We start from the raw sequence: 72,089 nt of genomic DNA on the forward strand, positions 1-72,089 counted from the left end.
AGATTTGTGGTTAAGTGGTTATCTCCGTTCCCATTGGTTGTTGCCGAAATTGCCTCCCCTTGACAACTCTGTCCTTGTATGATCTGCTGCTTTGCAGAGCGTTTCATCATTCTTTAACCTACTTTATTTATTTGGCCCTCCGCAACCGATGGTTTGCATTTGAATGAAAATGTATTTTAATGGAAGACGAGTTCAAAACAGTAGTAGTGGTAGTTTATGGGCATTAAAACAATAGTAGTTGTAGTTTTTGTGCCTCAAAACAGTAGTAGTGGTAGTTTATGGGCATTAAAACAATAGTAGTTGTAGTTTATGGACATTAAAACAATAGTAGTTGTAGTTTTTGGGCCTCAAAACAGTAGTAGTGATAGTTTATGGACATTAAAACAGTAGTAGTAGTTGTAGTTTATGGGCCTCAAAACAGTAGTAGTGGTAGTTTATGGGCATTAAAACAGTAGTAGTAGTTGTAGTTTATGGGCCTCAAAACAGTAGTAGTTGTAGTTTATGGGCCTCAAAACAGTAGTAGTGGTAGTTTATGGGCATTAAAACAATAGTACTGGTAGTTTATGGACATTAAAACAATAGTAGTTGTAGTTTTTGGGCCTCAAAACAGTAGTAGTGGTAGTTTATGGGCATTAAAACAATAGTAGTTGTAGTTTTTGGGCCTCAAAACAGTAGTAGTGGTAGTTTATGGGCATTAAAACAATAGTAGTTGTAGTTTTTGGGCCTCAAAACAGTAGTAGTGGTAGTTTATGGGCATTAAAACAATAGTAGTTGTAGTTTTTGGGCCTCAAAACAGTAGTAGTGATAGTTTATGGACATTAAAACAATAGTAGTTGTAGTTTTTGAGCCTCAAAACAGTAGTAGTTGTAGTTTATGGGCCTCAAAACAGTAGTAGTGGTAGTTTATGGGCATTAAAACAATAGTACTGGTAGTTTATGGACATTAAAACAATAGTAGTTGTAGTTTTTGGGCCTCAAAACAGTAGTAGTGGTAGTTTATGGGCATTAAAACAATAGTAGTTGTAGTTTTTGTGCCTCAAAACAGTAGTAGTGATAGTTTATGGACATTAAAACAATAGTAGTGGTAGTTTATGGGCATTAAAACAATAGTAGTTGTAGTTTTTGGGCCTCAAAACAGTAGTAGTGGTAGTTTATGGGCATTAAAACAATAGTAGTGGTAGTTTATGGGCATTAAAACAATAGTAGTTGTAGTTTATGGGCCTCAAAACAGTAGTAGTGGTAGTTTATGGGCATTAAAACAATAGTAGTGGTAGTTTATGGACATTAAAACAATAGTAGTTGTAGTTTTTGGGCCTCAAAACAGTAGTAGTGGTAGTTTATGGGCATTAAAACAATAGTAGTTGTAGTTTATGGGCCTCAAAACAGTAGTAGTGGTAGTTTATGGGCATTAAAACAATAGTAGTGGTAGTTTATGGGCATTAAAACAATAGTAGTTGTAGTTTATGGGCCTCAAAACAGTAGTAGTGGTAGTTTATGGGCATTAAAACAATAGTAGTGGTAGTTTATGGGCATTAAAACAATAGTAGTTGTAGTTTATGGGCCTCAAAACAGTAGTAGTAGTTGTAGTTTATGGGCCTCAAAACAGTAGTAGTGGTAGTTTATGGGCATTAAAACAATAGTAGTGGTAGTTTATGGACATTAAAACAATAGTAGTTGTAGTTTTTGGGCCTCAAAACAGTAGTAGTGGTAGTTTATGGGCATTAAAACAATAGTAGTTGTAGTTTATGGGCCTCAAAACAGTAGTAGTGGTAGTTTATGGGCATTAAAACAATAGTAGTGGTAGTTTATGGGCATTAAAACAATAGTAGTTGTAGTTTATGGGCCTCAAAACAGTAGTAGTGGTAGTTTATGGGCATTAAAACAATAGTAGTGGTAGTTTATGGGCATTAAAACAGTAGTAGTTGTAGTTTATGGGCATTAAAACAGTAGTAGTGGTAGTTTATGGGCATTAAAACAGTAGTAGTGGTAGTTTATGGACATTAAAACAGTAGTAGTGGTAGTTTATGGGCATTAAAACAGTAGTAGTGGTAGTTTATGGGCATTAAAACAGTAGTAGTGGTAGTTTATGGGCATTAAAACAGTAGTAGTGGTAGTTTATGGACATTAAAACAGTAGTAGTGGTAGTTTATGGGCATTAAAACAGTAGTAGTGGTAGTTTATGGACATTAATACAGTAGTAGTGGTAGTTTATGGGCATTAAAACAGTAGTAGTAGTATTCCAGGACCTTAAAACAGTAGTAGTTTATGGGCCTTAAAACACTAGTAGTAGTAGTAATCGCTTCAGTGAATGGAAGGGCCATAATTGTCCCAGCTGCAGAATGTGGATAACTGTAGAAGGTCGACCACTGCTGCACTGATCACGTCTCGGCACACTACACTGTGTCTTCTGCACGATTGTGAGTGATTTATTCAGGTGCACGCTCTATGGAGGCCCCTGGAACACAGTATTTACGTAAAATGAAAATATTCATCTGTATGCACATGGATGGTGACCCATGCAGGAAGGAAAAGACCCTTCTACTCGTATTGTGTCAAATTTACATGATGTGATGTTCGGCAGAGCTGCCCCGTGGGTCACTAACCTCAATCGGCTTGAGCAGCAGCTGCTGAGCAGAGTGATGATCTGATTTGTTCTGCACCATGTGTAGCAGTAGGAGTTGATGCCACTGGTGATGGCGGCAGTGACTTTGGAAAAACTTTTTATGACTTGGAATCGGTAAACGCTGCTCAAGCTTTGGAGAATTGCAACAGAATGTGAATTTCTGGAGCTGTTTCCAGGACAATGGTTATTTTAAACCATTATTATAGTGCTTCATATGTCATGGCTTTACCCGAGAACCATGAAATGTGTTCCCTGCCTATACTCATCTCTATAGTGTCGGACGAGTGTTAATTAATCATTTACTAACTTATTATATGGAAAGGCCTATCGGCTTATTATTCCTGCCTTGGTTTCTGCACTCTCATCCATTAGAAATGCATGGTACCATGCATTACTGATCAGCACGATGTGACTTTATTCTGCGTCTGTTCAAAATCTCATGTCTGTGACAACCATGCTGTTGTAGCGAATGGGAGGGCTTTGGACCTCAATGTCAAGTTCGGGCCTACTGTCCATTTCTGCAGTCAGTTCGCGGAGGATCTTCTCCAGGTCTTGGTTCTTCTTGTGCATCTGCAGGTAGTTGTACTGTAGCTGTTTCTGGTACCTTATGACCTTGTCTTTCTCCTTGTTCCAGGTCTGTCTCTCCAGTTGGAAACCGCTGACCATCTTGTCTTTCTTTTGCTTCTCGTCCAGTAATTCTGATCGCAGTCTCTCCACTTCTGTCTGCAGGCTGTCTGTGTCTCCTGTCCGCCCCTTCTCATCTGTCAGCAGTCCACACTCTCCTGGCACCTCCTGGTCCCTCATTTTTGCTCTGTTGCCACCAAAGACCTCCATCTTTGCCTTGGCGATCTGTAGCTGCAAATGCTCCTCCTCCAGTGTGGCTCGGCTGCTCAGTAGTTTAACCTGCTCCTCCTTGGCCAGTGTCAGGTCCTGCTTCATGCCCTTGATGTCTGTCTCCAGACGACCAACCTTTTCCCTCAGAAGGTTGGCTTCATTTTTCTTTCTTTGTAGCTCATTCTGGCAGACCTGCATGACAAAGTGCATAATTAATGGCCATCGTGGTTACTTATACACATAAGTAGTTGTACGAGTGAGGATTGTACCTCAACTTCAGTACAGCGAGTGTGAAGGGCCTCCTCTTGCTCCTTGTTCTTCTTCTCAACATCGTCCATTTTGCTGTTAGCCTCTCTGAGCGAAGCTTTCAAGGCGACGATCTCACTCAGCTTGTGTCCCACCTCTGCCTGTGAATCCTTGAGCTGCTGCTTCAGCAGCGAGATCTCGCCTGTCTTCTGGCACACCTGCGAACGAGCACCACGAGGATTCATGCAGAAACGAACCTTGCATAGTTCAAACATCTACTCTCCTTCACGTGCTTTATCTTCCCATTTGTTAACACCACATGGCTCCGACCCACGGTGCCCGTTCCTATGAACCATGCACCTCCTGCATTTTTTATGCAGCAAACCTTGACTTAATGGCACAATGCAATATTTAGATTAAAAGTCTCAAGCTTTTGGTGCTGAAAATAACACGTTCCATATCGGTTTTATATAAGCCAGCAGGCGACTAGGGAGCCTGGTCCCATGAACATCCTCTCTTTAATTTCAGTATCCATTGTCTCTTACCTCCCACTGCATCTCCTCCAGAGTAGGAGTTAGCTGGATCTTCTGGCTCTCGTAGTTCCTGAGCCTGGTCTCTGCATTTTCCCTGTCGTGGCTGAGCTGGTCCACCTCCTCCTGGAGACGCTCCTTGTCCTGCTGGAGCTGAATGACCTGCAGCTGAAGGAGCTGCTGTGTCTTCTGGGCTCTCTGGGATGCCTGCCTGATCTTGGTGGAGCAGCGCTGCTTCAGGACCTCCATCTCCTCAGCGCAATAGCGCTGCTTCTCTTCAAACAGCTGGCACGTGTCGGCCTCCTTGTCGTCGAAGCACACCTGCAGCTCCTGTAGCTCCGACTCTCGCTCCTGAAGCTTCCGCTCCAGCTGCTGGATCAGGGACTCATCGGTAGTGATGGGTGAGCGAATGCAGCCCACGTCCGGAGTCGGGGTGGTGGACTTGGACTTTGTTGGACCTGCAGGATCAGGAAACAAGCCCAGTTGTGGCTGAAAGGGAGACGCTGCTGCTGCTATGTCCCTATTTAGGTTAATTGCTGCTGAAACGTTCTCATCAAGGATGCTTGAAGCTCTTGTGCTCATGATGTTAATCCCATTAATGCCACTGCTGCCACTGATCCAGGTAGATCCATTGGTTCCAGTTCCATGCAGGTGTTGGGAAGGACTCATGTTTTGGGATGACCCGCTGTACCTCACTAAGTGGCCTGTGGAGGTGCCAGTGCTGTCCAGTAGGCTACTGCCCCCTGTGCTATGGGTCGGCAGGCTGGACATGGAGTTGTGCCCTGAGTCTGACAGTGTCCCCAACCCCACGTCCTGATTGTGCTCAGGGACTTCTTTGGATTTTTCAGGCGGACTGAACTTCCTGCCTAGGATTGTGTTGAGGCTGTGGTGGGTCTCCATGGATGAGTTGCTTTTGGGATGGACTGGCTTGAATGCTGTGGGGCGGATCAAAGCCTTGTCAACACTCTGGAAGAGACGAAAAAGGTAAAAAATAAAGTTAAACTGGTAGGCTAAAATCATGTAGATCATGTAGATGTATGGTATATGTTAATGTGCTAGAACCACCTCTATTATGTGGATCCGGATGGCTTACTGCATAACCATTCATGAGTGTGGTACATCCATCAATGAGTGTCCAACATCCATCTATTCTAGTCCCCATTAATTTACTACAACTTCCCGACAATTCTTAATCGTGCCATTGAGGTGTTGTAGGAAACATAACCAATTTGCTTTTGGTGGATGTTTGAAGGGCATCAGCATCATTGGAGGGAGCTGACAAAATCAAACTGTCTGAAAAATGCAAAAGCCCTTCACGTTTTCCCCTCAGCCAGCATAGCTGGTCTCGTCCTCCCAGTCCAGATTTCCAGATTTCCTATTCCGGCCTCCCCTGTCGAGGCTCAGGGGGAAAAGATAGATGACTCCCCAGTACAAAATTAATAATATTTGTCGGCGGAGTGTGAGCAAGAAATCTCGCTGATTCAGCGATCCCACCGTGCGGTTCCACGCTCGAGGAGCCTGGCGTGCTCACGGTTCCCCAGCTCGCAGTTGATAAGAGAAACTATTGAAGGGTGCCGCCTTGTCACCCGTCCAGCACTATACAGAGATCAAGGCATTCTTAACTCGTCAATCTCGGGGCTTAATTAAATAGAGGAGACAACACTAAAGCTCTCTGGGTGTGTCATTCACCATCTACCGTACTCCTCTGGGCTTGTTGGGAACAACAATGGCAAGAGTTCTTCGTGCAGAATGTAAGGCATTCTGTCTCCTAAAATTCCGTCCAGGATGGAGCTGTAATCAGCTGACAGAATCCGACCCGACAAGTACAGTTTGTTAAAAGACCCAATTTCATTTTTCACACCACGAGCGCTACACTAAGAGGGAAAGGAAATGTGTGGTTTTAAATCGCCAGAGTCTGGCCTCCGTTTCACCTCCCCAGCATCCATTTTCGCATCTCTCTCGCGATAATTAAAACGGATCACCTGACGACGTTCGGCAAGAATCGCAAATCAAATGAACATTTCCATTAAAAAAAATTACATTTAATAATATAAGGAATTCATAAAATGCAAAACACTTGTAACAATCAAACAACCGAAACATATTTACGAATCATAAGGAAAGGATAGGTACTATTGACTGGAAGTTTGTGTTTGCTGTGCAAGCTCGACCCGACCAGACCCAACATGACTAAAATGATAGAAATGAGAAGATTTACAGCTCTAGTCCAGGATTCCCACGTGTGATTGGTTACAGCGGTGGCCTTGCAGGCAAGGAAATAGACTCGTAATAAGAAGGTTGCCGGTTTGAATCCCGGTACACCAAGGTGCCCCTTGATGAAGGTCATGTCCCCACACACTGCTCCCCGGGCGCCTGTCATGGTGCCCTCTGCTCACCAAGGGTGATGGTTAAATACAGAGGACACGTTTCATCGTGTCACTTTGTGCTGTGCTGCAGTGTTTCACCATGACAATCACTTCACTTTTACTTTCAACCTTTTCTGCATCTACAACTGACATTTAACAGCTACAGGAAGATCTTTTGAACATTTCATTTGAGGACACTTAGGAGGTCTGGGGGTCTCCCAGAGACTTTCTGACACTTTTCTGTCTTACCTTCTCTAGTTCACTTGACTGGTGTACCAGGTCTGAAGGTGTTTGACCTCTGTTTGTGTCCACATCGTCTGTCCCTCCCTCCCGGTCGTCTGCAGGCGTGTTTCTATGGTGACTGGACTTGGGCTTTCGGCTCACCTTGATGTAATAGAAGTCCTCGTTTTTGCCCGAACGGAAGACTCCTCCTTTCGAGTTGTTGTTGGTGGCAGTTATGGGGTCCTGAGAGAAGCCATACCTCAGCACGCCGTCCAGGCTCCTGCCCGTTTTTTTGGAGTGCGGACCCTTCTTCAGCTTGTGTTCGGAGGTTCGGCAGTGTTTACTGTTGAGGCCGTGGCTGGATATCAAACTGCTGACACTTCCCATGGTTCCAAGTGCATGGGTGAGGATCCGGAGGAAGTGGTGACCACAGATGTATAATGGCTGGACACTTTGACTAAACGATGATGATAAAGCGAAAGATTCATAGCCCTCTTTCCAACCGTCCCATTTGCAAATCTGGTAAACAAAAAATCAAATAAAGATTATGATAGATTCATGGTAGTTAGCTTGATTGTATATGACCACATTCTGAGCATTTTAATGTGAATAAGTATGTTGTATGTTATCCGTGGCATGAAATGCATATTTACACATTGATAACATTAGAATGTGCACAGAAGGAAGTATTACTAGGAAACTGTGGTCCTGTGGTCTTTTTTTGTGTTTAAATTATGTCCACAGCAAGAGCAAATAAAGGAACAGGAATAACGTCTAGTGGGGACCGTTGACGGTGTGGCAGATGGAGAGATAAGACCATGGCAGTTATTTTGAGCTTCCGGGTTTTTCTTTTTTTTTTTTTTTTATAGTTTACAGCTTATGTTTTGTGTGATTTAGAAGAACTTGAAACCGATGCAAAGTGTAAATCCAGGTTTCTGTCTCCAATTTATCTCCACTGAACGGAGTAGTTAAAACAGGACTGCATGTAGAGGGTTCGATTAAAAATCTACAGAAACATGACCAAGCCAAAGCGTCCCACTGCTCAGGGGTCCCATGAGGGAAATGTCACTCTCCCCTCCAGCAGTGGACCTCACAAGCTCATCGGCCGACCTTAATGCATTCTTAACCAGCTGGTCTCCACGCCCCGAGCCGAAGCATTGTCCAACTGTCCCGTTATGAGGGCTAATATACAACGCGCCTGCAGGAACAATAGAACAGGACTCTGACGGCCACACGTGGTGACAGATCTCCCGGCTCTCTCAAACACCGGCTATCATGTCCATAAGAAGATGGGATTCGTGGAATCTGGACCGTCAGGTTGAACTCATTTAATCTGCAGAAACGATGCAATAATCAGGCAGGTTTATTAGAACGTGTTGAACTCTCGCAGGTAACTAGTTATCGACCTCTCACTGCCGCCGGCTGTTCCGTGAGAACACCGAGCGCAAGGTGCCATGATCCCCGCCAACCTCCTGCCACTTAAACCACTCGGCTCTTTGTTTTTCGCGCCGCCACCCGCAGGCTTTTGAAACAAAGACGCGCTTTTCTTCACGCCGGCTCAACGCGGCGGCGACAATTAGCCAAGTCCCTCGTTGCAGTTGCCATAATGTGGCCTCCTGGAATACGGACGCTGCACCGAGCATCTAGTCAGGGTCACGACGGGTCAAGCCGCGTTTAAACTGAGTGCACCACAGCCTTCGTCCTCATCATCGTCATCATCAGCAGCCCCAGAAGAAGTCAGAAGAACCTCAGAAGAGAGTCGTAACTTACTGACAGCGGCTCGGAAGGCTCCGGAAGATAAGGTCCCGCTCCAGGGTCCTGCGCCTCCTTTCGCAGTGTGGGTGTGTGTGTGTGTGTGCGTGTGTGTGCGCGCGCGTGTGTGTCCTTGAGTGAACGCACCACATTGCTGGCAGTCAGGAGGGGACCGTACAAAAGGGGGCGGGGCCGTCTCATTCATCTGTCCCCTGGTCTCTTTGCATAACTGACATGTAAATGTTGCCGGGGCGACCGGGCAGCCGAGCCCCCGGGGGGAAAGGTCGCGCGGAACACGCCTCTCCGCTGGAAAAAAACGCGTGCCGGGGCTAAAGCTTGCGATGATGGAGCACCAGTCACACAAACACACACTAAAGTTGAAACTAAACTAGTCTTTTTTACGGACTAAAATATCAGCGCTAGTTTTCTTTTTTTTTTCTTTCTCATGAAAATGACATAAATAAATAAAAAAAATCCTAAATAAATAAAACTTTTATAAAAAATATATACTTTTGCATTTTAGCAGAGCAGTTTAAACTCAGACGGTATTAAGATTTGGATGCTTAAGCGTCAGATTAATAAGATTATGGCCCTTTTTCCAGATGAATTTCCAGAAGGTCTGCCTCCCTCCCTCCATCCCTCCCTCTTTGTCCCCTTTGTCTGCTGAAGTGTGGCCTCCGCGTTTGAGGTCCTGTGCAGCAGCGCTTTTATGTGGCCCGAGAAGCACATTTGCAGCGGAAAATGATTAGCTAACTGCCGCTTAGCAGAAGAGTGTATTTACACGGCGGGTAGACGCGGGGGCCGTGGGGGCCGCGGGGGCCGCGGGGGCCGGCACTCCAGGCTCTCGCCAGTAAAAGAGCCGCTGGGCCTGGCGGGGACACGGCCGCACTCGAGGTCCCTTTTTACGCCCTTTTTAATAGTGTCAGGACCCTTAATGCTAACTGTGCAATTACATGCAAATTAACCACGTGGACCACGTAATAATCATTTATAGATGATCATTTTTATATTGAAAATGGCCTCCTCCGTCAGTTTTCCATGTAATTGTAATGTAATTGTAATGTTTCATTTTGTAAGTTACATTGTTGGCGTTACAGTCAGGTGGCATTTCGTTCAGATCACCAACCTGAAAGCCGGCGTGTATTTCTTCTCTGCGGTTCGGGTCGGTGTGGGTGAGGAAATGGGTTTAAACTGAGATCCATCCAGGACTAATCAGCTGGGCTTGGAGCAACACCTCCTCCGTCTCCTGGTGGAGCCCTTTGGTCGTGAAAGGCCAGTGATATGAGGTCTGTGATGGGCAGAAGACAAAATTTTTTTAAAAAAATGTAAAAAATGAGACGTGGATGCCTCGCAACTGAGACAACAGGCACACTTTTCTCGGCCGTCTCGCCGGTACAATTCACTTCCAGCGTTAGAAGGAGACCGATACGAAGCGGGCGGGTCAGGTATTGATTTGAAGATGCTCATTGCGAGTGCTTAACCGCGGCGATCAATACACGAACAGCCAGCCGCCGGTGAACAATGGGCCGGCCCAGCCCATGGACCGGTCCCCGAGGGACATGTAGCCTCGACGGCACACTGAATACAACCCCTGAAATTATGGATGTGCTGCAAAGCGGCCCTGCCCCCCCCCCTTTTCCTGCCGATTCTCTGGGAAAATGATAACGCGGTGATAACGCAGTAATGAATGGGGGGAGCAGCACGCCTTCTTCTGGCCTGTTATCAGCTGTCAGTAACGCTTTGGTCTGTTGCCGCTGGGGCGCGCCGGCGTGGAAAGTTTCATTAAAAACCCGCACCGGGCGATTACAGCAGCCCGCCGAATGCAGACATGGGGCTAAATGAACGGCGGGATGACATCAGTTTTGGCACACTGCCTTATTACATATTAAAATGAAATGAAGGGGGACAGTGAGACAGCGATGAAGAGACAGAACGGGTTGTGGGTAATAGTCCAAATTACCCATGATCCTGTATATTACACTGGCAACCCTTAGTCTCTAAAATTTTAACCACGTCAGGTCTAGTGCCCCCGCAGGTTGGCTGCGGTATAAGTTTTGAGGTTTCAGGTAGACAAGAACAGATTTTTCTCTTTTGTATCGTCATGTCTCCTCATAATCACGAATGATTTTCCCCATTAACTAATTAATGTATTTTCCTGAGGTCACTGGTTTTCTCAACCGCTAGGCCACCACTGCCCCACGGTAACACATTACTATTAAAAAATCCTGTCACTGACTGGTAACTCACAATTTCTGTTTGTTCGTCCCGAATTACAGAAAAACCAAATGCAGAACAGAGTTGGTCATGTTGAGATGACAAGAAAAATAAATTGTAAAAATACATGTTTGATAAGTGCTAAGTGCTTGTTCGAAAATTGCTCTGTGCTAAAATAATATTTCAGTTTTCCCTCATAAATGTAGTTCTACCAGCATGTAAAGGTAATCAGAGGGTTGGGGGCAGATTATTAGGGAACGTAAATGAACTCTGAGTCCCCGTCTGGACTCCATTCACTGTGGACACTGTGTGTGTGCTGCTGTATGTGCTGTGTGGCTCATTAAGTGTGTAAGTGTGTAAGTGTGTGTGTGTGAGACCCTGCTATTGTGAGGCAGGCCTAGTGAGTAGCTTCATGATTCGACTCAGACCAAGGCCCCACAGAGGGGGGTCCGTCCTGACCAAGGCTGCCCTTTATCTGGGTGTGTGAGCTGGAACAAGCTGGTCTGAGTGTGTGAGACATAAACCACATGATATTCATGGAAAATCTCTCTCTCTCTCTCTGTAACACACTCTCCTATGAACCAGAAGACCCGGGTCCAAATCCCACTTACTACCATTGTGTCCCTGAGCAAGACACTTGCTCCAGGGGGGGACTGTCCCTGTAACTACTGACTGTAAGTCGCTGTGGACAAGGGTATGCTGTAAATGTAAATGGTTTCATGGTCTTGGTGGCTTTAGAAGCATTTGAGCTTGAATGAACCAAATTCCAGGTGGATCTCCAGTTGCTTTAATAATTTCAGACGCGCACAGCAGAATCAATCTGGCAAGGACACAATGAACGTAATGAATTCCTCAGACCCTGGGGTGCTGTAAGGTGTGCATGTCCTCATTAGCCCCGGGACAGTCTGGACATATGTTTTTACTGAGCGAAGGAACAAGGAGACAGCAGCTACACGGGGCACAGGCCTTCAGAGGCTTTAGTGAAAACAAGACAGCTTTCCTCGGTCCCAGCACACCAGCACAATTATTTTGTGAGCTCTTCCTCGACTCCCTGGGAGCAAAGCCATCAGAGATCTCCCGGCGTTGGGAAATTAATACGGGAAAAAATGTGAGCGTCGTGCTGCTTCGGCTTCTGGAATTTCCTCAGTCTGAGGAGTGAAGTGACTTGCAGATATAACACCAAGGTCGCCGCAGTGGTGGCAGGACCTTCATATCGAGGGTCTTCGAGACCTTGTCCTTGGCCAGTCTGTGTCAACACAGAGACGTGACACAGCACTGAAGGCTGACCCTGAGATCCAACGGGAAAATTATCGGATCACCGAGGCCATGAGAACATGGAGGACGGAATCCTTGACTGACATCTGAAGTGGTGTCCTGGTGCCTGGACAAACCCTGGATGATGCAAGAATACGACCTGAAAGAACATTTTTGTTTGTTTCATTTGTTGCTGAGTCGGGGAACATATCTGTGAATGGTTCAATGCGGCCACGGTCTCCCCATGGCTCCCCATTTCACCTCCACGCTTTTCTCCTGGGAGTCCTCCTCCCGTTGTCAGAGTCTGTGTCTGTCAACTAATGGAAATTAGCGCTGTGGTCCTCAGCAGCTCAGTTCAGCGGGTCGTAATTGGAACCCGGGTTCAGATGTTGGAGGCAGCTGGCTTGAGTTCATTTCCCAGAAGCTCCTATTAGCACTTTACATAATTGGGCGAGTTCAGTTGTATGAATCCCAGCTCGTGTAGAGAAGAAGATGGAGGGTTTGGTGGAGGCATTACTGTCGGTCCAATATTTTTATTAAATGTGGGACTGAAGCCCAGGCCACTTGGTCAAATCAGTACGAACACCTCAACATTATTTACAAAAATACAATACAGAACAAAAAAAGCTTCAAACTCCCTTCCCACCATGGAAAAAAATCTGAATAATCCGTGAAGAGAAAAAAAGCTAAACTAGTGCTGCTTAATTTGCCTGTAAACGAACAAGAATGTGAAAGTGATAAAAAATAAAATGGCCGAGTGCTGTTGCCTGGATGGGTCCTGCAGGCATGATACGAGAAGCCGGAAAACGTTACGACGGGGTCATAAAGCCCTTAAAGGCCACAACGCAGAATTCCACCAGGCACATTAAATCACCAGTTACATACGGAACTTGAATTCATGCTACTAAAGTCAAAGTAAAGACCTTTTTAATCCATTAAAGCTAACAGAGTTGACCGTTCTGTCGTCTGGATTATCTTTTATTATCTTTATTAACCCCCGAAGCCCCTAGTGGTTAATTTTTAACTGGGTTTGGTTCATTAGTCCAGCCCAGTTTACTTTCATTACTTCATCTAACACAGCTCACCAGTTGACCAATTAATGAACCAAACACTCCATCGATCAGGTCGATTAACGAATGCTCCACGCTTCCTCTCGCTTCTCATCCAAGAAGCTCTCCTTGAGGGCAGACTGGTTGCAGTTTGACCCTGTCTCACCATCCCGTGGCTCCGCCAAAGTGCTTTCAGGAGCAGAATCCCAGATCAATGGTGAAATGATCTGGGTGGAGGCACCTCATTAATCACAAGCAACAAACATCGGATTGGCAAACGGGATGGTCCTGGAAGATCTCGTCCAGAAGAGCCTATTGGGCAACGTGCCGCACCAGCTGTAACTCATCGGGGGAGCTCCAGTCCTGGTCGCTAATAAGCAGCATATTGCCATGCAGCTGGTACGTGGTGTACGGTGTGTGTGTGTGTGTGTTTTGTGTGCCAGCCACCAGATGTGGCATCATTGTTCCTAATCAAGATGAATCGTCTCACGATACCTATCTGGCCTGAGTCCAGGGCCGAGCGCTACCGCGATGATCCCTCGCCAAATACCGCTATCCCAGCCAGAACACGTTGCCAGATCCTCGTCCCACAGCGCGCTTTTTTCATCAGGTGGTTTTTTTTTTTTACTGGACCCTGAATGGAAATAGATAATCGACCAAACCGCCATTAAGAAAATTTCAAAACCAATCAAACGCAATCAAAACGCATCACCAATTTTGAGGGGATTTTGGATGAAAATGAGAAATATTAATTGAATGTCTGCTTCTTCTAGTGACTTTTTGACTATTTACATTTTTTTGGGATAAAACCAATACAAAAAGTCAGACCAGCTCTCCGGTAAAATGTCCCTTGTGCCCATATGGTCCTCACACCACTGATTCCTTTTTATGCCGACCTTGTGTCTGTAGTTGAAAACGTTTCATATGCTCGCAGCGCCGCAGTGCTTCTTTCAAACGAATGTGATTTAATGAGGGAATAAAAGACGAAAGTCCGTACTGAAGAGGCTACGGGGAGGACTAATGGACGATCCCTCGTTCCAGCAGCACCGCGCATGGCGCAACAACGGGTTGCCATGACAACACTAAACGTGTTTTTCAGCGGCCCCATTATGGCGGCTTTTGTATTCCATGCATTACCTCCATGTTCAATTTACACCTCCACAGTGTGTGTGTGTGTGTGTGAGTTTTCTCTTCCAATTTAATACCCGGCCTGTTATTGGTGAGATTGGCGAGGCTAATGGTGAGGTAATGGTGGCGCTTCACCTCTATCTCTCCCTCTCTCTCCGTCCTTTAAAACACAGCCTGGGACATTTACGCTCGTTTTGTTGTCCCTCGAAAATGGGCCGAAATCAGAAGAGCCATTTCCTGCGTTCTTGCTTTCTTTCTCTCACTTCCACACACACACAGAGAGAGAGAGAGAGAGAGAGAGAAGCCCTGGCACTTTTTATGGCCGTCCTCTAATGGTGAGATGGGTGCACACGCTGGGCTGGCGGTGAGAGATGAACTCCTGGCACGAGAGGTAAAAGCGCTGAATTATTCAGTGTGCGGGACCCCAGAGTTAAGAGCTCTTCCCGTTCCTCTGTCCTGGTGTCTTGGAGACCTCTTAGAGCGGCTAATATGATACGTCCCCGCCCCAGCCCTCCATCGAATTAAACTGCGCTAATAGCTCCTGCACTTCACTCCGTCCTCCTCTGGGACTTCATCTGCCTTTCACAGCATCCCCTGCACCACCTTCATCTTATTCTCTCTCTCTCTCTCTCTGGAATTCAGCTTCCGTTAAGTGAGACAGAATGTAAACACAGGAAGTAAGATGATCTGTCCGAGGGTTACAGGTTAACAGGCCCCTTTTCATTCAAGGCTTTGGACTGGTGCGAGCACGTCGACTATTAAAATGTCCACGTTTACAGATATGCACATTTGCGGGCAAACTCTAGACAAAAACTCTGGGCTTGGGGGAACGTGCACCAAGGCGGGGGCGAAGGTTATAGGACGGCCTGTCCAGCCATTTATTTTCTAAATCCTCTAAAGCGGGCGCCTCTCCCAAAAATTCCCCAAAAAAGTGCAGCTTAACCTCGGCATAAGCTGGCAATAGTTTGGAAAGTGACATCAACAAAAGCATAAGGTATGTTATAGTTTGATTTACGTTTGAAGACGCGTCCATGTTGGAATTAAGGGACGTTCTACACAGTCGCTCGTTTTGTCATTTCATGATCAGAGTCTCAACAAGCTCCACCAGACTTAGTAGACCTTGCCATGAGACTGCTAGGATCTCCTCGGCTGCTGGAAGTGATTGATCTTCTCAAAAGATGAAACTAGTGCCGCGTGTGGGTCGGCCCCTCGGGGTTTAAGCCTCCAGCTCCAGGAGCCATAAAACCACCGAAGAGGCGTGATGAAGTTGTTGGGTATGATGTCCTCACCCACCGCCACGACCGCCGCCTCTGCCTGCAATGGACCACGCGGATGGGACAAAGGAGAACAAAGAACACGGAACCGCGATGGCTTCCAGGTCGCTTTTAATGACAAATTGCCGCCACGGTGCCGAGGAAAGGCGTACGACTGTCTTGTCCCTGGGAGACGCTCCTAACCCAGTTTCCACCACGGCGCTGTCCGCAGGGACACTCGTGCTGAGATATGGCCAGGGTATTTTTGGAGGTTTGTTTTTTTTTTTTTTAGGTCACGGGAATCTCTGCAGGATGAAATATGGATGGCACCAGGGAAGATGGATGGCGGTGAAGCTCCTCTCCCGAAATCAAAACCTCCCACCCGCGCATGTTTGAGCGGTGCGGTAATGCCGGGCTTCCTTCATGGAGGCCGCGTCCTGAAGACCGGACTCCATCATTTTCCGGTTCAGTGAGGACAAGCCAGCACAGGCATTGCTGTTTTTCACTCAACTTCTAATTTCGTCTTTGAAGGACCTGTTGTTTGCACGCCAGAAGGTCCCGCGTGCTGGAACCTGCCCTCCTCCACCTCCTTCATTTACGTTCCGCTCGCTCGGAACACGCCTTCACGCTCAGATAACAGTTGCACAATACGCAGGCGGCCACACCCACACGTGCAGACAGGTAACGAACTCCTGAGGACTTCAGCGCGCCAGAACATGTCCACAACTTCTCCCGACGGTCCCAGCTACAGAATGCACGCTTTTTCTACTCATAACTCATAACACAATCTGCTCAGATTTTAACACCCTTCGTTTAAACTTAATTTTTTTACGCAAAAACAGACAAGATTTCTCATTCTATATTCAACATATGACAAGATATGCAGTTACGTGTATTTACACAAACATTAAAAAGATCAAACATTAGAATGTTTGATCTGTTGCCACTTTTTAATGGAACAAAAATAAAAAATATTATACAGTTTTAAAAAAAAAACAGTGTAGCTTTGGGCTGTTTGATTTTTTAAATAATTTAAATGTTTCTGCAGTGTGCCACGAAGTGTAATTGTAATGAATTTATAATTATGATGAAAACACACACGCTATTGTGCATCAGTGTGTACTCTTGCCTCCAGCAAATATAATTTTACAGACTTTTACAAACAAGACCAAAAACCCACCCACCCACACACAGCTTCAAACGAAGCGCTTTTTCACCTCAGTCAGCAGTCAACTCAGCAGAAGGCCCGACCACACTGACCAGATCAACCCAAGCAAGGAGAGATGGCAACCCGACACCACAAAGTCTTCCCGGGCACCACAACTGGAGGAGCCGGGTGCAGCTGGGCCGCCGGAGCGACCCCCGGAACTCACCCCGAGCCGCGCGGCAGGTCTCCTCCGGGCCAGAAGTCCGGACGATGGCACGGGCGGCGGCGCTCGCAGCCCCTCCCTGGCGGCGTGTGGGCGTTCTGTCATTCCTGCATAAGTAGACCGATCCTCCTCGTCCTCCTCGTCCTCCTCTTCCTCGCCCTCTCGCCAGCGCTGACGGCGTAGACTTTATGCCTCTTTCCAGCAGTGTCTGACAAATGAAGAAACCGGAAACCGTGTTAAAGAAATCTTTTTATACCAAGTTAGCTGAGGTTAATCACGCCAGGGTCCATCTTCATTCATACATCAGAGGAAGACACGGCTGGAGGCCCAGCATCTTCTGCCATGAAGTTCCCAGCGTGTTCCTTTTAACAAGCACACCGAGTGCACACATCTAAAGTTGTCTGGTTTTACTCTGTGTGTGTGTGTGTGTGTGTGTGTGTGGACATCTGGACACCCCCTCACCTGTAACGTAATACGCGTCTATCGTCCCGGTGGTTCTGGAGTGGTCGTTCTGTGTCCGTTTTTCTCTCTCTCCAGTGCTCTCTGCCTCTATAACGTTTATTAGCGATTACTGTTGTGGGGTTAAGTGCTGCTATTAGGCCGAATGAGGCATCAAGGTGTCACCCTGCTTTTAATATGGTTATTAAATGGCACGAATTTCACGAACCTCTTTAATTGGCAATAATAATCATCAGTGCACGTTGTTCCTATGTGTTTCATTAACAGGTTGTGCTTGCATGGCAACAGTAAAATCCACACGCAAGCATTACTGGTCCTTTTACTGGAGTATTTCGAAAGGTCAGCAGGAACAGAACCACCTCTTCACTCTGGTGCACATGTTGCTATTTTTAGCCCGCCGGTCCCAAGCCAAACGTGGCCACGCTTTGCATGGTGCAATAAAGAGCAAACGGCTATGCAAAGAGCGGCCTCGCTATCTCCTTTCTTTTTTTTTTTTTTTTAAATATAACCACAAATTGCAACAAACATCTGACTATAACAAAAATGGGTAGCTAGGGTGCTAGTAGCCTAGTGAACCAGGTTCAAATCCCACTTACTACCTGAACAAGACACTTAACCCTGAGTGTCTCCAGGGGGGGACCGTCCCTGTAACTACTGACTGTAAGTCGCTCTGGATAAGGGTGTCTGGTAAATGCTGTAAATGTAAATGTAAATGTTGGAGTCTTCACTGCTCTCTAGTAGATGTGAATTTACTGACGGAAATGTACCTGAGCTCTTTCACTTTCATAAATGTCTTTTGGAAGGTTGCCGCCATCTGGGCGGTTTCCCATGTAAACATTACAGGCCAAAAGTTTGGACACCTTCTCATTCAACGTGTCTGGTCCTCTGGTCTGGTGTCCTCGTGCAGCGGGAGCACAACAGACGGCCAATCGATATCCTGCAACCAGAGCGCAGAGGCCCCTAGGGTCCATCGAGGGCGCTCTGTCCCGAGGACAGTCGACTTCGCACGGGGTCGCGCAGGGTCGCACAGGGTCGCGCAGGGCCCGGAGCCCAGCGAACCGCCTCGGCCCGGAACACGGGGTCGCACAATTTCATTGCAGCTGTTTGTTCAGTCTGCCCTCCAAGAGCCAAGGCAGGCGGGGCAGGAGGCGGACCTCCAGCAAGCTGTTCTCCCGTGTCCCTCTCTCTCTCGCCCGCTTTCATATCCATCTGGTTGCAAACGGAAGCCGGTTACGGCCGAGTCACACCCGTTGCACGGTGCAGAAAGTAGCGATTTGGCCCCGTCGCTGTCGGATTCGGGGTCAGACTAATGAGGCTGTTCATCGCCGCGATGTGAAACGTTTAAAGCGGTGCTGCTGCCTCGTGCTGAACAGCCTCCAAAAAAAAAAAAAAAAAAGAAAAAAAAAGTGAAGTGATACTCAGCAGCACAGCACACGATGCACACAGTGAAATTTGGCATCTGCATTTAACCCATCACCCTGAGTGAGCAGTGGGCAGCCATGACAGGCACCCGGGGAGCAGTGTGTGGGGACGGTGCTTTGCTCAGTGGCACCTCAGTGGCACCTTGGTGGTTCGGGTTTCGAACCGGCAACCTTCTGATTACGGCCACCACTGCACCAAGGTCTCACACACACAATTCACATATGAAACTGACAAGCATGCATTTATACTACTGAAAACTCGCACACACACATATGAAACGCTCACACAGAGTCTATTTCATGTGTATCTGTATATGTACATACAGTACAAGCATTTAATTTGTCATGTGACCAGCTGCAGACGAAAGCACACGAAGCACATTTTACATTAGAACCAGCGCAGAACTTGTCAGTGGTCTCAAGGCAGCTGGGACCATAGTCACCAAGAAAGGACGTGCAGGACCGTGAAGGACTGAAATCCTACAGATTATTTGCAGGGAGATTATCTTGTGGTTCGTCCATTTGTGAATAGTTGCCACCTTCTCACCCAGCTGCCTGGCGATGGTCTTGTAGTCCATTCCTTCCTCATGTAGGTCCAGAATCTCGTCCCTGGCATCCTTGGGAAGCTTTTTCGGTGCCGAGTTTGGAATCTGGGTGGACTGATTTCTTCTATGGTGTCTTTTAGAAGCTCCCAATGTCAGTTCCTTATCTGTACAAAATACAACCGAGAGACAGAAGTCTTCATAGGGGATCAAATACTTACATTTACATTTACGGCATTATCCAGTGACTTACAACGTGCATTCATACCATGGATGAAGAGATCAATTCCGGTTCACTAGGACCCCCAACTATGAATACAATCTTTTTATTCACTCTGTTGTAGATTCTGTACACAAGTTCAACAATTAATCTAAATCTTCTCTAAAGAGGAAGGTCTTGAGCTGCCGTGTGAAGGTGCTCAGTGACTGAGCTGGAAGTTCATTCCACCACCGAGGGGTCAAGACGGAGAAGAGTCTAGATGAGCGTCTTCCTTTTACCTTCAGAGATGGAGGGACCAGGTGAGCAGTACTTGTTTTATGAATAAAAATGCAAATTAATTCATTACTTTTTTGAAAGGCATTTTTTCCTGAAATCATAGATTGATCATTTCTTCGTCGCAAATTTACAAAATCAGGGGGTGAAAATATTTGTGTTATTCCACCTCCTGAAACCAACACATGATTATGCCGTGATATGGCATGGTGGAAATGATTTGGTTCGGTAACTCGGAAACAAATTCCGTGTGAAAAAATGAAACATCTTTCTTAAATTTCTTCGCTGATTATTTTGCTAAAAGCTCCATAGTTGCTGAGAACGTGGCAACAGGTCATAATATCAATAGGCAGCGATGCATTAATCGGTATCCTGTGTATTTGTGTCGTTTTTCCCGACCTCGGGGGTTACGCGAGGTCAGACGTCCAGAGCCGCGGCCGAGCCCTCTGTCACTCGCACGTGCCTCCACCCCCTCCTCCGCACACACAATGCATCTGACTTTTGCCCTTTAACCCTGCTTATTCCGCCCAGGCCGCTAGGGGCGGGGCTTCGTGTGGAAGGCGGGCTCTGAAGCGTGTCTGGGACATCTGTCGCATGACCGAGGGTCTGGCTGCTACACCATCACAGTGAAGGGATCATCTGCGATGTGGCTAATTATGGAATTACGGCAGCCCTGAAAGGCTATGAATAAAAACCCATTTTCTCATGATCACATCATAACGAAACATTGTTCTCTCACGAGATTCTCTTAAAATAAATTGTCGGTTCCACGGGGAGAAACATGCTTGGAGTGTCATGATAATGACAAAATTTCAATTACCATTTATTATAATGAATCAAATAAGCTGAGAAGAAAACTGGCTGAATAAAATTTTATTTAAATTACACGTATGGACCCGTTTAGGGCTACACTGTACAAATATCATTTTATCACATGCAGACAATAAAATATACTGAAGAACAGAAATTGCACCAATTAGAAATGAAGGAACAGAAAAAAAAACAAGTCAGCTGAGGTCCGAGTGATGCAGGTCAGGACAAGAAAACGTAAATCCGGCCCGTATCGATGTAGTCCCGGGCCCCGCGGCGCAGCGTCGCGCGGTGATGCATCGAGCTCCGCATCTGCCGGAAAATAGAATAAGCACTTCATAAAAGGCTGAGGGTGCGACCTCTGTGACTTTTCAGTCGAATTGTTGAGAAAATACGTGAAACGTCGACCGTATCGACAGGTGCAGAAATTACAAATCTGATGTGCACTGTGATTCCGAGATATTTTCATCACGCTGTGTACGTCAGTTTTGTTGAAGGCACCAACACAGACGTCTCCACCTTCAGCTTTTTTTAAGTCCATATATATATATATATATATATATATATATATATATATATATATATATATAACACACACACACACACAAAAAAGCCTGGATTATGAGGAGCACCCGATTTTTCACACATGCTATGAAGTAACTGGGGCGGTGATGGCCTAGCGGTTAAGGAAGCGGCCCCGTAATCAGAAGGTTCACCAAGGGTGACGGTTCACCAAGGGTTCACTGTGTGCTGTGCTGCTGTGTATCACAATGACAAACACTTCACTTCAGTGAAAAGAGTCGGCAAAACCTAGTGCGGAAATGAAGACTTACGGGTGTGCAAAGTGTTCAGTTGGCTGGGAACCAGTGCGGTCCAGTTTATGACTTTAGTGAATTCTGCGTGGGAATTGTGTGTTGTGCTCCGGAACCCATTTCTGATAATAAACCTCAGGCGGAATGGTGGTTCTTCTCGAAAAGGATGACTTTTTCTGGATATTTCTAACTGTCTATGAGTACATTGTAGGCATATTTCATGTAGTCGGGACACCAGAGGAGTTTCTGCATGGTGAGAAGTTTTTGTGGCCCAGGACCATTGCCGGTGAGGTACAGGAACCTGTCCTTTCCCAGTATCTGTATCCAGCTGTCCCGGTCCTCTTCCAGCTTCTTCATGCACGATAGGCGAGACTGGCGAATGAACATCAGCGTGAGGTCCAAGCAGGCATATTCCCGCACATCAATACATTCCGACTTGCAGAAATAATAACTTTGCCACATCTATCCCAGGACTAATTTCAAAGGCCAGATCGGGTCCCAATTGAACTAGAGTAAATTGACCAGGTTCTACCAATCCAGGTTCTCCGTTATCGAGTACACTAAAGAGAGATTACGAGAACACTTTTGACCTTTCTCGTCCTCCTGCATACGCATGAGTGGATATAAAATCTGGGGGTCCAGCTCTTCTACCCTTTATATGCATTTCCTTCCGTCCAGCGTTTTTATAACACACTACGATTATGATAGGAAGGAATATTACAGCCGAGGATACTATAAATAAATGTAGTAGTCGTTGTGACCGCAGCAGGTCGCCTTAAACATGGCGGTAATAGCCGACATCTACAAACGTCTGCGTAGTATCTCCAGCTGCTCAAAAGACTCTTTGTTCTATAAGAAATCTATAAATTGTTGTTGCAATTCCATATTTGAATCTTTAGAAAACGGAATTTTTTGGGTTTAAATAAATGAAAATGCTAAACTTCGCCGGAGCAGAGAGAGAAGGTTCTTTACTGCGGTTCTTTACTATGTGCTGATTATCAACACGTAACGGTGGTAACTGGCGGTAACGTTCTTTCTTTCTTTCTTTCTCTCCGCCCAACCACTCCGCACCCCGTCTTTCAGCTGTACGATGGTCAAACTTCTCTTTTTGGTGTATAAGACAACCAGCCTCCTGCACTTGGACGTACGGTGCGATGGTTGCCACCCAATCTTCACTTTGAAAATAGTTCTGGCTTAGATGTGGCAAAGTTACCATGCCTTTGACTTAATGTCAAAATGTTCTGGTGTTTTATGCAGGTACTGGGGAAGGACAGGTTCCTGGGAAGAGTCCTGGGCCACCAAAACGTCTCACCAATCAGAAACTTCTTTAGTGTCCTGGCTACAGCAAGCCGTCGTGGTGTTCAGGGCGCTGGAGGGTATATACCGTAAAGGACAGAGCTGGCAGGATTTCTGTTTTGGCCACCACCGTTTTGACCATCATAGTCAATTCTCTTTCTGTCTCATGTCCAAGATGGCGCCGGTGAGGTCGACTGCCTTCGCAACTGCTCTGACCTTGTTTACTTTGTTTTTGTCTACACATAAAAGTGTAATATTTGGTTATGTTTGCAATGTTTGCATATTGGTTCACTGTATACTTGCAATATTTGCAATGCTGTGGTCTGTACAGTCGCTAAAGCATTTCACTGCATATCATACCGTGTATGACTGTGTATGTGACAAATAAAATTTGAATTTGATTTTAATTTATACTGTACTCAACATAGAACTCAACACTGTACTCGACACATGATACTACTGTACTCAACATAGAACTCAACACTGTACTCGACACATGATACTACTGTACTCAACATAGAACCCAAAACACTTGCTACTACTGTACTCAACATAGAACCCAACACTATACTCAACACTTGATAATACTGTACTCAACACAGAACCCAACACTGTACTCAACACATGATACTACTGTACTCAACACAGAATCCAACACTGTACTCGACACATGATACTACTGTACTCAACATAGAACCCAACACTGTACTCGACACATGATACTACTGTACTCAGCATAGAACCCAACACTGTACTCGACACATGATACTACTGTACTCAGCATAGAACCCAACACTGTACTCGACACATGATACTACTGTACTCAACATAGAACCCAACACACTTGATACTACTGTACTCAACATAGAACCCAAAACTATACTCAATACTGTACTCAACACAGAAGCCAACACTGTACTCGACACATAATACTACTGTACTCAACATAGAACCCAACACTGTACTCGACACATGATACTACTGTACTCAACATAGAACCCAACACTGTAATCGACACATGATACTACTGTACTCAACATAGAACACACTTGATACTACTGTACTCAACATAGAACCCAACACTGTACTCGACACATGACACATGATACTACTGTATTCAACATAGAACCCAACATAGAACACACTTGATACTACTGTACTCAACATAGAACCCAACACTGTCCTCGACACATGATACTACTGTACTCAACATAGAACCCAACACTGTACTCGACACTTGCTACTACTGTACTCAACATAGAACCCAACACTATACTCAACCCTTGATAATACTGTATTCAACATAGAACCCATCACTGTACTCGACACTTTTTACACGTGTCCTTCAAGTATAACATTATACCAATGTACTGTTTCCGTGCGAAACAGTGTTTCAAGACACTGTATAATGTGGGTATTATATATTGACCTTAAACCTCCTGAATTTTGAAAAGGGCAGTCTCTGGCCATCGTTGACTCCCCTAACTGGCTGGCAATGGAAGTGCTGCGTGGGGAGTTCTACAACGAGAAAGACACTCTTATCCAGAGTTCTTTAAAATGTCCATCATGGAAATGCCTCATTTGGTTTAGTAGAACCCGATCTTTACATTCATAGCCATGCAATATTTAAAAAGACCTGAAAAATAACTAATGTTATTAATGTTATGTCACAAAAACAGACACATGACAATGGGAAAGTGTTTCCAAATGTATTTCCTCCCCCAAGACAGCACTGTGTGTGTTACATGGACCTTAGATGGTCCTTAGGACCCTTAGAAGGTCCAGATCAGAGGGATGTGTCCTCACCTGGCTTTCAGTATTATGACAGCTTTAATGCAGTTCATCTTGATTAAAGGTCAACGTGAAAGTGAACACCATTTCTACACACACAATGCAGTGCATCACTTAGTCACACAACAACAACAGCAACATTTATTCCTTATAAAGCACTTAATCACATACAGTATGTCTCAATGGGCTTTAAGGGACCCTAGAGTTGACACCCCCACACTTGACCATTCTGCACACAAGAATATAGATTATGGTATATAGAGTGTAGTATAGAGCATCTGTATATATATAGAAGTACTGGACAGTGCAGAGTAGGTTCTAGTCCAGTGTCATGGTCTACATTACGTGTCCATAATGATGCTGCTGGTCCATTTGAATGGGATTTGTTGGGTTAACTTAATTCAATCATGACACCTATTTCCACACATTTGAATTATGCTATTTGAAACTAAGGCAGGCCAATAAAACCCTTTACCACTTAATTTCAAATAGTATAATGTGTGGTAATAGGTGTCATAATTGAATTAAGTTAACCCAACAAATAATTTTTTTCAATGCACTTGACAGTCAATTACACGCTGAAACATCCGCTCAAGACGGTACATGTCATTTCAGACAATGTGCAATAACTGATACTGATGCTGCACAATCTCAACTATTTACAATATGAGCATCTATTTGCAGAGTCTTCTATACACATACAGTCGTGGCCAAGAGTTTGGAGAATGACACAAATATTGGTTTGCTGCTTCTGTTTTAATTATGGCGGTTTGCATATACTCCAGGATGTTATGCAGAGTGATCAGATCAATTGCAAAGTCCCTCTTTGCGATGAAAATGCACCTATCCCCCCCACCAAAACCAGAAACATTTCCACTGCATTTCTGCCCTGCAACAAAAGGACCGGCTCACATCATTTCAGTGACCCCCTGCTTACTTGAAAAATGTAATTATAGACAGACCAGGTCCATACATGGAGGTGTTTTATATAAATTTGTCAAGAACTGCAATAGTCACTGGTGTCAGAAGACAAGTTGTGCCTGTCCTATGTGGTTGGGTGGGAAGACAGATGCTCTGGTCTGTATCGTGAATAACGTTATTTGTGTTAAACTTGTGTTAACTGGACATAAAGAGGTGGTCCACACTTTGTGAGTGGATTTACTCGGACCTCACCATCTAGCAAGTACAAGAATGGGTGTGTGTGTGTGTGTGTGTATAATTCATCTAAGGAACAGCAGAATACTACACTCTTACTCCCCAAGTGGGGGACTCGAACTGAAGGGTCTCCACCGCCCACCGACGTGTGAGCACAGAGGGGAAGTCCTCCACTATACGCCATTGACAGATGACCCTGGAATGGAATGTTAAACACACAGAGGAGCGCTTTTGCAGAGGTTGTAATCGCGTTTGTATGATGTGTGTAAGGTTGTGTTAGCATTTTGCACTTCATGCTGCATTGTTGGAGGGACTACATGTGCTGTCCCATTCATGATGGGTACGGCATGGACGCTAGAATTATAATGAGCTCTTTTAAAGCAGGAAGCCTGAACGTCTCTCCACAGTCCTGCCCTGTAGACCTGTGCCAGGCTGTATTGATCATGTCTATTCAGCCTCCAGACCCCTGTGCTCCTTTGCATAGTGTCTCTAACTTCCTTCAGTTACCAGTGCTTTGCACGTGTTGGCTTATAGAAGTGAATCTGTGTTTTCACCTTTTAAAATTGATAACATTATTTTTGGGGTTAATTTCGACCTAGGTAACATAATGTAAGTAAAAAATACAGTTCAAATTAGGCCAAATTGAAGCAGAGTAGAATTCTAAGCCGCCCAATCTGGCAACCTTGGTGGCCATAGCTGGGGAGTTGGAGCAGATAGTGAAACACTGCCTCCTCCTGGCCAGGCACATGTGTCCCATTTATGGTTTTACACCTTATCATGTCAACAAACAGACTACGTTTGATAAAAAAAAAAATAAAATTCCAGCAGTGGGCATATAAAATCTGTGAAAATCAGACTATGAATGCTGTAAAAAATGTATTCTGAGATCTGCGACCATCACCACTAAGGGGAGCTGTTGGCCCTTAAATAAGAGCCAAATAGGAGTTTTAATTTAGAATTTGTATCCACTATTTTCTGCCCACATGTTAAATTTAGCATAATTGCGGAGAGGCGAGAGGAAAAACATCTATTGTGCTGGTACAGATAGAGGTCTGTGTTAATTAGATAGCAACGTGTTAAGGCCTTTTTTTCTTCCAGTGAAAGCGCCATTTACTACATATAATTGCTGAGGGTTGAGCAGCACCTCACAGAGGAGGGAAAAATCGCACAGACAGCCCGCAGCCTGCTGCCACTGTCTGACAACATCATGATGCCACGTGTGGGCGACCTAGGTGACCTCCCGACTGTAAAAATGCACCGTCAGGCAGGGGCCCGGACTGTGTGCTTAGGAGGAACTCGCCGGACTCCTCCCCGCCCTCCCCACGCTATTTCCTGATTAACACATCACCCAACACGAGTGGCCTGTTCCTCCGCTTTCATAAACAGACACGTGAATTTGCTCATTAATCAAAGCAGTGTTGCATGTTTTATGGTTCATGGGACAATTTTGCATTCGTTATTTCTGCATTAAGACCGCGGGATACATACAAGAAACAATATTACTGTAAATATGAACAATTCACCTGGATTCATATGTCTGCCAATAATGCAGCCGGTCGGTTGATTATTATTTACAATCATATAAAAGATAAAGTGCTGAACTGCTGACATGGCAACAGATAAAGTTAAGATCTTGGCAACGATAAGAATGGAGACATCTTCTTTTCCATCCTTCGTGTGGACCAGCCAGCTCCGCCTTCTCCAGTTCATCGCCCTGGTAACCATGGCCCCGCATCCTGGTGCTGCTTCGGTTGCATGTACGGGGTAGAGCAGGCACAGTCGACAGTCATAATGTTTGTTCGTGAGAACTTTGAAGGACGTGTTCTTCTTCTCTGCTAAACCATCGCTGACGTCTAGGCTTTTTCCCGTCGCCTTGTCTCTTCCGCTCTGTCTTACATACTCTGTCTTACATTACAAATGAACCTCTGCTGCTAAAATTTGACACGTTCCAAGAAATCGGGGTACAGTTCAGACACAATGCACTAGAATCTGTGAATCGTGGCCTTTAAATCTGAATGGATTATTAGGTTTTCATTGTTTTTTTCAGCGTTTTCACGTACCAAGTAAGAAATGGAAAGATTATTAGCCCTGACATGAAAACGTCCCCTTGTGAGATGATTTAACATTCATACGAGTCCCCCTGGCCTGTCTGCGGTCCTGCAGCGGCTAGAAAGGAGTTATCAGAAGGCCGGATCCGGAATTAGATTTTATATCGCCGTACGGGGTCAGGGTTACCCCCCATTTCTCAGGCTTGGTCCAGAGAATTGTGGCTCCCCTCCTATATAAAAGCAAAACAAATCGTGTCATGGGACCTTTTAATGTCGTGGAAGCGAAACGTGCGCTGGTCCAGGAAACGGAGCCGTAATCGCCAGGTTCACTTTCTCTTAAGGCAACTGGCTGCATTCAGTGAAGTAAAGTAAATATTGAGCCTGACAGCAGACTAAGAAGTTTCATCACGGAACGTCTGCCTTTATCAGAAACCGGGGAGGCTTGACCCCGGCATCTCGGCCATTTGCCGCCTGTTTCTGATCTGAGTGGTGCAGGCAGGTACTTTGTCAGGGCGAGTCGATTCGCATTTTGCTAAGAAGAAGCGCCGATGCCGGCATGTGGACCCTGAAGTTCTCACCTCTGTGGTGCAAATGTTTCTCGGCGGTGTATGTGCAAAAATAAGTGTTGAAAATAACCTGAAGCCCTGAAGAGGAGCCAAAAAACCTTTTTATAAGTGTTTTTATATTGAAAGCGAGCACCCCGTTTCCGTTTCTTGCTCACGGTGTCCTCGGCGCCTCTTAATAAAATCTTGTTAACAGCGGAACAATGAGTGCGGCAGGTTAGGAAAAGCAGGTTTGTCGGGAATATTAAATTACCAGATGGAGGGGAGGGGATGGAGTGCCAGCGTTCCTTAACACATCTATTTATACACGCAAAAATTATATAAAACAAATGTTATGTCTTGGTACCATGATTAATCTATCCATCCATCCATCCATCCATCCATGCTGCAGTGTTTCACAATGACAATCACTTCACTTTCATATCTCTTTCATTTAAGATGATCTTTACCACGCTCTGCTGCAGTGCCAGTGATCTGTGGTGGTGCTCAAGGTGTTACGTGAATACGTGTGTGTGTGTGTGTGAGTGTGTGTTAGAGTTGGTGAGAGGTAAGATCTCTGCCGGGGTTCAATATATGACATACATAATACATTTCATACAGACTCTGCTGCAACTGTCACGTACAGAAGATCTCACAGAACTTAAAACACACAAAAATGTTGTTCTTCAGTCAGGTACAACCGTAATGTACTTATTTACATGTACATATGTCACCTTCTCACCCAGCTGCTTGGCAATGTTCTTGTAGCCCATTCCAGCCTTGTGATATGCTACAGACCACAGTATTGCAAATATTGCAAGTAAACAATGAACCAATATGCAAATATTGCAAACATAACCAAATATTACACTTTTACGTCTTTAACATAAAGTATGTGTAACTGGTAGGGTGAAGGTGTGCAAATGAGTGAAAGACAATGTTTGGTCTTGGCCATGGTATCAAATACTTATGAAAAAAATTTCATTCAAGAAAAACTTCCACCCGTCTCTCTCCACTTCCACCCATCTCCCAGCTCTACGAGAAACACCTCATCCCTCGAGCCCGGAACATAATGAAGGACTCTCACCACCCCTCACACGTTCTCCCTGTTCTCCCTCCCACCGTCTGGTAGCATCAGAACTGTAACTACCAGACACGGCAAGAGCTTCTTCCACCGAGCAGTCGGAGCTCTCAACGCACCGCCATCATCATCATCATCACGCTGTTAAACTCGACAACAACACACTTCCATGCACCTGATAACATCCTGCTTGGTGGTGGGACGGCAGAGATCTTCCTCCTATCACAGGCCAGAATTCACACCTAAAGAATCAGTCTCCTGATTAAAGCTACTTAAAGCCACGTCTTCTCCACGCGTCCATGGTGCAGCTGCGCGGTGAAGCGGCTGCACGCCCCGACCGCAGGACTGCAGCTGGAGATGCTTTTTAATGACCGCTTTTCACATCTTTTCAAGCAGCTAACGAGATGCAGAGACGAGGAAACATGCAGCCCGGCCACCCAGACCACCCTGTTCGTCACTTCTTTTCCACTTAGCGCTTAATGCCGTCATTCAAAGCTGCACAGCTGAAAAAATAGTCATAAAAATGGGAATTTATGAGGGAAAAAGGTTTGCAATCATATTAAAAACCAATATTTTTAGGATATTGCTTGATGTCATCTTCTGTTACGGCAGCCTCCTTTTTCTTTTCCTCTTTTATTCTTGCAACTTTTTAAATCAAGTCTTAGTAGCTTAATTCTAGCACCGTGCACTGCCGTCTCGTACTAGTCCTGACCACATGCACGGTTTTATTTCTATAGTGAACTTGCCCGCTTTCTAGTATTGCCCGCTGTAGTATTGCCCGCTTTCTGCCGTGACAATGTAAATTTCCCACGTGTGGGAATAATAAAGGATCATCTTATCTCATTTTATCTTATCTTACGCTGGATTTGTGGGTATTTCATAAAAAAAAGGAGGTCTCCGAAATGAAATAGATTTAAACGCTTGAGGTACTTTGAAGTACTTTCATGTTTTATGTCACAGAAAGGATTATATAAATACATTTTGCTAATGGGGGTGAGAAAAGGTACAACTGAACGCCACTATGAGAATTTCTCTCTTATATGATTTTTTTAGAGTAGTGTATATATATATATGGTTCATATTTTGGCTGATTATCATACTTTTATCATGTTATTGATCGCTTGGATCTGTTTGTAGTGTAGAAGAAAGTCCAGTAGAAACCGGGCCAGCGTTTGGTCCGAATACCGCTCAACCGCCATGTTGATGCTGTTTGAACATGTTCGTTACTGTAACCTAATTAGTTCTCTAAGTGTAAGACGATTTGTCATTTTCACAGCAAACATCAGCGTTAATCGTTCCGCTTCACCTGCGGCGCTCATATTGATTCATCCACAAACCAAAACTCAAGACGCGTCTTTATTTAGCGCAGCCCTTCCCACTCTGCAAGCTCCACAGTTGGTGAGAACTTCTTCAGGGGAGGTGTTGTGAAGCTGATGTCACCTCGGTGACACCCAGGGTAATGAAAAGTCAAGGGGAGACAAGCGGGTTTTAACTTTAATGAGCGCGTGATGGTCAACAGTCACAGTAAACAGCACATCAACCTGCACATCTGTGTACAGAAGAACAAGCGACCTCCACATGACACTTTACTTGTTTTTTAATAGAGAATCTGCAAGTTCAGTATTTTCATTTTAGCACAACACAGCAACATTTAAATAAAAAAAATACCTTAACGCTGGCTCAGCGTGTTGCTATTGTAATGCATTTTGGACCGTTTTCAATTTTTTTAATATCATTGCCTCCTTGTCAGCAACCTTTGAACAGAACAGGCTGGTGGGGTGTTAGTAGCCCAGAAGACCACAAAGTCCCAGATAGTACCATTCTGAGCTAGATGCGTAACACTGAGTATCTCCAGAGGGACTGTAGAGCCATCCAGTCCAGAGGACACTTAATAGCATTACAGTAAAGCCTCTCATTAATCTTTTCAAACAGTGTTGTTGACTTTGTAAGACAGGACTTTTACAGTGGAAAAAGTCCTGCGCCGATGGCTACAGGCCCGTCAAAAGTAATCAAAAAGTAATCAAATGCAATTAGTTATATGACTTTTGTATACTAATTGAAATTACATTATTCTTACTTAGGCTTACTTGTTATTGTAACTAATTCTAAAGTAATGCGCCAAACATATGGAGCTAATGAACAACGGTAACACCTGATTGTAAGTCTGTCTGGATAAAGATGTCTGATAAATTCTGCAAATTAAAGGGAAAATCTTCACATTTGGACTTCATTTGGTCATGGTAAAAGAGATTTTGCATTTTATTGCTTGTGGTATAAATATACAGAGAGTGAATAAGTGAGGTGAAGTGAAGTGAAGTACATGGTGCACACAGTGAAATTTGTCCTCTGCATTTAACCCATGTGTCATGATAATCGATTTATTTAGAAATATTTGTAAGCAGAAGTGTGTTAAATTAGACAATAAACTCCATCATGAAGATGATTGGATGAGTTTCCTTCTCTGCAAACATTTTCCAGGCAAGCAACATGGAATCATTTTCAGTGATATTTGGAAATTAATTTATTGATTTAAGAGAAGCAACTCAAGGGTATCTCTCCAAAAAATGGTTTCTACTCATGGATGAACTGTACAGGGTTTGGTGGTCAAAGGTGGAATCGCAACACATGCAGCCGTAATTTGAGCAACTTTTAGAGCGTACTGCCCATGGCCGTGTGTCTCTGATGTCTGGTCTGAATGCATCAGTGGGAATTAGCAGCATTAGAAGGGTTAACGATTCTTTTAATCAAGTCAGGCCTCATGTCTGTGGGTTTGCTGAACGTTTGTATGAAATAGAGCGGAATTCTGTGAAATTGCTGTTGTACCAGATGCCCTTTCTGTCTAGGGGATCTTTGCCTGAAATCCATGTTCATGTCCACCCCCGGTGACCTTCTCTTAGAAAATCGCCTGCGTTTGTCTCTGTGTTTGTGCACATAAATAAGTGAGAAAGGACAAGGGTGCTGGTCTCCAGACGCTAAATGGGAAAAAATGGAAGCCATCAAAAGTGCTATTACCGAGCCGCCTCATGCCGACACTGCTAAAAGCATGCACCTCCCTGCACATCCCCGTCACATGTTCACGTCCTCCTTCACGCGTTGCGCTCGTGAGGAAGGCAGAGGCACTGTGGTCAGTGGCATTAGAATAAAATAAGACGCGTCACAAGATGATTTCAATGGCCTCAGGATTCAAGCTGCCAAGTTCCTCGAAGGTGGCTTGTGTAGCACGTCTGTAATGTGTACATCGGGGGGACTGTCCCAATGTGTACATCAAGGAGGGACTGTCCCAATGTGTACATCAGGGGGGGACTGTCCCAGTGTGTACATCAGGGGGGACTGTCCCAATGTGTACATCAGGGGGGGACTGTCCCAGTGTGTACATCAAGGAGGGACTGTCCCAGTGTGTACATCAGGGGGGACTGTCCCAATGTGTACATCAGGGGGGGACTGTCCCAGTGTGTACATCAAGGAGGGACTGTCCCAGTGTGTACATCAGGGGGGGACTGTCCCAGTGTGTACATCAGGGGGGACTGTCCCAATGTGTACATCAGGGGGGGACTGTCCCAGTGTGTACATCAGGGGGGGACTGTCCCAGTGTGTACATCAGGAGGGGACTGTCCCAGTGTGTACATCAAGGAGGGACTGTCCCAGTGTGTACATCAGGGGGGACTGTCCCAATGTGTACATCAGGGGGGGACTGTCCCAGTGTGTACATCAAGGAGGGACTGTCCCAGTGTGTACATCAGGGGGGACTGTCCCAATGTGTACATCAGGGGGGGACTGTCCCTATAAATACTGATTTGTAAGTCGCTCTGGATAAATGCTGTAAATGTGAATGTAAATGTAGGCACGTGGCACGATGATATCGTCCTGGATCTGAAGCCACAAATTCAGCCTAAGATTTAGGATATTTAGCCACGAATCAAAATTCTGGATCTGTGTCTTGAAAGTGAAGGTTCTCATGAAACATTGCCTTAATTTTTAATATTCTGACAGTCTCAGCTTGGAACTGACGTCAGGGGTCCGGGAGATGAATTGTTGCCGACCCAGTTCGATGCTACAGACCTCCATTAATATTATTTGTAGCATCAGTTATGAACAAACAAAATATATATATATAAAAAAATGAAATAAAACTAAAATGAACAGCACTACTGAACTTTTGCCAAGGCAGCAGATATGAATTTGATGCTTATATTTGCATTAGATTTCCGCATACATATCCAAAATGTCAGGACCGTTGAGGAAGAACAGACTTGGCTTGAATAAATTATTAAACAGATTTACGGCGGGCCTTCATGTAAAAGCATTCTAGTTGATTTTATAGATTTATATTTAATACACTAGCTCTTCAGTAATAAATAGCTACAGCATAGCGAATAAAATGTTTATAATTCCTTTTTTAGCGGCATGTACGGTGCATTATACTTTGGCAGCATCAGGCATGCTGTATTTATATGATTTCCTGCCCACCTTTCAGTGCTCTGCTGACCAGATGCCCGCGCTAATTCTATTCATGTTATTATTATATTAGTGCATGAGGTGAAATTACCCAGAAGCCTCTCCTCTTAAGCGGTTCATGCAAAACAAACAGGCAGGTTTTCACAGTGATAATTCCCAGGAAAACCCTGCTTAGCATAACAATCCACGCGTTATTTGCTAATATAATGGAGGACATGGTGAAAAATGTCACTGTAATTGCACCACGCTTCATAATCAGCTGCATGCAGCAGAACGAGTGATGTGACACTTCGTACCTTCACGTCTGCATGTGTTTATGCAGCTTTCACACGTACGAACCACGCCCTCATGTCGTGGATTTATTACCATCTGATGAAGATACGGAGGTCAAATGAGGGCAGGGAGTTTTCGGGGTTTTTAGGAGGCTCAGTTTGTCCTTTTTCAAAGCCTACAAAAAAATAAATACATTTTAGATAAAAATAAATAAACTCGGCACAAGTGACCAGGACCCATTAAAGGTCTCATGGCATGAAAATGTGACTTTGTGAGATGATTTAACATTAGTACGAGTTCCCCTAGTCTGGCTTTGGTCTTGCAGTGGCTAGAAATGGCGATAGGTGTGAAGAGCGCTTTGCTCATTCAGAGAGCGGCAGCTCAGACACGACTTCCTGTCTGTGCCAAACATCGTGGTTGGTGGACGGTGTTGATGACGTCATTTCCATAAATGCCCCCTCGACTTCTACAGGCCGCTCTCCTCCTCGTCCCGCCTCGCTCCTCCTCATTAGCATTTAAAGCTACAGACGGCGAAACGGCGCGTCCTGGCAAATCTGACTGTGGGACTGGATCAAAGTGGCTGAATTTCAGAAAGAGACGTCAGATACAGAATTAGGGGACCGTAAAACAGGTAAAAAAGCAAAAAAAAAGTTATATCTGGGGACCTTTAAAAGAGTGCATGCAGCAACCTGGAGTTGCTGCAGCATTAATGTGGACATGGATTTGATACTTTGTGTTCCTGGTTTTCGTTCTTTTTCTTTTTCCTTTTGACCATCAAGCCTTGTTTCTCTTCTGTTTAAAAGGAATATCCTTTACTACAATGACAAGGTTCTGCGCAGTTTTCCCTTAACGTGACATGCATGCAAATTAAGTGTGAAATTAAAAATCCGCACAAACACATTATGAACAATGTTCTGATCAATAAGCAATAGATGCTGAACGATGCACATCAACTTTTTTCAGGTCACGGTATTGTTGTCTCACAATGCTGCAGAAAAATAAGGGCTGGAAACGTGTCTATATAAATACTGCAAGATGAAGCAGATTTTTATAATAAACACAAAAAATGATTCTTTTTTATTTCAATTGGTTTAAATCTTCACAGAGCTGCACACTTCCAGTATGGAGAGAACTGTTTGTCCCGGCCTGATTTGAGACGCATTAGTTCAAAGTGAGGAAGCAAGGTGGAGATGCATTATTAATTTTAACTTCATCTCTGAATTAGTCATGCTGTTTATTGGATCGGCCCTTCAAAAAGCTTCACTTCTGGCTCCCTTGGAGAAAACAATCATCCATCTTGCAGAGGATCAGCAGTGGTCTCCACCATATAACATGCATCGGATGCCAGTGCTGAGTCAGAATTACGTATTTATCCTTCCTTTTGATATTCAACCTCAATACAAACAGACTATTCTGGTGGTAGTAAGGTGGTAGTAGCCTAGTGGGTAAGACACTCGCCTGTGAACCAGAAGACCCGGGTTCAAATCCCACTTACTACCATTGTGTCCCTGAGCAAGACACTTAACCTTAAGTTGCTCCAGGGAGACTGTCCCTGTAAAATATGTAAAATGACTGTAAGTCGCTCTGGATAAGGGCGTCTGATAATGTAAATATTCTATTCAATTCTATTATTACCAGTCATTCATGCACCAGCAGGGTGAATGGGGTGCCAGGCCACGCCCAATAGATTTAAGACCTGATTGTGATCCTGCCTGATGTCCTGTTATTGCTCTGTGCTTATGGTTTTCTCTGGCTGCTTCGTATTTGTTAGTAATGCGCCACTCGAGTGCCGAGGTGCAGGCGAACTAAGCACCTGCCTCGGCCCCCCACGCCACCAGAGGGCCCCAAAGAACACTTGAAATAGCCTGGTGGTGGTGGTGGTGGTGCTGGGGAACCATTTGAATTCTGCTTAGGGCCCCATAAAGGCTCAAGCCGGTCATGTTAATGTGCTCTGCTTCCCACTTCGGAAATCGTGTGATTAATGAGGACGTTTGTGCATTTTAGGAAGTAGTCTTATTTTTTAAAAATGGCTAATGAGAGAAAAAACTGAATTGGAACAAAAAGTCCTAGGGGGTTCCAGGAGGCCCAGTTTGTAATTTTCATAGTGCATATTTCATGCAGCATCACCAAAAAAAAATTCAAATAAACATTTGAGATTGAAATAAATACAAGGCACACAAGGTTTAGAGATTCTGCATAGTTTCATGTCCTCTATGAAAGATTGAATTCCTGAGAGATTGAAGAGTACAGAATTCACATTTGGTTGGCATGATTAATTTAGCGTTGGACGACTCTCTACGTGATGCACGGGACATTTTAATAAGTTACTTTATCCCCATATCTAGTGGTCAGAACTATGAACAAGTGGGACATGTATGTAGTACTTGTCATGCCTCGCTACTGGGTACGTAAATATAAAGTCCTGACAAAAGCCATACAAGCAGCTTGATGCACAGGACACAGAAAACCAACTTCCACAGTAACATGCGGTGAACTCTACAAGCATTTAGACAAACACCAAATATTTCAGTCTTTAATGGCTGTCAAAACTGTTCAACACTTCAATAAAATAATGCTTCTGGAATACCAACGTATGTTCTAAAATGACCAAGATGGTGCGATGCACGAATAACAATATCACTGGTCTAAAAGCCACAGGAGTGCTGTTACGTTTAACGTACGATAGCCAGTTCTAAAAGTTCAAATATAGTGCATTGAATGAATATTTTAATTAAGCCTGATGCACTATTTGATATAACACATATAAACTGAATTTTGAACATCTGGGTGGCAATAATAATTTGCTTTGAATTTCATTGAAATTATAAAAAAAATTACACCTTCAGTTTTTGAAGTACATTGAAATTAAATGATGTTCCACATTATATGATGTCTTAAATCTTAAGTATTAGTGCAAAAATTACAGACTTTTTTTATTGCATTTTGGTTTCATTTTCCAGAGAATCAGCCTGTAAACACAGAAGTATTATTGTTATTCTTATAATAATATATACCGTAATGTACAACCTGCCAATATGAAATACGACATTGTTAGAGCGCTGATGTGTTGGGAACTCCTCCTTCCGCCACCACGACCCCATTTTTAATCGCAGACTTCATGAAATTGTGCACTCTGTCTTGGAATTTTATTTATTTAACCCCCTGTTTGACAAGGGCATGGACAAATTACCTGCTGTACGGTCAAATTATAATGTCAAATTATACACACTTATTATGACATAGAGAAGTCTGTGTTCCGGCACTAAAGGTGATAACAAGACTGTAAGGTCAACACACACACACACACACACACACACACACACATTCACACATATACAATACTGTGTAACGTGCATAAAAACAAAGTCGCACTGTCTACTGGCAATGTACATACGTATTACAGATGATGTGTGAAGTCGGTGCTCTGTAGTCTTTAGTTCGCGGCCAGGGAGAACGGGGGATACACACGACTCTTTGTTCCTCGCCAGATGCCTCATTCTTATTCCGGTGAAGACCCAGCAAACCAGAGGGTTGAAAAAGCCCTCTTCTAGGACCTCAGCTCACATTCTACTTTTACGTATGTTTTGATCCTTTTTTTTTTCTTGTAATAAATAATGAAACCTGCTCAAGCACGGCTGCTATTTACCAGCGTGTTGAACTGTTTTATCAGGTTTGCTTTGCTGTACACGCACCATTCACGCCCTGAACACACCCAGTTCACACCCCATTCACTCCCTTTTACCTTATACTGACTGTTCATAATCTATACATGCACCATTCACGCCCTGAACACACCCAGTTCACACCCCATTCACTCCCTTTTACCTTATACTGACTGTTTATAATCTATACATGCACCATTCACGCCCTGAACACACCCAGTTCACACCCCATTCACGCCCTTTTACCTTATACTGACTGTTCATAATCTATACATGCACCATTCACGCCCTGAACACACCCAGTTCACACCCCATTCACTCCCTTTTACCTTATACTGACTGTTTATAATCTATACATGCACCATTCACGCCCTGAACACACCCAGTTCACACCCCATTCACGCCCTTTTACCTTATACTGACTGTTCATAATCTATACATGCACCATTCACGCCCTGAACACACCCAGTTCACACCCCATTCACGCCCTTTTACCTTATACTGACTGTTCATAATCTATACATGCACCATTCACACCCTGGACACACCCAGTTCCCACCTCGTTCACGCACTGCCTAATATAGACTGTTCATAATATATACATGCACCATTCACGCCCTGTTCATGCTCTATACATGCACTATTCACACCCTGGACATGCCCAGGACACACCGCTCATACTGACTGTTCACGTTCCATAAACGCCCCATTCACTCTCTGTACACACCTGTAAGCATGGCCTGCACCACAGAGATCTTCTATTACAGAACTCAATTACAGGAACCCTATCATAGAACCAGAACCACACATTGGTCTGCACTCGGACCCCCATCACACCTTTGGCACCACATTACTGAACCTAGTACTGCACGGTGCTGGTATCTAAATAGACTTTTCTATCTCCAAATATGGTGCTGCAATTCTTCCATATTTTACTCTTTCTGTTTTACTTACATTCATATACCACTTTTGCACCACGTTGATTGTGAATGTGATTTAACAGTTGATTTAATATCTGAAAATTGGTTTTGGTACTGAAGTGCTATATAAATGGGATGATTTCAATATACAACATAATAACGTCCAGCTCAGTGCTTTTGTCCAGCGCATTTATTTAATTGTTAAAAAAGCGCATTACTGTCAGCAAGTTATATTATGATAAAGTTTCCTCCGAGACCTTCCTGGCCGCCATTAGCTTTACTCCTTGGAGCCGCTGGAATGGTTTGTGCTCCGTTCTCCACATGCTCCACGTGGGAGTTGAGGAGATGGTTAAGGGTAAATAAATAAAATATATATTCCTGACATGAAGCGCGGCGGGAAGTCAGAACGAGCCTTTAAACGTCGGGAACTGTTTGTTTGTTGCTCCTTGTGTCTTCGGCGTCTGTGCCGACAAGATAACCTGCTGGAATACTCGCGTGACATCCGAGTGATTTTCTCTTTTTTTTTTTTTACTGCTTCCCCCGTGCCAGGCTGCGGTTCATCTTCAAAGTGAGTGTGTCACACACACACACACACACTCACACACACACACACACACACACTCTCTCCGCTGACTTGTGGTAGTAGGAGGGTCGTACCAGAGACACGACCTGAAGACTCGTGTCAGCAGGTTTTGTGGGCGAAGACCGCAACGTTGCACCCCTGCGTCCTTCATCCATTCCTAATTATGCGGGATTCACGTCACATTTTGGGGTAAAAGGTCACGGTACCGGTGTCTTTTCAGGGACACTTTGTGGGAGTATGCGTATATAAAAACTTGAATAGGAATTTTATAAAAAAAGATGGAGGCCGAAGCTGACATGCCTGTCTTTAATAGTAATATGATTACGGTTTATTTACCGTGTTCGTGGTTACAGGACCGCTGCATCAACAATCAGGCATGGAAGCATGAACCTGAGTGTAAATGGGAACGTGTGCGGTGGGTCGGTGGGGAGTGACGTACAGGCGAGGCGGACGTACTGAGACCAGAGCAGAAAATGGCAGGAGATGTGAAAATATCGATCAGGTATCAGTGTTTAATTCGGTGCAACCGGTCACAGTGAGACACTTGTGTGTTCTGCATGTGGGGGAGAAGATCCAGATCCCTTCTCGCAGCCTCCCCCACAGGGAGGATCTGGATGGATGGATGTATCTGGATGGATGACCTACTTCTGACAGCAGCAGACGGAGGAGACGGACCATCCCACTGGTCATTATAATAATATGACTTCGTTCTCAAGGCATGCCTAATTAAACCTTTTAACAATTAATGATAATATTTCTCCCTTGCGTTTAGTATAATTGAATATTTTTTCTTTTACTTGTATTTAATGAGACTGTACAAAGATTTTCACGACTGCGTATTGCATATTTTTGAGACATTAATATGCTCGTAATTATGAAAAGTAATGTGAAAAAAGTGAAAAGTGACGTGATTGCGCAACACACGGTGACACGGTGAAACGTGTCCTCTGCATTTGACCGTCATCCTCGGTGAGCAGTGGTGACAGTGGCACCATGGTGTGTGTTTAATGTAAAATTTTCTCTTGAATAGAGAAGCGACCTCATCTTGGTAACGGCGCTGGCTGCATTAAACGTTCGGACGTAGTGACCTTTACACAACCGCCTGTCTCCGTACGCCCGACAGCAGCTGTTTCAAACCTTTACCTGCTGCATGTCATTATTTGTGAGCGTGAAGAAGAGGAACCGCCAGCCGGGGGGTGGATTCGTGCAACGGGGACCCGTGGCTGGATGGAAGCGGAATGTCACCCAGCCGACGCTGCTTATCGGCCCCGGCGCCGCCCGAGGCCGGTTTCCACCGCACACGAAAGAGAGCGTCGCGGCTGCTGCAACCAACTCTGTGATTAGATGCTCCTCTGTTTTGTGCATTGTCCTCTTTTGTCCTCGCCCTCCCATAATGGCTGCAGAAGGGAAAGAAAGGGCAGGACAGCAAGGTTAAAAGGGGACGCAGCAAGAAACCTGCATTCTGAAGCTCCATGAAGACCCGTGCAAATGAAGGAATTTGGTTAAGGAAGCGGCCCCGTAATCAGAAGGTTGCAGGTTCAAATCCCGACCCGCTAAGGTGCCACTGAGGTGCCACTGAGCAAAGCACCGTCCCCACACACTGCTCCCCGGGCGCCCGTCATGGTGCCCACTGCTCACTCAGGGTGATGGGTTAAATGCAGAGGACAAATGTACTGCACTGCTGATGTGACAATCACTTCACTTTCTTTCTTTCTTCAATTAGTATTTCTTTTCATCGCTGTAAATTTGCCACACATCGGTAAACGCGACATGCATTTGTGCAAATCGTGTCTGGAGTTGGGTGTTAAGGATGTTAGTTATTGACTAGCAGTGACATGACAGCAACACAGAACGCCATTTATTCATTCTGCCTTCACCGCCACACGCGCCACGTTCTTTGTTTCGTCTAATCGGCCCAATTCGTCCAACTCATGCATCAGTCTGGAGAGCGTGGACCGCCACTTGCCTTGGCTGATGAGAGTCAAATCAGCCGATGGAGCAGGGTTTATTATGGGGGGCGGCTTACAGCCCAGCTGTGGCCAAGTTTGAACCTTCTACAACAAAAGAGCCAATCACTTGTTAGTATAAAAAAAAAAAAACCTCCATGCAGAATAGCAAATCAACACTAGAAGCTGCCGGATGTTTTAATTGGAGAGCTGTAATCAATACCAGTAAATCAGTAATACCATTATATCAAAAACTCTGACTGTAGAGACAGTTTCAGGTTTTAATTTGAACTGGCAGCTTCAGCCGAGTTGCCAGATTGGGCTGAGTCCTGCACACTGGTTTAAATACCTTTACGCGTCACATTTCAGCAGGTTTTGTGTGTTTTACTCGAGTTGTGTGTTTAAATCACCTGGCAACTGGCAACGCTTCCTCCCAAATGCAGATAATTATAGAAATATTCATGCAAAATAACGCTGTATTCAGATTCTGCTCACCGTGAATTCTTCCCTGTTCACAGACTGGCTCGATCAGGCATTACAAGGACCAGGTAGTGAGCAGGAAATAAAAGTTGGATTAATTTCCAGTCCAACTGATTTCATCTAAATTCTCAAGCATTCCGAAATTACTTTGTATTAAATTTGTATATGGTGTTCAGTGACATGCTTTTATTTTTCCATGAGCACCACAATCAGGTGTAATTAAGCCTTGGTTTATAAAGCTATTGAGTGCCAATAAAGCATGATGGCGGTCGGTTTGGGAGTGATCTTTTCATGAAAAGCACCAGTCAGAGCCACACTAACAATGGTGGCTGTGGATTATGGGCCTGCAGAGTTGTACGTATTGCCTGCTGAGTGTCCAACGTGGAATGCAAAATATCATAATGAATCCTTTCCCTGGAATGGGGCTTTCACTGGGCGCTGGGTCCAGACCTGGGCGTGACAGGACGTGCAGAGTCACAATCACTTCGGCTCGCTAATGAATCATTCATGAATGGGTGCCACTCTGCTTCCACGTTACAGGGTACGTCCTTTAAAACGAGCTACGGGCCACCTGGGTTTCGTGGAGCGTTGAAATAAACTGTTTAATTGTGAATGGGGTACGTCCTCAGGAGGACCTGGCGGTTGCTTAAACTGCAGGTCCTGCGGGGACGTGTAAATGCGTGTAAATGTTACTTCAAGCAACGGTAGAAACGTAAGTTCATGTAATTAGTGTAGACAACCGAGAAAAGGAATGGCAAGTTCTGAACATACATGAGCAGCTGACCTGCTGATGGGCCCCCCAACGCTGTATCCCATATCCAGCCCCGGTGCAGGTAGGGGACCGGCGAGGAGGAAAAATAAAATGAACCCGCTGGTTCTCCTTCGGAGTCTCGCGTGATGGAACTAAAAAAAAATAAAAAATGCATTTGTGCTCATTTTCACACGTTGGGAAGCCATGGCGGTCGGTGGTGATCATGTTTTAGGGGCGGGGCGGGAAAAAGCACGACAAACGGGAGGTAACCATTAAATATAAATGTGTGTGTGTGTGATCTGGTAGTCATTTTTAGACACTTATTTTTTCTATGTGCGTATAAATTGGATATTTGCATGTGTGAAGGTGAAAATGAATGTGCTTTTTATGTGTGTAATTTTGTGTTAAACACACTCTCATTAAGCGATGAAGTCACCCGTTAGCAGAACCAAAAAACTCGTCACCAACAAACATTCTTGTGTTTGTCTTCTACCCAAACAGGACGGATTCGGGTTCGTAATTATTTACGCCACGCCTCCCGCTGCGTCAGTATACTGATAACAATGACACGACCACGCCCACCACACCATTAATGATCTCCGTTTAACACGGCCGACTGATCTACATTACAGTCACGTTAAGGCTCTGCTGCGGTGAACGTGGACAGAGAAACCAGAAAACTGCTTTAAGGTGCATTTATGCAAATTGAACTCATAAATATTCTAGACGTACTGTTAGTTTATACCAAGTTTATATCACGTTTATAGCCACATCCACCCACACACACATTCAACCGCCCTCCAATTTACACACACACACACACACACACACACACACACACACACACAGCTTGCTAGTTATCAGCTGTAGAAGAGACGGGAAACGGGCGGAGGTGGGTGATGGGATGCAGCCGCACGCAGGCGAGGATTAAAGAACGAATGTCACCGACGAGAAAAAAGGACGATCAGCGGGAATTTGGAAACGCTCCCGATCTTGTGGAAATGGTGTGAAAAACGAGGAAAGCACATCGGCCGAGACGTAAAATGACCGAGGCCCCAGCCGCTCTGGACCTGTTGCACGCAGGACCTCCAAACTCCACCCACCCTGGCCGTGCTTTCCAACCCATCATTTCAGCCATGCTCAGTTTTTGAAAGACCCTTTTCGTGACCCAACGGACCAGTGTGGTATGAAGACACAAGCATCTGATGCCGCCAGGATGCCGTGAAGCTGGTGAGATACAACTAAATGGAGGGACATCACAGAAGAAGACGGAATATGGGAATGTTTGTTTTGTCCCGCTGCTCTGAACACGCATTAACCTCACCTCCCAACTTCTAATCAGCTTCACAGTGTCCCATCGTCCCATCTGTCACGTAAAAGTACATTTTAATGAGTGGAGGGAGACTCGGGGACGGAAAAGAGAGACGGTGGCCACGCGGCTCCGAGCCGGCAGTAAAGTCCACTTCACGCTGGGAAAATGGCCTCTATTTCCCCCCGTAATTACAGAGGAATAAATGAGAGTGGTTCTCACCAAAGGAGCGGCAGACGATTATTAAGGCAGAACATCGGCGGGAAAATCTCCCTTCCAGCCACAAACAGACGGCCGGTGACAAATGAGTTCAGAAATTGGAGCGTCTGAAGTGCTGGACGTTAAAATAAACGTTCCGTTATTATTTTTCCTCAAAGGTCTGGAGAACGTGGAGAACATTCCTCACCACTCTAATCACAATATACTGTAAAAAGTGAACTTTATTAACCGGTCCCGCCTAATATTTTACCGTTTTACAAACCAAACAATTCTGCCGTCAGCGGCATTTAAAGGAGCAAACGAACATTTTTTAACTAGTGTCATGATCAAAAAAACGGTTTACTGTTTCTTTACTGCGTCCGTACAGTGAAAACAGTGAACGCGGTCACATGATTCCCTCCATGTGACCAGGCAAGATGGCCACTGCCAGCCGCTCAGTCACTGATTGGCGTCCGTCAACTCGACCTGGCTCCATCCTCACCTACAACCAGCGAGACGTATCCTGCTCATCCCCTCTCTTCTCTACTCGTCCCTCTCATCCGTCCCCGTCCCCGATGTCACGTTCCTAAGTCTAGGGGTCTCAGAAACGCAACAAGGGTGTGGAGAGGAGGAGGTCCCTGTTACACATGCAACCAAACAACGATACAAACAGTGCTTTTATTTACAGTGTGCTAACAGGTTCAATAAGACAGAGGACTCAGGACAGCTAACTATCAAAACAGCTTAATGGAAGGGATGGGATAACAGCAGGGATAACTAAAACACGTACAAGTTACCAAAAATGGCACATGACAAGCTAAAAGCTACCAGGCTAACAACAAAGGGTCTATCACACAACGCAACAAGAAACACGAATGAGATCCCCAACGGAGCTCCATGCAGATCTCCGTGGACCCTGGGGACCTCCCAAAAGCATAAGGGCCTAGCAGACCCTGGGGACCTCCCGAAGACCATCTGAAGTCTCTTTAAATAGGTGGAGGTGACCAATGGCAGATGGAGCTGGTAGGCCTCAACTCCTCCCACGAAGTCAACCTAAAAGGGACAGGACACAAAAACACAGCCAAACACACAGAACACGTGGGAGCATACGTCCAGGGACGTAACACCGATTCAACGTTTCGCGGAGGGAACTCGCCCGCATCCTCACGTCCCACCGCACGGGGGTCCCTCATTTCTTCCCACGCGCGCTCACGTTCACGTCCCGCGCCGGGACCGTGACAAATATTATTTTAACTACTAATATTTTTAACTACTGTAATGAGAAAAAGCACATTAAACAAATGACAGCTACGGTTTCCTAGCAGCACAAACATGGACAGTGCTGCTCTGGAGAAGGTGTCCTAGCAGCAAAAACATGGACAGTGCTGCTCTGGAGAAGGTGTCCTAGCAGCACAAACGTGGACAGTCATGCTCTGGAAAAGATGTCTGAGAACAACACAGACATGGACAGTGCTGCTCTGGAGAAGGTGTCCTAGCAGCACAAACGTGGACAGTCATGCTCTGGAAAAGATGACTGAGAACAACACAGACATGGACAGTGCTGCTCTGGAGAAGGTGTCCTAGCAGCACCAACATGGACAGTGCTGCTCTGGAGAAGGTGTCCTAGCAGAACAAACATGGACAGTACTGCTCTGGAAAAGATGCCCGAGAACAACACAGACATGGACAGTGCTGCTCTGGAGAAGGTGTCCTAGCAGCAAAAACATGGACAGTGCTGCTCTGGAGAAGGTGTCCTAGCAGCACAAACGTGGACAGTCATGCTCTGGAAAAGATGTCTGAGAACAACACAGACATGGACAGTGCTGCTCTGGAGAAGGTGTCCTAGCAGCACAAACGTGGACAGTCATGCTCTGGAAAAGATGACTGAGAACAACACAGACATGGACAGTGCTGCTCTGGAGAAGGTGTCCTAGCAGCACCAACATGGACAGTGCTGCTCTGGAGAAGGTGTCCTAGCAGAACAAACATGGACAGTACTGCTCTGGAAAAGATGCCCGAGAACAACACAGACATGGACAGTGCTGCTCTGGAGAAGGTGTCCTAGCAGCACAAACATGGACAGTACTGCTCTGGAAAAGATGCCCGAGAACAACACAGACATGGACAGTGCTGCTCTGGAGAAGGTGTCCTAGCAAGACATGAACATGGACAGTGCTGCTCTGGAGAAGGTGTCCTAGCAGCAAAAACATGGACAGTGCTGCTCTGGAGAAGGTGTCCTAGCAGCAAAAACATGGACAGTGCTGCTCTGGAGAAGGTGTCCTAGCAGCACAAACATGGACAGTCATGCTCTGGAAAAGATGTCTGAGAACAACACAGACATGGACAGTGCTGCTCTGGAGAAGGTGTCCTTGCAGCACCAACATGGACAGTGCTGCTCTGGAGAAGGTGTCCTAGCAGCACAAACATGGACAGTCATGCTCTGGAAAAGATGTCTGAGAACAACACAGACATGGACAGTGCTGCTCTGGAGAAGGTGTCCTAGCAGCAAAAACATGGACAGTGCTGCTCTGGAGAAGGTGTCCTAGCAGCACAAACATGGACAGTCATGCTCTGGAAAAGATGTCTGAGAACAACACAGACATGGACAGTGCTGCTCTGGAGAAGGTGTCCTTGCAGCACCAACATGGACAGTGCTGCTCTGGAGAAGGTGTCCTAGCAGCACAAACATGGACAGTCATGCTCTGGAAAAGATGTCTGAGAACAACACAGACATGGACAGTGCTGCTCTGGAGAAGGTGTCCTTGCAGCACCAACATGGACAGTCATGCTCTGGAGAAGGTGTCCTAGCAGCACAAACATGGACAGTCATGCTCTGGAAAAGATGTCTGAGAAAGACACAGACATGGACAGTGCTGCTCTGGAGAAGGTGTCCTTGCAGCACCAACATGGACAGTTATGCTCTGGAAAAGATGTCTGAGAACAACACAGACATGGACAGTGCTGCTCTGGAGAAGGTGTCCTAGCAGCACCAACATGGACAGTGCTGCTCTGGAGAAGGTGTCCTAGCAGCACCAACATGGACAGTACTGCTCTGGAGAAGGTGTCCTAGCAAGACATGAACATGGACAGTGCTGCTCTGGAGAAGGTGTCCTAGCAAGACATGAACATGGACAGTGCTGCTCTGGAGAAGGTGTCCTAGCAGCACAAACATGGACAGTGCTGCTCTGCAGAAGGTGTCCTAGCAAGACATGAACATGGACAGTACTGCTCTGGAAAAGATGGCCGAGAACAACACAGACATGGACAGTGCTGCTCTGGAGAAGGTGTCCTAGCAAGACATGAACATGGACAGTGCTGCTCTGGAGAAGGTGTCCTAGCAGCACAATCATGGACAGTGCTGCTCTGGAGAAGGTGTCCTAGCAGCAAAAACATGGACAGTGCTGCTCTGGAGAAGGTGTCCTAGCAGCACAAACATGGACAGTCATGCTCTGGAAAAGATGTCTGAGAACAACACAGACATGGACAGTGCTGCTCTGGAGAAGGTGTCCTTGCAGCACCAACATGGACAGTGCTGCTCTGGAGAAGGTGTCCTAGCAGCACAAACATGGACAGTCATGCTCTGGAAAAGATGTCTGAGAACAACACAGACATGGACAGTGCTGCTCTGGAGAAGGTGTCCTTGCAGCACCAACATGGACAGTGCTGCTCTGGAGAAGGTGTCCTAGCAGCACAAACATGGACAGTCATGCTCTGGAAAAGATGTCTGAGAACAACACAGACATGGACAGTGCTGCTCTGGAGAAGGTGTCCTAGCAGCAAAAACATGGACAGTGCTGCTCTGGAGAAGGTGTCCTAGCAGCACAAACATGGACAGTCATGCTCTGGAAAAGATGTCTGAGAACAACACAGACATGGACAGTGCTGCTCTGGAGAAGGTGTCCTTGCAGCACCAACATGGACAGTGCTGCTCTGGAGAAGGTGTCCTAGCAGCACAAACATGGACAGTCATGCTCTGGAAAAGATGTCTGAGAACAACACAGACATGGACAGTGCTGCTCTGGAGAAGGTGTCCTTGCAGCACCAACATGGACAGTGCTGCTCTGGAGAAGGTGTCCTAGCAGCACAAACATGGACAGTCATGCTCTGGAAAAGATGTCTGAGAACAACACAGACATGGACAGTGCTGCTCTGGAGAAGGTGTCCTTGCAGCACCAACATGGACAGTCATGCTCTGGAGAAGGTGTCCTAGCAGCACAAACATGGACAGTCATGCTCTGGAAAAGATGTCTGAGAACAACACAGACATGGACAGTGCTGCTCTGGAGAAGGTGTCCTTGCAGCACCAACATGGACAGTTATGCTCTGGAAAAGATGTCTGAGAACAACACAGACATGGACAGTGCTGCTCTGGAGAAGGTGTCCTAGCAGCACCAACATGGACAGTGCTGCTCTGGAGAAGGTGTCCTAGCAGCACCAACATGGACAGTACTGCTCTGGAGAAGGTGTCCTAGCAAGACATGAACATGAACAGTGCTGCTCTGGAGAAGGTGTCCTAGCAAGACATGAACATGGACAGTGCTGCTCTGGAGAAGGTGTCCTAGCAGCACAAACATGGACAGTGCTGCTCTGCAGAAGGTGTCCTAGCAAGACATGAACATGGACAGTACTGCTCTGGAAAAGATGGCCGAGAACAACACAGACATGGACAGTGCTGCTCTGGAGAAGGTGTCCTAGCAAGACATGAACATGGACAGTGCTGCTCTGGAGAAGGTGTCCTAGCAGCACAATCATGGACAGTGCTGCTCTGGAGAAGGTGTCCTAGCAAGACGTAACTGAAACACGCGGTATTTTACATTCACTTCCTGTTTCAGATTCGTGGCGGCAAACACAGCTTCAGGTCTCCTTCTTTATTCGATTTTAACGAGTGAATCACGATGCGTCGTGAAGACCGTTTATGCGGCGTGTAAACGGGAGCTTGCTCCTTGTTCCGGGCGGTGGCTCGTCCCACCACCGATGATTGATCACAGTCCGGACGTTGCTTTATTCCTCCCTGGGTGGGTTCCGCTGATGAAATCGCGGCTTGCCTCAGGCAGAGCGCCACAAGATGCTCTGGGGCAGATCCTTAAGTACACATTAAATTATTAGCCGTCAATCCCGGCCAATAAACTGTTCAAATGAAAAAGATTACGACATACAAGAAGTTTACGATAATCCAACCGTGATGTTTCACGTACGTACTGACTGTAAATTCAGTTTTAGTGACTTTCTGAACATGATCCTACTCAGTAACATTATCTTCTCTGGTTAAAAAACCCTACATGTGGTGGGGCAGTGGTGGCCTAGCGGTTAAGGAAGCGGCCCCGTAATCAGAAGGTTGCCGGTTCGAATCCCGATCTGCCAAGGTGCCACTGAGGTGCCACTGAGCAAAGCTGCTGCTCTGGAGAAGGTGTCCTAGCAAGACACGAACATGGACAGTGCTGCTGTAGAGGTGTCCTAGCTAGACACGAACATGGACAGTCCTGCTCTGGAGAAGGTGTCCTACCAAGACATATGCCTGGACATTGCTGCTGTGGAGAAGGTATCCTAGCAAGACACGAACATGGACAGTGCATAGTGAATGGACAACATAGTGAAGAAGATGCTCAGGAGACCAGAGATGTTTGGCATGAGCTGCTTGTCTACCTGCAGAATCGTGGTCCAGGGAGCCTGTATCTGCTAACGTCCACAGCTGTGGGGTCGTCAGGCCCTCAGCAGAGACGTTCTGCCGCTTCATGTCCTGTTTGTGATTTAGAAGCAGCCATGTCCACTATACACGCTTATCAACAGTTACCATGGTGAGTGGACAGCTTCTCTCTCATTGTCAGATTAGGACCGTTTTTATTTTTCAGATTTCATGAAGCCAGGAAGCTTCTGTAAAAAATCCCCGTTACCATGGTTACCAAGCACACTGAAATAAGTGAACACTGGCTGAACTGAAATAATCTGTCACGTAATATTTTAGCATTGGTGTAACGTTAATAAGCAGGTTGCAGATTGGTTTATTTACACTACAGCGACGCTAAAATATTCGGCGCGACAGATTATTTCAGTTTGGCCAATCTTTTTCAGATTAGCCGGTGTTCACTTTTTCAGACTGGACCTGCAATATAAAAAAAGTTTCTGCAAAGCCTGATCAGTCCTCGCTGTGTCCCCGTCATCAACTACGGACTGATTAAATAAATATGGAATTTCTGTAATACCAGGTTAGAAAATGTCCCTTTAATTGTAAACCTCCCGATTGGCTTTACATCTGAGTGGTTGTGTGTTTGCGCCAGGAACGAACCAGCGATGCTGCTGTGCCTGCGTGCGGTGAAGCGTCGGTAAAGTGGCTCCGCCGTTCAGTTTGAAATGTTGGGGTCGGACCTTCAGTAATGACCTCCCATTGTGTCCAATTTTGACTAAAGGTGTTTGGTGGTGAACACAAAAAAGCAAAAGTACTTTTACAGCTCACAAGTGGGTCTGGTCTCCTCCTTTTTACCCATCACCCCTCTCCATACAAGCGCCATTGAAATGAACTCAGTTGGGATTCTCGGAAAATTGCTCACTTAAGGCCTCTCTTTCACTTTGGACAAACACTAAAAAACATCCCGTTTTCTGTGTTTTCGGCTAGATTCTGCTGTGTTTTCTAAGCCTGAATGGCTGGCACAATATGGATGTGTGTTTATATATATATGTGTGTGTGTGTGTGTGTGTGTGTGTGTGTCACTGCCAGGAAACTGCGCTTCAATATCCTCTCGGCACGAAATGGCTGTATGAAAGCAGAACATCATTTTATTAAGACATTTAGATTAGTAAAATTGTAAAAATAAACTTGTAGCCCCTCCCACCCAAAAAGCCCAAAAAGGAATGTGAAGGGGCCAATCAGACCAGAGCATTCTGGGACGGCGCTGGTGGCAGGTCACCCCGTCACTCGTCCTCTTATCTTTGCCGTGATATGGCTTGACGGCCCTCGGTACGACTCTGCCAGGGAATTTGTATTCATGCAGCGCTGGACCGTCTTTAGGAGAAATTTATTTAAGCAAAGCAGGAAATTGGTCCATCAAAACCATTTTAGTGGAATCCCTGGGTAAGTAACCAGAAAATAACCCGGCCATTGCGTGTGCATTGCCCCCAAGAACGGAAAAATCAGCTTTCATGAGAAATATGAAGCGATTTGTAATGTTATATCCTGCTAACATATTAATAAATTTCATATGGATGAACAGATGAGATTTAATTTTTAGTTCCATCTTATTACAAGTACATTACATGCATATTACTTAAATAAATTCAAACTAAATTCCAAATTGTAGCAATAAATAAAATAATGTAATTCCATATGACTGCTCATCCGGGAGACACACCCTGACGGCTGATTAAATTTGTGATGGACCCTCAAGCATCTCATCTTCCTTCAGACGTGGGTTTCCGGCCATAATTAAAACCAATTGTCCTGCCAAAATCTCAGGTCCCACCACGTTCAGAATGGCTCTTCAGGTCTGTGAGGGCGAGTCGAGGGGAGTGTGTGTGTGTGTGTGTGTGTGTGTGTGTGTGTGTGTGTGTGCGCATTAATCACCCCCACTCCACTAGCCGAATTGATTAAATTGATTGACTGGTTTGATGGTCGGCTCGTCAGAACTCCCCACCACGGCCTGTAATCAGCGGCTGGTTTTATGGGATTGGGTGGAAATCCGGGAGTGTGTGAGCACTGTGGGGACCCAAGGGGTTCATGTACCTTAATAATAACGGCATTTAACCGAGACAACGTAGGCTTGAATGACAATATATTTAATTTGTTAAAAGCATGTCACGTAATGTGAACTCTTTTTTTTATTGATTAAATTCCCCCCTTTCACATGAATAGAAATACGGGGACAGTTGGCAGATCAACACAGGACCTCATGTTCAATTCTGTCCTCCTCCCAGTCTGGATGCAGGCTGCACTCTTATCTTTCTCGGGGTCCACTTTTTCAGCTCAGGCGCACTGATCTCTCCTCGTTTTTGTCAAATCCTGTTTGTCCTCGCCCATCGCGTTGGCCGTCCCCCCCACGTCCACACACATTTACAGCAGGCCGGTGCCGGGTTTACATGCATAATGCATTGTGGGGCCCCGCCGTGCGGGCTTCGGTTCTGCGCGTCGCATCCGTGGGCCCGAGGGTGAAGCTTCTGAGGCGAACAGCCGAGTGTTTCCACAGTCCCGTCACACTCCCTCATTCACACGGAGAGATAAGACCGGCTCCTGTTTACCTTGCCGGAGCCACGCAGGCCGAGCGATCAGATGAATGAGATCTCGCTCTGCCCATGTGACAAAAAACGGGGTGCGGCGGCGAAGTTTCCTCTTCCTCTCTCGGAATCTCGACATTCATCCTCTACAGAGGCAAACGTGCAGCCTCTCTCTCCATAAGCAGACCAGGCGTTTTATGGAATTTTTTGCCTCGACGAAGCACTCTATTTTACCAATAGACATAAAAATAAATGGAACAAAAAGCGTTTTCGTTATAATCTCCAATTAACACGTGAATGGAGCAGTTTAATTCAAGCTGATAATTATGTGTTGCTCATTACACCTTGACTAAAAATGGACGTAATGGGCTGTTCATTAGTGAGCATTCGTTTTTTTTTTTTTACGTGTGCATGTTCATTTAATGCATCTGGTTTAAACGAATCCCGCAACTTTCATATAGTTATCGAGAAAGCGCCTATCGTGGCCAATTCTAGGCTGTTTATTCATCGACTTAAGGGTAAAGATGTCATGAAACATGGTTGTACTGATTTATTAAGTTATATTTTAGTAAGTCAATAGATTTTTGATAATTTAGAGTATTCTTCTAATAATTTATTTCAATGTCTGCTGTAGTGACCCCAACAGGAGCTGCCGGAGGAAAAAGAAGGTTCATGGCTGCCCACCTCTCACTGAGGTGACTGGTTAAATGCAGAGGACACGTTTCACTGTCGCACCGTGTGCTCTGCTTGCTGTGCTTCACAATGACAAAAACAATCACTTTTCACAGTCCACCTACAGATGGACTCCAATTATGTTGCAGAAACATCTCAAGCATGATCAGGGGAAACAGGAGGCAATATTGAGCTTCATGGCAAAGGCTGTGAATACGTATGTACATGTGATTTCTGTTTTTTTATTTTTAAGAAATTTTCCAAAACCTCAAGTAACTTTTTTTTTTTTGTTATGTCATTATGGGGTGTTGTGTGTAGAACTCTGAGGAAAAATTACTTTAATCCATTTTGTAGTAAGGCTATAACATTACAATGAATATTACTGTGAATACTTTCCAGATGCATATTGCACATAATAAAAACACTATGCTGTGTTGGATGTGTGTGTTTGTTAGTGTGTGGTCAGCTGTGGTGGTCAGAGTCTGACAGCAGTTGGCAGGAAAGACCTTCTAAATCCAGTGAAGTAGCTGCTCAGTGCTGTTAGGGTCCCCTGCATGGGGTGGGAGATGTTGTCCACCATTCTCCTGTCCCTCTCCACCTCCACTGGGTCCAGATGGCCCAGAACAGAGCTGTTCAGCCTCTTCCTGTCCCCAGCAGAGATGCTACCTCCCCAGCAGACCACACCATAAAAGATGGCTGAGGCCACCACAGAGTCATAAAAGGTCTTCAAGAGTGGACCCTTCACCCCATCATAGCTGTGAGTCCAGACCCGTTTATTGTTCAGATGAACACCAAGGTACCTGTAGCTCTCCACAGCCTCAATGTCCAGACCCTGGATGTTCAGTGGTTGTAGTGGAGGATGTTTGTGCCTGCGCAGGTCTACCACCAGTGTCTCCTGGTACTAGTCCATAAAGTCCCAGGTGACTTCTCTGTACTTCTTGAAAATGAGTCCTGTGATGAGGAGAAGATATACAGTATACTTGTCCAGTGCACTGAGGAAGTCGGTCTTAATACGCCTCCTGCCCGGAGTCTGTGACTCAGTGCGCCGGGAAAAGTGTGCGCGCCGTCGTCCGTAAAGGCTTCGGAGCGGAAATAAACTGGGTCCCTTTGTAGCCCGGAGGAATGGGAATGCTTATGATATGATGATAATATGGCACAGGGCCCTTAAGAGATTTGTTGCCCTGATACAGACCATATCAGGCAGGCTTGGCTCCAAGCCGTTGTTAATTATTCAAATGTGATGCTGCACTATCCCGTGTCCTCACAGCCCCATTTCTTTTTCAGGGATGGAAATGCATGCTGTGCATCAGAGCTGTACAAAAAAGATTTTAGCAAAAATATTTTATTGTTCAGTTTTGAATAGGATAGGATGTCCGTTGGGAAGAGCCACGCAGAATTTTAATATATTTAAACTTCATGCAAATCATGCATGAATATGTTCTGTTTGCCTCGTAACTGCACGAAGTTACGAGATTTGCAGACATCTCCTTTCCTCTGGGGAACCGAGAGGCTCAGACATCTTCCCGAACCCTCCGGAGATCTTCAGTTCCAGAATTTAGTCTTCGATTTCTGCGAGGACGGATCAGCAGAAATGTTATCAGCAGGCCAGTGATCAAATCAAAGTTCCACAGATCCCTTGAAGATCACACAGTGTGGTTCCGGACATCTTGGGGAGCCTTCGAGACAGAATTTCACATGAAGTCAGTTTGAAAATGCCCAGTCATCTTGGTGGCGAAAAAATATTTAAATAGTTTTCAGGTTCTTAGGTTCTCTCTGATATGGAGTGAGGAGTAAATAAACAGGTTTACATCTGATACGGAGGCAAATATTTCTGAAGGCACAAAGCTTGGCCAGATAAGTATCAGCGAATCAAGCTGTGCCGTTTATATCCACAGCATCGTGGGGCTAAAGAAACTGCCACACACCCGTGGCCCAAATAAAAGGGGGAGAGAGATGGATTCTGGCCTGAGGACGTTACATGCATAATGGGATGGAAAGTGGAGACGGCTGCAGGAGACTTAGCTCCATGTGTCACCTCAAGGCCCTCGTGTCAGGAATATAAAAAGACGGGGAGCGTAACTGAATCCACTCGAGAGAGAGAGAGAGAGAGAGAGAGCGAGAGAGAGAGAGAGAGAGAGCGAGCAAAGGCAGCAGGAGAAAGAAGGTTGAAAGTGAGCACTTAAGATGTTCCTCTTGCTCTCCTGCATGGTCATCATCATGTACTGAGATGTACTTTTAGCACCAAAAAAAATATAAATGTATAAATAATTTTTGTCATGATGTCATGATTTCTTCTCATGATGTCAGGCCATATGGTAATGGAGCGTCTTGATATGGTTTTAATGGCTTATAAAGTTCTCACATTAGTGTTTTCAGCCTTGGAGCCATTCAGTGACTCTTTCAGAATGTGGAAGCTCATCAAGTGTTCTGCTCTTGAACATCACCAGAGTGACTTCTGGGACCAACACCCACCCACCTGGGCTTAATTACAGAGACCTAGACTCCATCTAGACCACTATGCTCCTCCATGAGATGTTTTCACAACTCTGTTCTCGCCTTGATGGTGGAGCGAGCTTTCAGAATCAACTACTCCTCTCCCAAACTCCTGCATCCTACCTGGCCTCCAAGCACTATGTCCAGTTTAACTCATTAGCGCTTGTGCTCACACGTGGGTCTCAAACGGTTCTGAACCTGGAGTGTTACTCACTTTGGAGCACTTTGGATAAATAAGACAGCGTTCTACAACCTAATGTCACACAAGTACGATTATTAATCACTTATGTCACAACTCTTGTTAGAGGGTTGGACCTCTGTTGTGGCATATGAACTGATGCACTAATAACCAATCGTGTTCAGTCACATTGAGAGCGAGTATCCGCGTGAAAGCGCGCTTGTTGATGCCCAGTCCGTGTTCGCTGTTCCACACCGCGGTCCACGCATGCACGGCTGAGCCGGAATGCTCGTCCAGATTGCACCCTCGAAGGGGAAAATATAAAATGGATTTGCTCGCTTGTTTGCCTCTACTCGCACTCCCCCACAGTGCCGCTGCTTGCCGGTTGCTATGGCAACAGTCGGCTGCGGCCCGCGCTCGTGCGGCGTGTTGGCTTTTGTCTCCATTGTCGCCGGGCTGACTGGCACCCCCTTTTTGACTGGCTTGGAGCGGCAGTGTGTGATTAAAATGGGCAGGAGAGGCTAATCTCTGCAGGGTTCATTATTTTCGGGGGGCCGTTAATCTCCCTCGGCCAGGCCAGACACTGGCCGCGCTGCACCGCTGACCGGTGTAAAGCCTTTAAGACACTCGCCACTCAAGCCATATCTCCAGCACTACACCTATAGGATGTGTGCCGCGTGTGTGCGCCGTGCCCGGCGCATTAGAAGAAAGCGTGTTTCCGCGTGCACGTGAGCACGTGTGTGGGCAGCTAGCGGCACGCATGCTTCTACGAATAGGAAGGCATGGCATGCGTGCATGCGCAGGAGCGATGCAAGTGGTGGGATTTCACGCTGAAATCCAGATTTACACTTTTTTCTTTTTTTTTTTTTTACAACCTCTCGTCGTCTGAGAGATACTGAACCGCAAAGATTCAAGATCCTTTACCTTAACCTTTCATTTTGGGGGGACAATTCCTTCTGGACCAGTGAGGCTGCAGAACTGTAAGAACAGAAACCAGAAAACCTTCTTTTGGTGGCCTTATCATGATGAAAGTAGATGAAGATAACAATAGGGCTGGAACAACCCTTTAAAGATATGACAGTTTCAGCTATTCTGGGTATATAGGAATTCTGGACCATTCTTCCAGAAGACCATTTGTGAAGTCAGGACTAGAAGGCCTGGTTCGCGTTCTCCGCTCTAATTCATCCCACAGCAGCTCTGTCGGGCTGAGGTCAGGGCTCTGTGCAGAGCGGTCAAGTTCCTTTACAACAAAACTTGCTTGTCAGTGCTTTCACAGACCTTTCTTTGTGCTTTTGGTGCGCTGGAGGCATGAAAATGTCACACTCTGCTGAAGTATTCAGAGATCCTCTCACTGTAATACAGTGTATCTGAGCATTTGGCCCCTGTCTTGTCCATAATCACACACATTATTTTTCTGTACCTTTTTACAAAAGGTTTCAGTTGCATGTGTGTTTATATGTTGTGTGCATCCATATAGTGCTGTAAACCTGTTCATGGCACATACAGCATGTACATGCAATTAAGATAAGAAGGTTGCATTGTTTTTGCCGGACTCTGTGCTGCCAGATTGGGCTGTTTTAAACGTGATATTTTGGGTAAAAGGCTTGTCAAAATAAGTTATTTAAATACAATGCTTCGTGTGGTCAGGACAGCAGCGACATAATAGTTGCGTTCAGCAGGTTTGTGTGCATTTGTACCAATCTGGCAACAGTGCAATAAGAACTGCACCTGATTTCTCTCTTTACAAATGCCGTTCATTACACTTCGTTAACACACGTGCATTACAGATTCTACAGACAAGCAGAAAGTACAGCAGCAAAGCAGTTAAGGAAAAAAAAAGCACAGATGAACAAATGACTGCGGCAATGACCATAACACCACAACATCCCCATAAATTCTCATCATAATTGCTTTCAAGTGAATCCAATTCAGGAAAAAAAAAATATTCTGCGTGTGCATTGAATAATACTACCGTCTGAAAATTGGTCACTGTAGCGTGATTAAGTCTTAATTATTTCCACTTTCAGCACCTGAATAATTTAGAACAGCAAAGCCTTGTAAAATCTCACTCTGTCCATTTCCTATTTGACTGTTGCTTTGGCATGAAGCACCGAGTCTCCAGCCAGCAGCATAATATGCATGCGCTCCAGCATAAATCCCATAAGTGCGTGGATCGCCACTTTTCATGGTCGAGGCTTGTAATATGTATGGTGGATCACTTCGCCAGCGGCTCAAAGGTCGACTGAGGTCAGCTCGACTGGACTGCATTCTGAAAAAAGGGTCATGCAAAATGCACCCCTCTGCATCAGCAGCACCACCTGGCTGCCCATCTGCGCCAACAACAACCTTCAAAGCTCCTCATTACGCATTAGAACCAGAAGATCCCTTCCTGAAGACCTGCATGTACTTCCAGCATAATGTACATCATATGTACACACCTTCAGGTTGCTTCGTTCCATAACTTCTCCTTCCTGTTTGCTGCCGCTTCTTTTTTCTTGTGGTGGGTTTATGTCCAAAGTGAACAGCAGTGCCTTCCTATGCAGGAAAATTGATTGCAACGCCTCTGTGGGGACAACACAGGGCCGTTGACCAAGGCCACTTGACTGCCTAATGAAAAGCTGCAGAATGCATGGCAGCGTGTTGGAGGCTAATTAAAGGGGAGCTGTGAGGGTAACAGAGAGCTGAGGTTCTCTGTGGGGAACGGCCACACACACACACACACACTAGATGGCTTCAGTATTGCAATTACCAATGTACCAGTTACCATTGTGTGTTGGAGTGTTGAAATTAATTTGATAATCGATTAATTGCAATGCAGACGTGGACGATTCTGCATCGATGTAGTGCACAACATTTTCAATTATTCCATAATAACATGATTTTCTGGCGCCGATATAAAAATATTACTAGTGCTAGTGCCGAGTAGAGGAGATCGACCTCATATACACAAATGTTCAAAATTTTTGCTGCGCTTTGCAGCTGCAATCCATTCGCGTTTCACTGTAGTTTGCTTAACACAGTTAAACACTATTTAATGTTCATCGCTGTTTAATGCTCGTCGTTTGATTAACGCTTGTCAGTGTTTAACGTTCAGTGATGTTTAACATTTCTCACTGTGTAACGCTAGTCACTGTGTAACGCTCGTCACTGTGTAACGTTCAGTGATGTTTAACATTTCTCACTGTGTAACGTTTCTCACTGTGTAACATTTCTCACTGTGTAACGCTCGTCACTGTGTAACGCTCGTCACTGTGTAACGTTCAGTGATGTTTAACATTTCTCACTGTGTAATGCTCGTCACTGTGTAACGTTCAGTGATGTTTAACATTTGTCACTGTGTAACGTTTCTCACTGTGTAACGCTCGTCACAGTGTAACGCTTGTCACTGTGTAACGTTCAGTGATGTTTAACATTTCTCACTGTTTAACGTTTCTCACTGTGTAACGCTCGTCACTGTGTAACGTTCTGTGATGTTTAACATTTCTCACTGTGTAACGCTCGTCACTGTGTAACGCTCGTCACTGTGTAACGTTCAGGTTTGACATGTTGGGAAGGGTTTTTATTATTAAATAAACAATAAACACAAAGAAAAGACTGGCGCGGTGGCCGAAAACGATTTAACTTAAATAAAGAACACAAACTAACCCGTAGGCGTGTGGCGATTGCCAGAACTGAAAATACACATTCACATGATACGTGCACTAACGTCCACGAAAATGCCGGAGACCTGGAAGGGCCGGAAATATCCGGCATTTAATGCGGCGTCAGGATTGGCCACCGGTATTGAGCACAGCTGCCGTCAATCCTGACAGAGCCCCCCCTCCAAGGGCTCCGTCCTCAGCAGTACCATCAGTGGAGGTGGCGGGGCGGACGGTGGCAACCACAGGCCTCCTGCCCTTCTGTATCCTCCCCTTGGAGGACCCGGTCCCTCTGGCTGGCTCCCCGGTGTGGTCAGGCATGGCGGCCCTGGTCCCTCAGGTTGGCTCCCCGGCGTGGTCAGGCGTCGCGGCCCCGGTCCCTCGGGTTGGCTCCCCGGCATGGTCAGGCGTGGCGGCCCCGGACCCTCGGCCTGGCTCCCCGGTGTGGTCAGGCGTGGCGGCCCTGGACCCTCGGCCTGGCTCCCCGGTGTGGTCAGGCGTGGCGGCCCCGGTCCCTCGGGTTGGCTCCCCGGTGTGGTCAGGCGTGGCGGCCCCGGTCCCTCGGGTTGGCTCCCCGGCGTGGTCCCGCATGGCGGCCCCGGACCCTCGTACCTGCACACAATAATCAGGGCCGATCCAGCTGGGTACGTGTGGGCCCTGTCTCCACACGTCCCCTCTGACACGTCTTGTGTCACCCCCTGCACTGCGTAGGGAGATTGTTCCGGAGCCTCCGGCGACTGTTACAGGCACCCCAGGCTGGTGCCTTCTGGGACTATGCAGCCCCTCTCGCTGCACGGCCCTGGTGCCAGGGGGGGGGCATTGCCAGACCATCCGGCTAGCCCCTTCTGCGTCCGTTGGGACAAGCAGGCCCTCTTCCTGCTTGTCCCAGCTGGGTCCTCATGCCTACCCGGGGGCTCTATGGCGCTCCACCCCTCTGGAGGCGGGGCACAGCCAGGATCTTGGGAGGCGCGACCTTTTCGTCGCCCGCCAGTGCTTGGTCTTCTTGCCCCGGATCCTGACTCCTCCTCACTGTTGTCGCACCTCTGGGACTGACGTGGGTTTCCACGAACCTCGTGACGATCATGGACGGGCACGATGGGCGGAGCAATCCCGGCACCGACTGCCCAATCGGCGTCATCCTCGTCGTAGTCCGTGTCGACCTCGTACCCTCGGAAGTCACGTGGATCTTCATGGATGTCGCGACAATTTCAGACGCGCGCGCTGGGTGGAGCCATCCCGGCCCCGACTGCTCAACGAAAATCCACGTCATTGTTGCTCACGTCATCCGTGTCCTCCCACCTGTGACTCCGAGGGTCGTCCACCCTGCGGACATCCTGGACCCAGGGTGCGATCAACTCCCAGGGACAGTACTCTGGCCATTCGGGCTGGAGCCTGCCCACCTCCTCGCTGGAGGGACGGCGCCGTTGTCGCTTTTCACCCCCCTTGAAGTGGGTCCCCACGGACCTCGCGACGATCATGGACAGGCGCGATGGGCGGAGCCCAACTCTCGTCTCCCGTGCTCTCGTCGTCGTCCGTGTCGTCCCAGTCCACGGCGAGCCTTGCCAGCAGAGCGCAGAGTTCCTGGCTCGACATGGCGAAGATCGTGGGGGTCGCATCTTCTGCGCTCGCTGCCCACGTCACTTCCTCGCTGCTGCCGACGCCAACGTCCTCGCTCCGCCCACTCACCCGCCGACGTTGTCGCTTCCGGGTTTCGCGGAGTTTCCCGGGGGTGACGTCATCACGCGGCGCCGCGTACCACGGCTTCTCGGGGAGAAATCGCTCCACCAGAACGGGCGGCGCGTCTCTCCCCTGGAGTCCGCGTTTGCCACGCCGCGCCGCGTCCTTCGCGGCGTTTCTTCTCCTCTGCTTTCTACCTCTGCACTTTTGAGACGGTCTCCGGCATTCTGTCAGGTCTACGGACTTACGGGGGAAGGATGCGCAGAGGTCTGACATGTTGGGAAGGGGTTTTATTACACAAACAATAAACACAAATAAGTAATGGCACGGTGGCCGAAAACGATTTAACTTAAATAAAGAACACAAACTAACCCGTAGGCGTGTGGCGATTGCCAGAACTGAAAATACACATTCACATGATACGTGCACTAACGTCCACAAAAATGCCGGAGACCTGGAAGGGGCGGAAATATCCACCATTTATGCGCCGTCAGGATTGGCCACCGGTGTTGAGCACAGCTGCCGTCAATCCTGACAGTAACGCTCGTCACTGTTTAACGTTCAGTGATGTTTAACATTTCTCACTGTAACGTTTCTCACTGTGTAACGCTCGTCACTGTTTAACGTTCAGTGATGTTTAACATTTCTCACTGTGTAACGCTCGTCACTGTTTAACACTCAGTGATGTTTAATATTTCTCACTGTTTAACGCTTAGTGATGTTTAATATTTCTCACTGTTTAACGCTCAGTGGTGTTTAATATTTCTCACTGTTTAACGCTCGTCACTGTTTAACGCTCGTCACTGTTTAACGCTCGTCACTGTTTAACGCTCGTCACTGTTTAACGCTCGTCACTGTTTAACATTTGTCATTGTTTAACGCTCGTCACTGTTTAACGCTCGTCACTGTTTAACGCTCGTCACTGTTTAACGCTCGTCACTGTTTAACGCTCGTCATTGTTTAACGCTCGTCACTGTGTAACGCTCGTCACTGTTTAACGCTCGTCACTGTTTAACGCTCGTCACTGTTTAACATTTGTCATTGTTTAACGCTCGTCACTGTGTAACGCTCGTCACTGTTTAACATTTGTCATTGTTTAACGCTCGTCACTGTGTAACGCTCGTCACTGTTTAACGCTCGTCACTGTTTAACGCTTGTCACTGTTTAACGCTCGTCACTGTTTAACATTTGTCATTGTTTAACGCTCGTCACTGTGTAACGCTTGTCACTGTTTAACGCTCAGTGATGTTTAACATTTCTCACTGTTTAACGCTCGTCACTGTGTAACGCTTGTCACTGTTTAACGCTCAGTGATGTTTAACATTTCTCACTGTTTAATGCTCGTCACTGTTTAACGCTTGTCACTGTTTAACGCTCGTCACTGTTTAACATTTGTCATTGTTTAACGCTCGTCATTGTTTAACGCTCGTCACTGTGTAACGCTCGTCACTGTGTAACGCTCGTCACTGTTTAACGCTCGTCACTGTTTAACGCTCGTCACTGTTTAACGCTCGTCACTGTTTAACATTTGTCATTGTTTAACGCTCGTCACTGTGTAACGCTCGTCACTGTTTAATGTTCAGCACTGTTTACGGTGTTAACTCTCATCTCACTGACATTTTTGAAAACATAATGTGAAGTAATGTAGAAAAATTGATAGTACAGAAAGTTTTTTTTCTATTCACAGGGCCATTCTGAAGGAACGGAAACAAAATTAATCCAAACTGAAAAAAAAAAAAAAAATACTCCAGCAACAGTATGCTTCGTACGGAGGAGGTCAGAAGGAGCGTCTTCGACTACATCCATAAAATATGCGAAGGTTATGTCTGATGGTGTGATGGTTTAAGGATGCATGTCAGTCTATAGTGTTGGGAATCTCATCAAAATTGATGGACTCACGAACTCTGCAAAGTACAGTCATATTGAGCTGCACCGGGCAATGGCAAATATTACCTTGCCAGCCGGTACTCTCTCATTTCTCAAGCAAAATATAAAGACTTCTCTTGAGCAATAACAAAGAAAAATCAATATTCTGCATAAGTGAATGCTATCTGACTGCAATAACGCTGCATCTGATTGCATTCTTGTCTTCCAGCTGAAGTACTGCAGTCACTGGTAAATGAAACCTGCCCCGGGTTATTATGGTCGTAATTTGAAGTGGGTGTGTTGGGAATCATTTGGTTACGGAGAAAGCGTGCCCTTCTAGTTTTTCAAATAACAGGTGTAGAAGAATATAGAGAGGAAATAAATCAGCCAGCCTCTCAACAAATGGCACAAATTCAGCCGGTACGCATCCACCCTTATTTACCTATAAACCGTCAGAAACTCGACAACTCGATCTGGTGTAGCCGGAGCGTCCCACAGCACAGGCCACGGTGCGTTGTGTTCTGGCCACTAGGAAAATGGAAAATTTGCCACCTTCTCACACCAGACACGTACGTACCTCTCATCGGCAAAGTGAACACCGGCCTGGCAGAAAGACTAGGCTGACGCAATATCTGCCCAGGGCGCGGTCCCATGGAACCGTCCAAAATGAATCCTTTACAACCCGACTAAACCAAACTAATACCAAAAGTAGCACATGAAAGGACAACCAATGATGCAGCCCTGATGCACACCAGGAGTGATACTCATACCCACCTGAAGGCAGGAGTGTTGCCCATGATCTCCAGATCAGATTGAGGAGCTGTGAGATGTGCTGAAAAAAAAAAAAAAAAACGAGGACACCACGGGACACATTCAAATCTCCTCGGTCCACAGGTCAAGAGGTCAGGGCTGTTTTTGCGTCCTGATGAACACCTGTTGGTGTGACGTGGTGGACGGTTTTGGTCTCGCGGCAGTTCCTCGAGAGCTATATCGAACTATAAGTGCTACGAGCAAACTTGAATAAAATGTCTTGAGAGCAAACTCATTTATCTTTCATACGCAGGAACATAAATAAAACATAATGACCTATCTCTCTCGGCACATTACACTAAGTGCATTAGAGTAAATGAGATCTGTGCTGGAGGACATGTTGGAGGCTGCAGAGCACAGCTGAAAGCTTCATGGTGCCTTGCTCACTGCGGCACCAATACCGCTACTGACGTTCAATTAACAAGTGGAATCATATGTGATGCACACAATGACATGCGTTAATAAGATAAATGTAGAAAAAAATTCATATAATATCCTTCAAAGACTGTAGAACTATTTAATAACATGTAAAGTAAAATAACATACCTTTACAATATTCAGCACTATTTTATTCCTTTGCACCATGGCCACATCGTGTCCAACATATCTTCTGCTAATTCTGCTCATTTTTAGCTTTACCTTCCCTAGCAACTCAGGCTGTTGACTTTTAAAGTGACGTGATTGTCATTGTGATACACAGCAGCACAGCACACGGCGACACAGTGAAATTTGTCCTCTGCATTTAACCATCACCCTTGGACGCCCGGGGAGCAGCGTGTGGGGACGGTGCTTTGCTCAGTGGCACCTTGGCGGACCGGGATTCGAACCGCAACCTTCTGATTACGGGGCCGCTTCCTTAACCATTAGGCCACCACTGACTGGTCGTCTTCTGACACGTGATTGAGGGAAAATATGCAAAGCATAATCAACCAGCACAATTGTGAAAACACGTATCATCCCAACCTCCAACCTGACCTTTAACCCCCAACAATGCGTCCTACATACAACAATGCCGAATAACACATTCGTGTTTGTGTAGCGGCAACTACAAGAAATCCTCTCTGCCCAGCACATTTCCAATGAAAAGGCTGGAGAACAACGGCGTGTTTAACTCACCACGGAGGAGAACTAGGTGGCAAACAAGGAGAGTGGGGAGTCACAGCGCCACCTACAGGTGTGGAGGGGGGTTAAAACAGCGTTCAGGACCTTCTCTGCATCTCAGTGTGGCCGACAACATTTCAGATAACGCACACTTTTTAGAAACAGAAAATTCGTTTTAAGAACAAAGTGTTCTTGTGTGAACAAGGCCTTAGGCTGCTGTAATTGAGCACACTACAGAACAATAAATCTATAATCTCAAGTAATGTCTGTACAAACAAGAAAATGCTGTAACCGTGCTTTACTAATGCTTTAAAAGGAGGTGTCGATGAGAAGCCAGCAGAACCTGCAGAAGAACTGCAGTGAGCTGAAAGGCGTGTAAGAACCTGCTATTCTTTGCTCACTGCCTTCGTTCTGTCTGGTGGGTAGACTTTGCGGAGAACAAATCAGATGTCTGCCATGGAGGTGGCTTAAAACGGTTGTACCTAAAAAGCATTTTTGGAAAGACCTGGAAGGACGTTACATTTGGAGCTCTAGTGGTTTTCTCCATATCTAGTCCTGGATGTAAATCAACACAGAACCCGTCGGGCACTAAAAGATTGCATCTCTTCTAATAAGGGTCTTTTTTCCCAGAGCTACTGTTACATCTCAGATTTATATTCCATACATTGTTGGCTGTAGTTATGAAAAATCATTAAGTCGTCTCCCAATACGCAAAATAAGAAGCTGTGTGGATAGATGTTCAGGAAATAAAAATGAATGATACCACGGTTAGTTTTGCTGAGAGGATTCCTTGCAGGGCCGACCACATTTATTAATATTTTATTGCTACTCTTCTACCAACGTAATGTGACCAGGAACTTCAACAGTCGTTTTCTGTGCTAATTTCTTGTCGTTCCATGTTGTTTCTTAATTTATGCTTTTATTCTATTTAGCTAGTATTTTCAATTTCAAATTTTATTTGTCACATACATAGTCATACACGGTATGATATGCAGTGAAATGCTTTTTGCGGCTGCTACAGACCACAGTATTGCAAATGCTGCAAGTAAACAATGAACCAATATGCAAATATTGCAAACATAACCAAATATTACACTTTTACGTCTTTAACATAAAATATGTGTAACAGGTAGGGTGAAGGTGTGCAAATGAGTGAAAGACAATGTTTAAAGAAAAGAGAAAAGAGCCATAATAAAAGCGCAGAGTGATGTTGTGCAAAGTGATTTTGAGCAAAAGAGTCCGGAGTGATTGGAGGTGAAAGTGAAATTGCTGGAGTTCTATGGACTGTTGTTGTTGAGAGCTCGGACAGCCTGCGGGAAGAAGCTCCTCCTCATTCTCTCTGTGTTGTACTTCCCTGATCGCAGCAGAGAGAAGAGTCAATTGTTGGGGTGGGTGAGGTCCTTCACTATCTTCCTGGCCCTGGTACAGCACCGTTTGCTGTAGATGGATTGAAGGTCAGGAAGCTTGGTACGGATGATTTGTTCGGCTGATGGAACCACCCTCTGTAGGGCTCGTCTGTCCTTCATGGTGCTGTTCCCGAACCAGGTTGAGATATTTCCCGTCAGGATGCTCTCTATGGTGCAGGAGTAGAAGTTCCTGAGCACCTTGGAGGGCAGTCTGAAGTCTGAGGTGATAGAGACGCTGCCGGGCCTTTTTCACCACGGTGTTGATGTGACAGGACCATGACAGGTCCTGCGTGATGTTAACACCGAGGTAACAAAAGCTGTCCACTCTCTCCACTGGGCTCCTGTTGATAACAGGGGTCTGGTAGGTCCTCTCCTGCTTTGTACTGAAGTCCACTATTAACTCCTTTGTCTTGCTCATGTTCAGGTGGAGATTGTTCCTCTGGCACCAGTTCACCAGATTTCCAACCTCCTCCAGTTAGGCCGTCTCGTCTCGGGACAGTGGTGGCCTAGCGGTTAAGGAAGCGGCCCCGTAATCAGAAGGTTGCCGGTTCGAATCCCGATCCGCCAAGGTGTCACTGAGCAAAGCACCGTCCCCACACACTGCTCCCCGGGCGCCTGTCATGGCTGCCCACTGCTCACTCAGGGTGATGGGTTAAATGCAGAGGACAAATTTCACTGTGTGCACCGTGTGCTGTGCTGCTGTGTATCACACGTGACAATCACTTCACTTTCACTTTTCACTTTCGTCGTTGTCAGAGATCTGACAACACGACAGTGTCGTCAGCAAACCTGATGATGGTGGTGGAGTTAGTAGTGGCTGTACAGTCATGGGTGTACAGGTAGTACAGCAGGGGGCTCAAAACACAGCCCTGGGGGGCTCCAGTGCAGAGGGTGATGGAGGCTGAGACATGTCCGCCCATCCTTACTGCCTGTGGTCTCCCGGTTAGGAAGTTGGAGATCCACTGACAGAGAGATGAGCTGAGTCCCAGGTGCTTCAGCTTGGTGGTGAGTGTGGAAGGGATTATTGTGTTAAATGCTGAACTGTAGTGGATGAAAAGCATTTAACATAATTTCCCTTCCGAGTGTCCAGGTGGGTGAGTGCTGTATGGAGGAGATGTGATATGGCTTCATATGGGTACGCAAACTGTAGTGGGTCGAGTGTATCTGGTAGTGAAGAAATGATGAAGTCTCTGACCAGCCGTTCAAAGATCTTCATCACTACTGAGGTGAGGGCTACAGGGCGGTAGTGGTTGAGGGAGGCAGGATGGGTTTTCTTGGGGACCGGAACAATGATGGACTCCTTGAAGCATGTGGGGATCACCAACTGAGATAGAGAGAGGTTGGAATATCTCTGTAAACACAGGTGCTAGCTGGTCCGCGCAGGCTCTGAGGATTCTTCCCGAGATGCCGTCTGGTCCTGCTGCCTTCCTGGTGTTCACTCTCTTGAAGGCTCTCCTCACGTCATGCTCGGTGATGACGAACGCGTTCTCGGTGCTGGCAATGTCCTCCTGTCTGCAGCTGTTGAGGCCGCTAGCCGTAGCATCGCTAGCGTCTTTAGCTGCAACCTCGAAGCGAGCATAGAACGTATTTAGCTCGTCTGCCAGAGAAATGTCCGCGTTCGTCATACCGGATGTTGGTGCTTTATAGTCCGTTATTGACCTCAGTCCCCGCCACAGGCTCCTAGAGTCACTCTGTTCGACTTGCGACTCCAGTTTCTTCCCGTAGCGCTGCTTCGCCTCCTTCACCGCTTTCCTGACGCTGTATGACGCAGCCATGTATGGATTGGTCCGTCCAGCGTGCCACCTCCCTCTGAACCGGAACTTCCTGTTTAAGCCTTTGTTTGTATTTAGGCATGAGGAAGATGGCGGCGTGGTGATGAAAATTCGGTGCTGCGAAAATTCGAGGCTGGCATTATTGAAATCTCCTGCCACAATAAGCGCAGCGTCCCGGTGCTGTGTTTGGTGCTGTGTGAGCGCCTCCTGCAGTTCGCATAAGGCAGTGTCCGTGTTCGCTTTCGGCAGAATGTAAGCGGCGCTGATGATGACCGATGTAAACTCCAGAGGAAGGTAAAAGGGACGATTGATGGACAATAGTTCCAGATTCGGTGAGCACGAGTGTGTGAGGGGGACTACGGTATTGCACCAGTTGTTATTTACCATCAAACACACTCCGCCTCCCCGTGTCTTCCCCGAGTCACGAGTCCTTGCGGTGGACCGAGAAGAACTCGGCCGGCTGGATGGCGTGGTCTGGCACCGCTGGGTTCAGCCATGTCTCGGTGAAGCAGAGGAGGTTGCAGTCCCGGATGTCTCTCTGGAACTTCACCCTGGCCCTGAGGTCATCGAGCTTGTTCTCCAGTGACTGGACGTTGGCGAGCAGGATGCTAGGCAGGGGTGTGCTGTGTGCACGGGCCCTCAGCCTGTTCCTGACGCCGGCTCGTTTTCCCCGGGGCCGCCGCTTCGCGTCGCGTCCTTTGTTCTTCCTCAGGATTTCACTCGGCCAGCTGGGATCCGGAAAAGCAGTCAAAGTCTTCGTATTGTAAGTGCATTGTATACTAATAGAAACAAGAGTGTCTCTACTGTATTTAATGCGTTCCATGGTGGTAGATTTGCCGGTCTAGGGTTGTTGAAAGAAGGTTTAAAATACAAAAACGAACTCAACTCGGTCGGAGCAGTCGCGACAGCAGCCGACCTCACCAGCGCCATCTTGGACTTTTTAGAAGATAATGACAGAAGAATATGCAAATAATGTCATTAATAGGTCAAGCAACCTTGATTATTATAGAGACTTGTCTTCTGTTTTCTCCGCATAATTCATCAATTTTGGTGGCGGTGATTATGAATGCCATGGCGTTGACTGTGTTCTTTGTTCAATTGAAAGTAATTATTGTTGCTAAGTGTAGATTTCATTCACCGCAAAATTGAGATTTTGTACAATTGGTTTAGCGACTGCTATCTTGATGAGCATATACAACGTTTAATGGAAGTTACTGTGGTACTAACTTTCAGATCTCCACAAGGTACACTGGAAAGGTGCCTAGCAGGTAAGGAAGTTTGCCGGTTCGAGTGCCACTGAGCAAAGCGCCGTCCCCACACACTGCTCCCCGGGCGCCTGTCATGGCCGCCCACCGCTGACCGTTAAATCACCGTGTGCTGTGCTTCACAATGACCATCACTTCACTTTAAATAATGTGCAACAAAGAGTCACATGACCTTCTTGCATCCATGGTGTGGTGTGTCTGGACCTGTCTGAATTTAGAAAGTTCTTGTTGAACTAATTGGAAACTTTAAGTCTTGTGTTTCATTTAATTGTAATTGAGGCTGTGCGATCCCATATAGTGTCGTGTACAAAAGTTCACAGTCATCTCATCTGAATGCCAGAGGAGTAAAATCTCAGCCATCCAACTTCATCTCAGACACAGGCGGAACCCAGAAGTGAGGCTGACAGGTGAGAAGGTGGCTTCCCACGATATGTGTGGTCTGGAGTGAACATCTGTATGCGAGGGTGGACGCGTCCGGACCTACTGATGAGTAAAAGTGAGGCATGTCAGGAGTGGGAAGGCGATAAAACTGTATTGATGGGTCGAGCCGACCCCCTCGCCAGGGCGCCACACGTGCTGCATTAAAACACACCTCTTACCGTCGCCCCACGGACACACGCTGCCTCAGAGACCGAAACAGGCGAACTCTACTGCTCCTCTGGTCCTGTTCAACACCAACGGACACCGAGAACGCCGAGAGAGTTGACGTCGGGTGTCCGGAGCAGGGAAGAGGGAACTTTTGCTTCTGCTGCTCCAACATCTTCTCATTAATTTTATCCCGAAAAGGACCAAGATAACACACACACACACACACATTTCTGTTCATTAAGATAATCCTAAAGGCCTCCTCTCCAGTCAAAAGGATTTTCCCCACTGACTAAAGATGGGCAAGTCATGCTTGACGGAATCCTTCCTTGCTGTACTGTTAAACTACCAGCTGTGTGTGTGTGTGTGTGTGTGTGTGTGTGTATCAGCATGAGCAAGCATTTTTTCATTAACATGTACGGCGCCTGCAGGTCCCACCGAGCCAGATACCCCACCTCAGAGATGTAGAGGCGATTACAAGCTGTTCGAAAACTTCTAACACACACACACTCTCTCTTTCTTTCACTCACTATTTCACACACACACACACTTTTACATCTTTCTGTAACATGTCTTGTAACGTACTTCTATGTAACCAAACCTAAATCAGCTCCTCAACTCATTAAACTTTCCAAATAAGGATCTTGATACGTCCCCCAAATAAATCCAGGCAAACACACGCACGTTGTACGGAGGTAGATTGACAGTAAAAAGATCTCTTGACTGATGGAAGGCACACTCTGTGTGAAGGAGCATGGTGGTTAGGAGGCTGAAAACATCGACACTGGAACACATTCAGTTAATAAGAGTTGAAACAGGACACGGTGACACGGTGAAACGTGTCCTCTGTATTTAACCGTCAGCCTTGGTGAGCAGTGGGCACCATGACAGGCGCCCGGGGAGCAGCGTGTGGGGACGGGACCTCAGTGGTTCGGAATGCAAACCCACAACCTCCTGGTCTGCTGCCGCACCCGTCTTTTGCTCTTCTCTCAATGCATTAGTGGTCATTTTCGATTAGTGCAAGAATTATAGATTTTTTTCTTTATTAACACCAAATCTGGCAACCCAGTCAAAAAATTATCTGGAAAAGCTGAAGAAATCAGGGCATCAGCTCATAGAGGGATATGAGAATCAAGTAAGTCCAATAAAGGTAAACGACACATGACTTTTATAGGAGCGTCATGATTTCTCCTGGCTGTGTGAACATTTGGTCCAGACTACCCCTCGTGGCTCAGTATAAAGCAGAACTCCGTTTATCTGCACGCACACTGGCCACGAATAATGGAGCAAATAGACTAAATAGTCCATGAGAGCATTCATAGCTTTCAGCTTATCTCCCTTCTCCCCCAGCTTTTTTCTAACTGCTGGGACAAAAGAACACGGAACGCTTTGGTCCAGGTAAGGTCTGAAGATGCTTACGGGCGAACGTGTAATTAACATCTTGATTCCGGGTGAAAAGTGCACACTTACCACCAGCCGGAAGCACGAGGGACCGAATTATCCAGGAAAAGAATTCCGGAGGGGTCGGATTGTTTTAAAGCAGCGTTTCTGACAGGGTGCCACGCGCCGGCCTGTCCTCGCTCCCACTCGGAGCATGGCCGCCATCCTACCAGTTTCTGCGTGCCACAGTGGGAGGTGATAACGGCGCATGGCAGCCACTTCGCACTTTTTGTTGGTGTGTAATTATTTCTGCCACGTTTAAAAAGGGGAGGGGCCTGTAGGAATGATTGACAGCTCTGCACACCCAATTTAAGCAATTTAGACAATTTAAACCCCATCTTGTCAATATGTCACACGGCCAGATGTAGCACAGTGTCCCCAGATAGTTAGAAACACATGAGAATGAAACATGTTCAATATTGCAGAACCTCCAGTCTTCTCAATCAGTCTCAATTAGAAAAGAAGCTGGTCCCGAGAAGCAGATATCTCTCTGCTCTTCATCCAGTCATGTGGACATGCTTTATGATGGAATGGTTGGTGTTTGTGTTCTTTGATTTGAAGCTGAGGAACAAACGGCACCGTGTATTGCCCAGTTATACAACCGTCCTTTACAATAAAGGGATAAAAGTGAACACCCACCATACAAGAACTGTCTCTCATTAATCTTATTACTCAATTCCGAAAATTCCTGCCCTTACTATCAATATGTGTCTCTGCTTTAGACCCACACTCTTTACACAGATGACTGGGCTGGAGCAAGTCTGCAACTCGTTCTTTCCCAGGATTCCTGTTTATGTAACTCTAATGAGCACGAAGTGAAAAAACTCATCAAGTTGAGAGTTTTACTCCCTTTTAACTTCCCAGGGTGGTAATTGTCTAAAGTAATTAACATCAGATGCACTTTTGAGCGTTTGGCGCCCCGACTCTCTCCCGATGAGGTAAGCGAACCACTGGCCTCTAATGATCCGGATGAGCTCCGCTCAGGAGGAAATGACCAGCGTCCAGTGTTCACTCTGGGTTTAGAGGACTGTGGGTAGGTAGTGGCGGTAAATACAGCAAAGTCCGGTTTATACGTTTTAGTATTCGGCTGGTAACCATTCGGCTGGTAACCAGCTGT

General features: G+C 46.0%; 1 protein-coding gene across 3 annotated transcripts; it reads right to left on the reverse strand.

Moving 5' to 3' along the window:
* Positions 1-2,111: 2,111 nt before the first annotated feature.
* lzts1 (leucine zipper, putative tumor suppressor 1) lies at positions 2,112-16,991 on the reverse strand. 3 transcript variants are annotated; one of them, XM_028997182.1, is made up of 6 exons: positions 16,844-16,991; positions 9,699-9,860; positions 6,848-7,339; positions 4,248-5,198; positions 3,726-3,920; positions 2,112-3,648 (listed from the first exon to the last, which is right to left on the reverse strand). In XM_028997182.1, the coding sequence occupies exons 3-6, from the start codon at positions 7,205-7,207 to the stop codon at positions 3,052-3,054; spliced, it is 2,103 nt and encodes a 700-aa protein (XP_028853015.1). In that variant the 5' UTR covers positions 7,208-7,339; positions 9,699-9,860; positions 16,844-16,991; the 3' UTR covers positions 2,112-3,051. The 3 variants fall into 3 exon arrangements, with proteins under 3 accessions (XP_028853015.1, XP_028853016.1, XP_028853013.1); XM_028997183.1 differs by lacking the exon at positions 16,844-16,991 and adding an exon at positions 16,688-16,837; XM_028997180.1 differs by lacking the exons at positions 9,699-9,860; positions 16,844-16,991 and adding an exon at positions 8,591-9,189.
* Positions 16,992-72,089: the final 55,098 nt, after the last annotated feature.

The sequence above is a fragment of the Denticeps clupeoides genome, chromosome 11, assembly GCF_900700375.1.
Source record: "Denticeps clupeoides chromosome 11, fDenClu1.1, whole genome shotgun sequence".
Classification (NCBI taxonomy): Eukaryota; Metazoa; Chordata; class Actinopteri; order Clupeiformes; family Denticipitidae; genus Denticeps; species Denticeps clupeoides.

Excerpts from the sequence above, each read along its gene's own strand:
- lzts1 (XM_028997180.1), bottom strand. The coding sequence starts at position 8,773 with ATGAGACGGCCCCGCCCCCTTTTGTACGGTCCCCTCCTGACTGCCAGC. Across the intron at positions 5,199-6,847 it reads AGTCAAGTGAACTAGAGAAG|AGTGTTGACAAGGCTTTGAT; the intron begins GTAAGACAGAAA and ends CGTCTCTTCCAG. Across the intron at positions 3,649-3,725 it reads CTCGCTGTACTGAAGTTGAG|GTCTGCCAGAATGAGCTACA; the intron begins GTACAATCCTCA and ends TTTGTCATGCAG.